The sequence below is a fragment of the Cervus elaphus genome, chromosome 9 (assembly GCF_910594005.1).
Source record: "Cervus elaphus chromosome 9, mCerEla1.1, whole genome shotgun sequence".
NCBI lineage: Eukaryota > Metazoa > Chordata > Mammalia > Artiodactyla > Cervidae > Cervus > Cervus elaphus.
The window spans coordinates 70,176,537-70,248,625 of record NC_057823.1 but is presented as its reverse complement, the minus strand read 5'-3'; the positions used below and the strand labels follow the sequence as shown (position 1 = coordinate 70,248,625).

At 36.0% G+C, this 72,089-nt stretch overlaps 1 protein-coding gene across 2 annotated transcripts; it reads left to right on the top strand.

The window, feature by feature from the left end:
* Positions 1-13,229: 13,229 nt before the first annotated feature.
* Positions 13,230-71,386, top strand: CLINT1 (clathrin interactor 1). Of its 2 annotated transcripts, none has more exons than XM_043913418.1 (12): positions 13,230-13,472; positions 43,357-43,461; positions 44,005-44,101; positions 45,555-45,663; positions 46,607-46,771; positions 49,735-49,912; positions 53,412-53,658; positions 55,824-55,893; positions 63,301-63,375; positions 66,725-67,017; positions 68,491-68,695; positions 69,663-71,386. In XM_043913418.1, exons 1-12 carry the CDS (start codon positions 13,432-13,434, stop codon positions 70,007-70,009), a joined length of 1,932 nt encoding a protein of 643 aa, XP_043769353.1. In that variant the 5' UTR covers positions 13,230-13,431; the 3' UTR covers positions 70,010-71,386. The 2 variants fall into 2 exon arrangements, with proteins under 2 accessions (XP_043769353.1, XP_043769354.1); XM_043913419.1 differs by having other exon boundaries at positions 13,237-13,472; positions 68,545-68,695.
* The last annotated feature ends 703 nt before the right edge of the window (positions 71,387-72,089 follow it).

The window sequence follows — 72,089 nt, the reverse complement described above, 5'->3', positions numbered from 1 at the left end:
CTGATTATCCACCAATAAGAAAATGGTTCAATAAATTATGGGTCATTCACATTAAGTGTGATTCACAAGGAATCATGCTTGTATTAAAAAGAATGAGCTAGATCTGTATTTGTTGAACTGGAGGGATATTTATAATATGCTATTAAGCAGATATTTTAAAAAGCAAGCATCATGTATAGCATGATCTTAAAGCAAAACTTACATATATGTACATAAATTTGTTTATATGAACATGGAGACAGTATAGAAAAATACCTATCATGCTTTAACAAGATTACCTTAGTGGGTGAAAGCAAATGGAAAAGGATTAAATTTCCTTTACGTATTTTTTGATTGTTTCACTTGTTGAGTATATGTCACTTTCATTTTTAATTCTCCTGTCCCCACCCTTCTTTTCACCTTAGGCAACCAGACCTAATTTATTTCACTTTAATTTAGATTAACTTACACTGTTCTAGAATTTTACATAAATGGGTTCATACATTTTTGTGTCTGGCTTCTTTTGTTCACTGCTGTGTCTATGAGATTCATCTAGATTGTTATATATATTTGTAGTTCATTTCTTTTTGTTGCTAAGTTGTATTCCATTCAAATGGTATGTTACAATTTGTCCATATCCTGCTAATGGACATTTGGGTTGTTTCTAGATTTTGACTATTGTGAATAAACCTGCTGTGAACATTCTTGCACAATAATTTTTTTATTGAAGTATAGTTGATTTACAATGTTATATTACTATCTGCTATACAGAGAAGTGATTCAGTTATACGTATACATACATCCTTTTTTATATTCTTTTCTATTATGGTTTCTCAAAGGATATTGAATATAGTTCTCTGCTGCACAAGAATTTTGACATAGATTTCCATTTCTCTTGGATATATACTTAGTATTTGAATTACTGACTCAAATGATAGATATATAAGGATGCAAGAACATATTTTACTATTGAAAATTAAAAAAACAATAAAAACATTTCCAATGAAAACTTTGAAGAAAGAAAATGAATCTGTACTTCAAAAAGATAATAATCATTGCTATCTTTTTGTCTACTCCCTCCCCTCCCAATAGGTGTTTGCATCCATCTGTCAGTTCTTAGGCTTCCCAGGCCAGACCAGTGACCCACTACTTTTCAGGATGAATAATCAAAGATGAGGAAATTCTATTGCTATACTTGCCCAACAGGAACTTGATTTAGATAACACCCACGAGAAGCCTTCAGATTCAAATGATAATTTAAGAGAACTGCTAACACACAGGAAAAGCAGCTTCCATAATCGGAAACTTCTTGCAAATCAAACAAAACAAAACTCATAACACTCCTTTTCTATAATAACAAGGTGCCACCAGAATAGATACTTAGCATGAAAAAGAAGAACCGAGTCAAACCAATACATCAAGAAAAAGAGTAGCAGAAGTAACCCTACAGCAAGGGAGAGTTTATAAACAAACTGTGAACTAAACCTTGGTAACTTTCCAAACTTAAACTGAAAGTCCAGAATGCTACAAAAATCCAGTCAATAACAATGAAGACCTATTCTAGGAAGGATTGGCTAGAATAAACACTTTTTTTAAAGTGTTAATAAAAGGGCACTGCTACACCATCAATGACAGATTTTAGGGGTACCTGCTAAACCCATGGCCCACCATCACCCTTTGTCTTAGAAGTGGCCTCAAGTTTTAACCCATAGGAGGGTCAGAGTATCAGTATTTCCTCCAGAATATGGCTGTTTGGACTAGAGATGGGTCTCTTACAGTTCAAGTTTGGATTCTAAGTGTCATGGTAACCCAATGAAGTAGTTACTACAATGCAAGTAGTAACATGGTTTGATATAAGAATTGAAAAGATCTTGGAGGAATAAATTAGGAGGCATTTGCAATAGTTCAGGTGAGAGGTAATTAAGGTCAGTGGTGGCAGTGCAGAGAAGCCCTAGGGAACCCTTCAACATCTACAAGCCAGGGAGAGGAACAGAGGATTCCTGAAGTAGCCGATGTGTAGGCCTAAAAGACTAAGGGGTCATGAGAGCTAAGAGAGAAGGAGCTTTTGAGAAGGAAGAAGTGATCCACTGTGACTTGGGAAGCAACAACAAGGAGCCTGTTTGAGAAGAAGACAACCTTTAAAGAGAGCAGAGAAACGGGGCTGTAGCAGGAAGAAGACACAGTGACAAGGAAGTGACTACAGCATGTTTGTACTTTCTTCTGCACCGCAGATAGAAATCTAAAAGGCCATGTTCTTAACTTGACATATGAGAATGCAGGTGAGGAACTCCACAGAGGTCAGGAAGGCACAGAGCAAAGCAGAGAAATCCATGGAAAATGAGTTGAGCCAGAAAATCACCAACACAGCCTTGCTCACCTCCTCAGCTCATCTCTGATCACTCTTCCTGTCCCCGCTCCCACCACTGGGCCTTCTTTCACATCCAGAAACAAGCCAAGCTGCATGCTGCCTTGGGCCTGGGCACGGGCTGTTCTTTCTCTCTGGAGTACTCTTCCCCTCTCCACCTCATTAACTCAAAATTGTATTTTCACCTTCACTTTAAATGTCTCATTCCCAGAGAGGTCTTTCCTGGCCCTTTTCTCTATCCCACTTGAAGGAAACACCACCATTACTTTCTCTCATAGCACCTTGGTTTTTTTTTTTTTTTTCTTTTCTTTTTAAAAAATATTTATTTATTTAATTTATTTATTTGACTACACCAGGTCTTAGTTGTAGAACAGGGGATCTTTTAGCTGTGACCACCCTGTTCTTTTCTCCTACAGCATTCTTTATCACATACAATGACAGATTTATCAAGGAATGATTTCTTTAACAGCCATCTACTCCCTCAGACTAAATTTCATGAGAACAGGAATTTGTGTCTGTTTTCACAGTACACTTCTTGGCAATGGGATAAATGCCCAAATATCAATGTATATTTATTTTAAGACTTAATGAACTTGTTCTAGTACCCTCTCCACATCACCCATGATCTCTGGAAACTAACAGTGTAGCAATGATGTGAAGTGAAGCTGCTCAGTCGTGTCCGACTCTTTGCGACCCCATGGACTAATGTAGCCCACCAGGCTCCTCCGTCCATGGGATTCTCCAGGCAAGAATACTGGAGTGGGTTGCCATTTTCTTCTCCAGGGGATCTTCCCGCCCCAGGGATCAAACCCACCCAAGGTCTCCCACACTGCAGGCAGACACTTTAACCTCTGAGCCACCAGGGACAGATCTTATTTAATCTGTTACATGTCAATCAGTATGCTAGGAATTTAATGTATACCATCTCATTCACCCAGGTAAATAGCAGGGAGGGAACACAGCTCCACCCATCAACAGAAAATTGGATTAAAGATTTACTGAGCATGACCCCACCCATCAGAACAAGACCCAGTTTCCCCCTCAGTCAGTCTCTCCCATCAGGAAGCTTCCATAAGTCTCTTATCCTTCTCCATCAGAGGGCAGACAGACTCAAAGCCACAATCACAGAAAACTAACCAATCTGATCATATGGACCAGAGCCTTGTCTAACTGAGTGAAACTATGAGCCATGTAGGGCCACCCAAGACGGACAAGTCATGGTGGAGAGTTCTGACAAAATGTGGTCCACTGGAGAAGGGAATGGCAAACCACTTCAGTATTCTTTTCTTGAGAACTCTATGAACAATATGAAAAGGCAAAAAGATAAGACACTGAAAGATGAAATCTCCAGGTTGGTAGGTGCCCAATATGTTACTGGAGATCAGTGGAGAAATAACTCCAGAAAGAATGAAGAGATGGGCCACAGAAAAAACAACACCCAGTTGTGGAGGTGACTGGTGATAGAAGCAAAGTCTGATGCTGCAAAGAGCAATATTGCATAGGAACCTGGAATGTTAGGTCCACATACCAAAGCAAATTGGAAGTGGTCAAACAGAAGATGGCAAGACTGAACATTGACATTTTAGGAATCAGCTAACTAAAATGAACTGGAATGGGTGAATTTAACTCAGATGACCATTATATCTACTACTGTGGGCAAGAATCCCTTAGAAGAAATGGAATAGCCATCATAGTCAACAAAAGAGTCCGAAATGCAGTACTTGAATGCAATCTCAAAAACGACAGAATGATCTGCTTTATTGACCATGCCAAAGCCCTTGACTGTGTGGATCACAACAAACTGTGGAAAATTCTTAAAGAGATGGTAATACCAGACCACCTGACCTGCCTCTTGAGAAATCTGTATGCATGTCAGGAAGCAACAGTTAGAACTGGACATGGAACAACAGACTGGTTCCACGTCAAGGCTGTATATTGTCACCCTGCTTATTAAACTTATATGCAGAGTACATCATGCAAAATGCTGGACTGGATGAAGCACAAGCTGGAATCAAGATTGCTGGGAGAAATATCAATAACCTCAGATATGCAGATGACACCACCCTGATGGCAGAAAGTGAAGAAGAACTAAAGAGCCTCTTGATCAAAGTGAGAGAGAGAGAGGAGTGCAAAAGTTGGCTTAAAGCTCAACATTCAAAAAACTAAGATCATGGCATCTGGTCCCATCACTTCATGGCAAATAGATGGGGAAACAGTGGAAACAATGACAGACTTTATTTTTGGGGGGCTCCAAAATCACTGTAGATGGTAACTACAGCCATAAAATTAAAAGACGCTTATTCCTTGAAAGAAAAGTTATAACCAACCTAGACAGCACATTAAAAAGCAGGTTCATTACTTTGCAAACAAAGGTCCGTCTAGTCAAGGCTATGGTTTTCCCAGTAGTCATGTATGGATGTGAGAGTTAGACTATAAAGAAAGCTGAGCATGGAAGAATTGATGCTTTTGAACTGTGGTGTTGGAGAAGACTCTTGAGAGTCCCTTGGACTGCAAGGAGATCCAACCAGTCCATCCTAAAGGAAATCAGTCTTGAATGTTCATTGGAGAGACTGATGCTGAAACTGAAACTCCAATACTTTGGCCATCTGATGCAAAGAACTGACTCATTTGAAAAGACCCTGATGCTGGGAAAGACTGAAGGCGGGAGGAGAAGGGGATGACAGGATGAGATGGTTGGATGGCATCACCGACTCAATGGACATGAGTTTGAGCAAGCTCCAGGAGCTGGTGTTGGACAGGGAGGCCTGGCATGCTGCAGTCCATGGGGTTGCAAAGAGTCGGACACGACTGAGTGACTGAGCTGAACAGAACTGATCTCATTCACCGCCTACAACAACCCTGTGAGTCAGGGACTCTTTTCAGCCCTGTTTTTCAACAAGGGCACCAGGAATTTAGTCAACATCACACAACTTTACGGTGTAAACCAAATTCTACCAATACCTTAGACAGTGCCCTGCCCTTCCTCCCTGCCCCTCCCTCATTATACTGCCTTATAAATACCTTTCAGTGCTTTTGCTTATTTGCTTATGAGTCTTTCTTCCATATTAGACTATAATCCCCTTGGATAACAACATGTTTTAGTTATCTGTTTAACCCCACTGCACATGATGCCCAATAAACACCAAATGTCAACTCTTTCCTACCAGAAAGGAATGACTTGTGCTGACTCACCTCTTGCCCTACTCCCAGCCTTTAGCCACATTCATTCTGTTTATTAAAGAGCAGCAGTTTGTCAGTTGGACTCTTGGTGTCCACTCCAGTGAGCTCTTCCTAGAGCATGATTCTTTTGCTGAACTGATAAGAATTCAAGGACCAGCAACGTCTCCTGTGAAGTCTGGACATCTGGGGGCTTTCCCAGGACATTTGACTTTATCCAGAAAGACTCTGCCTCAGAAAGCAGCCAGCCCATCCTTTCTGATATCCACACCAGTCACTCCTGAATCTGACTTGACAGCCAGATAAGTTCCCACAATCATAAGCTACATAGTTGCTTCATTGATGGCACCTTGGCTTCCTGTGAATAGAGTTTTCAGAGATCCAGCCACTAGAAACAGTGCACCTACTCTGGCCTCACCTGTGGTCAGGGGACAGAAGGAGCGAGAGCACCCCAGAAGACAGGAAAATGATTCCAAGAGCATCTCTGCCTCCATCTCGCTACTGCCAGAACCTGCACACTCTTGCAGAAGGACTTGGAATGTGTTAGCCCTTTAGAGCACCTACCAGGGTCTCTGAATAGATCCACCTGAGCCCTGCTGACAGCCCTGAAAGGAAATCAGAACAGAGAGTTGGCGAGGGCATGCCCTGCTACCAGCTTACCTGCTGCATGACGCTGTGGCTCCACTTGACTCCTTCCTTCTTCACTGACTCCTTTTCTTTTCAGTTATCCTCCATGGCATTCTTTCCTCTTTTGCTCTCCACAACCCAACTTTTCGGTAATGTAGACCAAATTTTTTAAAAAAATCAGAACTAGAAAGTACCTGTAAAAAAAAAAAAAAATAGAAAGTACCTGTGTCATCTAACCCAAGACATCCCAAGTCCTGGCAAGATCACTTACGAAGTTTTTTAATTGCAGATTCATGCCTGGAAAATCCCATGGACAGAGGAACCTGGTGGGCTACAGTCCAGGTGGGTCGCAAAGAATTGGACACCACTGAGCAACTGAGCATGCATGCATTGATGCAGACCCTACCTTAGACTTACAGTAGTTAACAACTATTGCTTTTGTCTATGTAAACAACCATGGCTTTCTTCAGTTTCTTCAGAGAGCTTTTCGGTTCTCACTCTACACAGTTCTCCTAGGGCTAGCGCTCGCACAATGCATGGCAGCAAGATAGGTACGTGATCCAAATTGGGCCAGTCATCCCCTGTGCTATTAGACTCAGTGGATGAAAGACTAAAGTGTTTCTTTCCCATTGGTTGCCTAACCCAAAAAAATGGAACCTATTCTCCACAAGCTAATACCCTATTTCCTGCCAACTAGAAGAAACTTAACTGCAATAAAGGGACATGAAAATCAGAGAGTTCTGACCGTATTTGCTAAGATCCTGCAAATTCTATCTCTGAACTCCTCTGTCTCCTGGGTCAATAAATTCTCTTACTCTGCTTAAGCTGGTTTTGAGAGTTTCTGTCATTTGTGATCAAAATTATAGGGAATACACCCACTGAATCAGGAACTCAAAAGTTAGGAAAGAGAACCTGAAATTTGAAAGCTATGCAGGGATTCTGATGTTTAGTTAGGCACAGGATACTCTGATAGACCAACCCCTCATTATAAGGAAAAAGTTGAGGTCCACATAAGTAAAAAAAGTGAAAGTGTTAATCGTTTGGTCCTATCTGACTCTTTGCGACCCCATGGACTGTAGCCCGCCAGGCTCCTCGGTCCATGGAATTCTCCAGGCAAGAATACTGGAATGGGTTGCCATTCCCTTCTCCAGGGGATCTTCACAACCCAGGGATCAAACCTGGGTCTTCTGCATTGAAAGCAGATTCTTTACCATCTGAGCCACCAGGGAAGCCAGAGATCCACATAACAGACTGATAATAATGACAAGGTAGAATTTAGTGAGGACTCACTGCATGCAGGACACAATGTGAAATGAGTTATATGTATTACCTCATTCAATCCTCTGCATATCACTTTGAATTTACTATGTTGACCAAATCTATTTGCTTGTTTAATATGTCTATTTTATCTCTGACTATATGCCCACCACCTCACCACCTAGCACAGTGTGTAGAACACAGTAGGAGCTTACTAAATACTTGTAATATTGAATAAATTTTGCAGATTAATATAATTACTAGCAGCAGTAATAGTATTAATAGCAGCAGTGTGCTGTGATAGGTCACTTCAGTTGTGTCCAACTCTTTGCAACCCTATGGACCATAGCCCACCAGGCTCCTCTGTCCATGGGATTCTCCAGGCAATACTGGAGTGGGGTGCCATGCCCTTCTCCAGTGGTCTCCCTGACCCAGAGATTGAACCCGGGTCTCACATCTCCTGCATTGGCAGGCAGGTTTTTTACCACAAGCAATACCTGGGAAGCCCAAGTAGCAGGAGGATCACTAACATTTACTGATTGTTTATTTTGTGTCAGATTTTATTCTAAGTTATTTTTCAACATTAGCTTATTTAATTGTTTGAGAAAGCTTTTAAGATGAGTTTCTGTTATTCCCCATTACGATAAGAAAACTAAGTCACAGAAAAGAAAAGAAAACACTTAAGTCATGTCCGACTCTTGCAACCCAGTGGACTGTAGCCTGCCAGGCTCCTCTGTTCATGGGATTTTCCAGGCAAGAATACTGGAGTGGGTTGCCATTTCCTTCTCCAGGGGATCTTCCTAACCCAGGAACTGAACCCAGGTCTCCAGCATTGTAGGCAGATTCTTTACCGACTGAGCTATGTGAGACATCAAATAATTTCAAGGTCATATATTTACAGCTGCTGCTGCTAAGTCGCTTCAGTCGTGTCTGACTCTGTGCGACCCCATAGACGGCAGTCCACCAGGCTCCTCCGTCCCTGGGATTCTCCAAGCAAGAACACTGGAGTGGGTTGCCATTTCCTTCTCCTAGTTACAGCTAGTAAGTAGCAAAACTAAGATTCAAACCCAGGCAATCTGGCTCCAGAGATCTAATTCACAACCTCTATGCTTTATGAGTTTACTTAACTTAACCAGAATGACAAAGCTACTGAATAGCAGATATAGAATTTGGACCTAGGTTTATTTGGGTACAGAACCTGCACTCTTGAACCACTACTTTTTACTTTCTTTCTGTGGTTAACTGACTGACAGTTCACGGTACTACATATAAATGGGGCCCTGGGGTTGTATAAAACATAATCTGCTCTTGTGGCAACCCTCATATTAATATCAGAAACCAAGTATCTTGACTTCTAGAGAAGAGCAGTTATGTGTGATCAAAAACAAGTCACTGGGTCAAATACTGAAACCAAGGTATAACTCTTTGCCTCTTGTTTTAGTTTGGATACTGCAAGAAGCAGAAGGCAACCTGGAATTAGAAGTGTAGATTAGAGATTTATTAAAGGATAAATGGAAGAAGGAACAAGAGTACATGGGAAGAGTCTCAGGCTACAAGAAGTTCTGGCAAGGGAGAAAGGAGAAGGAAGAAAGATTGGGCTAGAAGATAATCTGTCCAGTTACAGCAAAACTGAGGAAATCTGGGCCAGGTGGGGAGGGGAGGGTGGGGGAGCCTAAGGCAACTGTTGGCCAAGCAGAGGAGTCTTGCATTGGCTGGCTCCAGAACACCTTGCTCAGTCGTTGCCTGGGAGTAGCCCATTGACAGCACAGTCTTGGCATAAATGCTGTGCGTCATTCCCAAGAAGCAGAAGTGGCTGCTGGAGCTCTTGGCCATCCACATTCCCCTCAACGGGTTCTCTTGAAGAAAGATCTGGGAGGTGCCTTCCCATGGCTGCCACAACCCTGTACTAGGAATTAAATTCCTCTGAAGGACACGCCAAGGAGCCAGCCATTGGAGATAAGCATACCTACAGTTGCTCCTCACACAGAAGTAACACTGCTGAGTACATTTGCTTTCAAACCTTGTGCTGGTTTGGCCTCACTAAAAGCCCATTTAATAAAAAATATGTTTTCCTGAAGAGGGGTAGGTGGGACATTTTCTTGTTTATTTTTCTACTGTGGACACATTTAAATTGCCACAACGATGTTACTATGGAAACTGCTCTCAAACTTGCAAGATAAAGGGTAAAAATGGAACACTTTGTTAAAATGCAAATGACTAGTCTTTGGAGACCAGACCACTTTTTAACAAACTCTCCTTGTCTGGTTCTTCTATTAAAGGCTCTTTTGAATCTATGGTAGACAGGCAGGTTTTCTGGTGTTACATTCTAGATGGCACTGGTCAACTGTGAACAGACCACAGGTGACAACATTGGAATAAGTCTAGACACTTTCAAACTTGTTATCAGAGCAGGCAAAGCAGGTAACATTATTGTACTCACTGGGTAACTCTGGTGAAGCTGATCATGAATTACTATGAATGTGTAAACAGGCCTAGGGCGGGGAAGGCGGTTATTTTCATGCCAGGCTCTTTCTGCTGGTGTACCCTGGACCTGCTTGTTTGAAAGTTAACTTGCTGAGCTCTTATTTATGGAAAGCAGTTTCTCTTTCTTATCTTCCCTGGCCACATTCCACTCTTCGAATCTTGAGCTGGACAGTCCATTCAACATGAAACACAAAATTCTCATTTGAAAGCCCTATTTCTCTGCCTGTCTCTTTACCTGCGCCTCCCCACCCACCTCTTCAACTCACTTTACTTCTGCCTGCCTGAGCACTCCTGTCTTGACAAAGCTCTCAGACAGTTTTTACCTGATTTCTGCTTTTTATACTTTTCTGCCTGGCAATTCTTTCAACTTGTCTTGGTGAAATCCTGAAGTCTTACTGAAAGCCCTTCTAGAGCTCACTCAGTCAGTTCAGTCGCTCAGTCCTGTCCGACTCTTTGCGACCCCATGGACTGTAGCACACCAGGCTTCCCTGTCCATCACCAACTCCCAGAGCTTGCTCAAACTCATGTCCATCAACTCGGTGATGTCATCCAACCATCTCACCCTCTGTCTTCCCCTTCTCCTCCCACTTTCAATCTTTCCCAGCATCAGGGTCTTTTCAAATGAGTCAGTTCTTTGCATCAGGTGGCCAAAGTGTTGGAGTTTGAGCTTCAACATCAGTCCTTCCAGTGAATATTCAAGACTGATTTCCTTTAGGATGGACTGGTTGGATCTCCTTGCAGTCCAAGGGACTCTTCAAGAGTCTTCTCCAGCACCACAGTTCAAAAGCATCAATTTTTCGGTGCTCAGCTTTCTTTCTAGTCCAACTCTCACATCCATACATGACTACTGGAAAAACCGTAGCTTTGACTAGACGAACCTTTTTTGGCAAAGTAATGTTTCTGCTTTTTAATATACTGTCTAGGTTGGTCATAACTTTCCTTCCAAGAAGTAAGTGTCTTTTAATTTCATGGCTGCAATCACCATCTGCAGTGATTTTGGAGCTCAGAAAAATACAGTCAGCCACTGTTTCCACATTTTCCCCATCTATTTGCCATGAAGTGATGGGACTGGATACCATGATGTTAGTTTTCTGAATGTTGGCCATGATCTTAGTGTTCCAAATGTTGAGTTCTTAGCCAACTTTTTCACTCTCCTCTTTCACTTTCATCAAAAGGGCTCTTTAATTCTTCACTTTCTGCCATAAAGGTGGTATCATCTGCATATCTGAGGTTATTGATATTTCTCCCGGCAATCTTGATTCTAGCTTGTGCTTCATCCAGCCCAGCATTTCGCATGATATATCCTGCATATAAGTTAAATAAGTAGGGTGGCAATATACAGTCTTGACATACTCCTTTCCTGATTTGGAACCAGTCTGTTGTTTCATGTCCAGCTCTAACTGTTGCTTTTGAACCTGCATACAGATTTCTCAGGAAATCTTCCAGAGCTCCTTCCAGTTATTTAGTGGATGCAGTATGAGGAACTGATTTGACCTGAAGAACTAAGGAGTCAGGTGCTCTAGATTCTTGATTTGGGATCATTTTTATCTAGCTTCATGACTAGCATCAATCAATTTCACATCTCCTTTGTGAATCAATTTCTTGCAGATTAAAATATATATATATATATTTTGCCATTTCCTTGTTATCATTCAAGTTTCAGCTTAAATAAAATGTCCTCAGGGGACTTCCCATGCATCCACTGCAGGGGGGTGGGTTCAATCCCAGGTGGGGGAACTAAGATCCTACCTCCTCCCTAAAAAAAAAGTCCTCAAAGAGGCCCTAAATATTCCCTAATACTATTTTCCTCTAACATCATTCTCTATAACATCATCTTCTGTTTTCTTCAAGCACTTTCCATCAGCAATTATCTTAAACGTTCCCTTGATTACTATGTTTTCCTCCAAAGACCTTTAAGATCCAAGAGAGCTGAGGCCTTGCCTGTCTTCTTCCCAGCTGTGTTCCCCACTCCTTCAGTTCAGTTCAGTTCAGTCACTCAGTCGTGTCCAACTCTTTGCGATCCCATGGACTGTAGCCCACCAGGCCTCCCTGTCCATCACCAACTCATCGCATTTACTCGAACTCATGTCCATTGAGTTGGTGATACCATCCAACCATCTCATCCTCTGTCGTCCCCTTCTCCTTTTCCCCACTCCTGGCACGTAGAAAATGTTCAATAAAAATTTGTAGAATGTAAAGAACTGTAAAATTTAAGCAGTTTGACTAAATGAACTTTAAGAGTGTTTGTGGCTCTAACATGAACATTGTCAAAAAATGAGTAAGTGAAAAATAAAGTGACAATAATCATTGCAATAAAACAATGAATGCAGTGTAGGTGTATATCTACACTTTGGGAACATACACCTGTCAGGTTCTTGGGCCTGTCGTAATGTTGTAGTGTTGTTTTTCTACAATTTCCCATGGAATGTAAACTGAGGTTCTGAACTTTACAGTAAGTATCTAACAAGGATATCAAGTATCTGTCTAAATACAAGAGCACTGTGTGGTAGGATTAGAATGGAATAGGTTTTAAGATACAACCTTTTCAATTTACAAGGATGGAAACTAGAGCCCAGGGAAGGAAGTATATTTAGGCATTTGGAACCAAATACAGAATTACTTCTGTCAATAAGGAGTACATATGCCAATTATACTTCTTACAGTCATCATGTGCATGCTGTCACTTCAGTCGTTTCCGACTCTGAGATCCTACGGACTGCAGCCTGCCAGGGTCCTCTGTCCACTGTTGTTGTTGTTCTTGCTCACCCACTCAGTCGTGTCCGACTCTTTGCGACCTCATCGACTGCAGCTCACCACGCTTCCCTGTCCTTCACCATCTCCTGGAGCTTGCGCAAACTCATGTCTATCGAGTTGGTAACGCCACCCAACCGTCTCATCCTCTGTCGTCCCCTTCTCCTCCCGTCTTCAATCTTTCCCAGCATCAGGGTCTTTTCTAATGAGTCAGTTCTTCGCATCAGGTAGCCAAAGTATTGGAGTTTCAGTTTCAGCATCAGTCCTTCCAATGAACATTCAGGACTAATCTCTTTTAGGATGGACTGGTTGGATCTCCTTGCAGTCCAAGGGACTCTCAAGGGTCTTCTCCAACACCACAGTTCAAAAGGATCATTCTTCGTCTCTCGACTTTCTTTATGGCCCAACTTTCACATTCATAATGACTACTGCGTAGCGGTGCGGAGAATCCGGGGAGCTCTTTTACCGAAGAGTCCTAACTTTACCTTTCCTCTGAAACTTTCAGCCTAATTTGGCGCACAGAGAACTACAAGTCCCAGCGTGCCCCGCGCGCAGCGGGCGGAAAGTCAGGCACTTCCGCTCCACGCAGCGCTTCTGCCCCCGCGTCTCGACGTGTCACTGGCGGCGCCGCGGCTGTGGCAAGAGAAGGAGCTGACTGGGGGAGTTTGAGGCGGCGGGTGGCGGCGGCGGCGGCGGCAGCGACCCCGGCCTGGATCTGCCCCGGCGCGGAAGTGTTCCGGAGTCCGTGGGGTACAGGAGAGGGAGGTAGAAGCCCGGCCCGCTCGGGCAAGATGTTGAACATGTGGAAGGTGCGGGAGCTGGTGGACAAAGCGTGAGTATCGGGGGGCAGTTGTGGCCGAGGCCCACGCGGGGGAGGGGCGGGGGGAAAGGGGAGCCGGTTCTGCGCTCCGGGCCGTCCGCGTCACGCCCCCCAGATGGGCCGGCCCTATCATGGCGGCGGGCGACTCTCTTCTCGGCCCGGGGCCGCGTCCCGATCCGCCAATCGAAGGGACCTTTTCTCTGTGGAAACATCTTGGTCTCCTTATCTCCTATCCAGGCCTTCCTCACCCTCCAGCTTCCCCACCCCTCTAGGCGCGGACACTTTGATCAGGGGCGGGGGCAGGGTTGTCTCGAGCTGGGTCACTGCCCTGGCCGGAGAACTGTCTTGGCCCCTGGTTTTTGGTCTGCTTCCTGGGCAGCAGTGAAAGCTCGAGGGTGGGGGAACTTACTTCAGTGGCTCCCGGTGCTCCTCAGCGTGTGTTGTAGAGACCTTAGGCCTGATTGGGATGTGTCCTTTACCTTGCTGAGCTTCTTTTAATTACTAATGAGCCTAAGGTATTGCAGTGGGTGGTAGGTGTAACAAGTGGCCATTGTGGTCAGACTGAAGTTACTCAGACTCTCTCCTTTGGTTTTCTAACACTAGTGAGAGTAGATCACCATGTAACTTACTGTGATTCCTTTCCTCTGTTTCCGTTTTCACTACATTTCATTTTTGGAGGGCCATTTTTTCCATTTGGTTTAATTAACTAATGAATGAATTAACAAGAAATGTCTCCTAAAGAAGGAAACAACCTAGGTTTATATCCTGTTGATCTACTTGTAAGTACACTGACAGGTAAAATGAGTAATGCATAGCTGATATTCTTTAAGTGATCACTTTAGTATCTTACTACCCTAGGGAAACCTTAACACTTACATTGAGTGTATCATATAGATTATAACAGTGATTAAGTAAGGACTTCTAGGACAGCAGGAAGTAAAGTTTAAGAATTTAACTAGTCCCCTTCTTTTCGGGTTTTAGTGAGGATGTAATAAGTGTAATGGCAGAAACAGTTCATTTGTGCCACTCATCCAACCTAAAATCAGGAAGTGAGGATGGCAAATTCTTGGCTTTCTTGACTCCTCAAAAAATAACTTATTGTAAACTGCTATGTATAAAATAAATTAGATCCAAGCATATAATGTACAGCATAGGAAATACAGCTACCATTTTATAATAACTTTAAACAGTATACTCTGTTAAATTATCGAATTACTGTTTGTACACCTGAAACTAATATTATAAATCAATTATACTTCAATAAGAAAAAATTCAGTGGCTTGGATAATGCCTCAGATAGAGTTTGACTGTATTTTCAAGTTTTCTGTGCTACCGAGAATGCAGTAGAGTGCCTAAGGGGCACAGATTTCTGAACCTGCAGAGCTGGATTCAAGCTCTATAACCTTGGCAAATTACTTAACCTTGAAGTGTCCCAGTTTTCTCAGGTGAAATATGAAAATAGTGATGGATATTTACCTTAGAATGTTGTGAGAATTAAGGGCGAAGGACTTAAATAGCATATAAAGGCCATAATGCAGTAAGTTTAGATCAGTATGCTTTTGATAATTATAGCACATGTTCTGCAGAGTAGTATTAAAATTCATTAAGAGAAAAGCTCCATGTTTGAAAAGTGATTTGGTGGTCTTGCTTTGTCAACCATTTATTTGACCATTAAGTCCTCAGTCCTTTATTTTGGTTTTGTTTTGCTATTTATATATCCTTTGCTTTCCAAAGGTAAAAATAAAGTCATGTTTTTGTTTTTTTAATCCAAGTTTATTAGTTGTTCTTTAATATATGGTGTAAAGGATACCAGCTTAAACTGTCTCTGAAGATCCAAAAATCTCTACAAAACTATTTCTTAACCAGAGGTCGGTGGAAGAAAAATCACTAATAAAGCACCTTCTTATCTTAGGGGACTAAATTTGTGGTACTCAAAAGTTTGAAGACAGGGTGCACTTTTTCAGGAGACAAGTCAATATTCTTGTTCTTTTCATGTTGTTTTTCTCACCTTTGTTACTAAGTTTCAAGTATCTCAGATTAAATTTGTCATATACATAGCTATCAAGTCAATCTAATAGAAGAACTGCTGTTGAAAAATAACTTCAGTCTTCCTTTTTACCACCGAAATAAGAATGGAAACCTGGGGATTTCCCTGGTGGTCCAGTGACAAAAGACTTGGGGCTTCAGTACAGGGGGCCCAGCCGGGTTCCATCCCTGGTCAGAGAACTAGATCCCACATGCAGCGACTAAGACTACCTGCAGCCAAATAAATAAGTATCTTAAAAAATTTTAAAAAGAATGGAAACTTAAACCAAGTTACTCAAGAACATGTAAGAATGTTGCCACCAAGGACTTTTTTTTAAAACTTTCAGTGGGGTCTGACACATATTAGGATTAGAACATGAGGTTATTTTACTGATGAGTACTTAATTTTCATCTTTCACTGACAGAAAAGAAATAGTTCTTCCACCCCAAATACAAACATTTTACAAAACCAGTACCTGTGGCACTATACCCATTTAGACTGTTCATCTTAAATTGCCATAATGGAAGTGAAACAGATCCGTAGAATAGCTATTCAGATTATCAAGGGGATAAGGTGATGAGGAAACTTGCAAAAGAGGAAACAATAAAGTGATAAAGGACTGCTCTGAGAGCTGTGTTGAATAGAAATGAGGCTTTATATGATATAGCACTGGCTAGAGGTTTGGGGAGACCTGGGTTCACATTCTGATACTGCATTTTAAATTAGCCATATGTATAATTTGAGGCAGAATAATATGACTCTCCAGAGCTTGGATTCCTTATCTTTAAAATGATGGGATTGTACTAGAATGACTTTCCAGCCTTGTTGGCATTTTGGAGATATAAATTTCTGTCGGGGGAAAAAATGGAATAAGTATTTCATAACAGCAGATAAATTTTAGAAAGTCATTATCCACCAGAGACAGTTGCAGCTGAAAAGACAATTTTTTTATGTGACAATAAATGTTATATTTAATTGCTTTATGCAGTAAATAAGTGCAATCCATGACTGGAAAATTAGGACTTTTATTTAGTATATATCCCTACCCAATGAAGTTTACTTCAGAAGGAAAAATGTGCTCTTGTGTCCTCTGAAGCACTGTTAGATCCAGTATGATGGCAGTTCTTAAGTGTGATGATATATTTTATGACTTTTGAGATTTTGAAAACTTTCATGGAGGGTTAGGGAGATACTTTCCACAAGTTTTGAACCTGCTCGTGGTATTAAATGCCTCTGTTTTGCAGGACATTGTGGAACTGAGGAAAGGCAGATAAAACCAAAAGCTCACCAGAGCTTGGAGTGCCAGTTTCCTCCCACATGTACTCAAGTTGCAGTAAAGGGAGCTGTGGCAGGAAAGGATAAGTGGCACCACTCCCACCAACTGGGACTAGCTTGACCATTGTCATCCTTTGACCTGCCTCCCTTCATGTGATGCTGAAATAAAATTGAGCACTTTTATATTTTGTTATCCCATTTTTGGTATAAACTGAAAGTTGCTGCAGTTCTGTTGTCTTCTTCAAATTTTGGAAATGCAGTGAAGGTAACCTGGTAGTGGTGAATCAAACCACTTATTACTACTTACTGTTCAAGGCCAGCTAATCCTTCTCTTTCATGCAAGGAATAATATTAATGGTAAATCTATTTCATCAGTGGCCCTTATTCTTTTTAAGATAGTGATTCAAACAGCACTATCAGTTACTATAGATTGTCCATTTTAAGTTATTCTCTTAAGCATAGCTTGCATTTTTTTCCCTTTAAGATGATTTTTGTTGGTGTATTTGCATGTTTTTAATTTCTAAATGTTTGCATAACATAATAGAATTGTGCAAATTTCTAGTCTAGCTGACCCCAGAAGGAGAACCCTTCACTTTTAATAGAAAATATTTCATTCAGTTATTTCACCAGATAATACATTTATTATTTATTGGAATAGTACTGTATTTTCTGGACTTGAAAAATACAATACCTGTCTTAAAAAAAATTTGCCACTACAGATATGCTACAACTTGAACTTATCATTGGTTTTCCCTTTCAGTCCTCAGATGTGTTCCCCCTAATTTCCCTGTCTTACCAGTAAATCTCTGTTCAGTTTGCTTCTTAGAACTTGAAAATAAAAGTGATTTTCAGCTTTCTAGCCTCACCATATCAAATTTTCTTTAAACCAGTTGTTATTGCTGAAACAGTAAATTCATTATCCTTTCTTCCTCTCTTCTAGTAACTGGACACAAGTAAATACTAAGAATTTAATTCCAAAGAAAGATGAGTTTTCTCTTTTGTGAGCGTTATCTTAGGAGTGATTTTTCTGTACTTTAGTCTAGTTAGTACTATTGCCAAGGTGGTTTTTAAAAGCTCTTAGATGCCTCTTATATTTTCCTGTGCCCTAGTGTTTTTAAGTAGTTTTTCATCTGTTTACTGATACATCCACTAAAAGTATTTGGCTTTTTTAAGTACCTCTAACTAATACTCCTAGGTTTTACAGTATGGCTCCATAGTTGACCCTTTTTCTGTGCTCTTGTGTTATTTTCTTCTTATTTCCAATGTTTATTTAATATTTCCTTTAAGAAAAAAAAGAAGAGTATAGACAGCTTATGTAACTTTTTTTAATCTTGAAGAAATTTTATGTTTCATATTTAGATCTAATTGGAATTTAATTTGGGGCCTTTATTTTGGAAAATTTCAAATAGATCCAAAAATGGAGGTAGTGAATCCCTGCTTACACAGACCTAGCTTCAAAGTTTGGCTAGTCTTGGTTTACCTGTGTTTCTGCCTACAGTCCCCACTCCATATTATTTTGAAGCAAATTCAAGACAATGTATCATTTCATTTGTATCAATCTCCAAAAGGTAAAGAGTCATCTTTTTTTTAATTATAATCATAATATCATTATCATACCTTTTAAAAAAGATGATTCTTTATATCGAATGTTCAGTCATCATTCCTTTCTCATTTACCTCATGATTCCTCTTTGATGTTTCTCTGAGTTGGTGGGTGTATCTTTTGATTCTGTTTTTGTGTAGGTTCAATCCCGGTCTTCTTTTTCCACTCTTATTGTTTATTTGTTGAAGAAATTAAGTTTTTTGTATTTTCTTCAGTTTGGATTTTGTTAATTGGTTCCCATAGGGTTGTTTGTTTCTCTAACGTCTATATGTCCTGCAATTTGGTAATTGTATCTACTCACTTGATAAATTCAAATTCCAATTTTGGGGACAACAGGACTACTTCATGGAGTCAAAGTACATTTGTAGTACTTTTAATGAGTCTTATGTATAAAGATTAGTTCTTTTTAGTCTTAGCTGACATTACCTAACATTCTGGGACGTATACTTAACTATTTTTTTTTTTTAAGGTGTCACTTCTTATGACCTTTCATTGTTAAGTCTAATTATGTATGCTAGTCCCTGTATATATTTTTATATTACTTTGCTAGCTGTATGCACTGTCTTATATTTAGGCACTTCCATCTGGTGTTGAGTGAATCTGGGAAGAAGTTTGTGGTTCAGAGATCAGAACTGGATTGAAATCCGAGGTCCATCACTAAGAAATAGTGATCCTGGGGATTAGGACAATATCTCCAAACTTTCCCATCTATAAAATAGGATGGTATTTTGTTTTACTGAGTTCTAGTGAGGATTAAATTTATGTGAAACACTTAGCATAGTGCTTGACATAAACTCTTGAAATGCTACTGTTATTGTGCAAAGCACAAAATAATTTAGAACAATTTATAATGTAGAAAAAAATCAAAAGAATATAGTGTTTGAAGGAATAAAGAAAATGTCAAACTAAATTATTTACGAGTGTGTAAGAACTGTGTCTTAATCTATAAATCATTATTTTCAATGTGTATTCACCTAAATAGACACATTAAACAACCCATAGAACTCATAAAAATATCTGTTATGTGTGCCTTGTGTTGTGTTTAGCAAATCACAAATGCCTTTAATATCGTAAAGCATATTACAGAAACTCTTTTGAAAGACACGTTGAGGAATAAAGTCTTTGGAAAGACATATTGCAATTTCCATCTGCTAATTTTTTTTCAGCTTGTTTTGTATTTCTCAAGGTTTTAAAGATGCTGCTAATATAAAATATTTCTTCTAAAATACATAAAGATTTATGAAGGCAAATTGAAGTGGACAATCTATCCTTAAAGAAACTGAACAGAATCAAGAAAAGTAACTCTAAAATGTGATACCCAATTCATAATCTCTGATAGTAGATGAGCAGTATATACAAGAAAGGGGGCTTTCCAGGTGGCTCAGTGGATAAGGAACCTGCCTGCCAATGCAGGAGATGGAGAAGGCATGGGATCAGTCCCTGGGTCAGGAAGATCCCCTGGAGAAGGAAATGGTAACACACTCCAGTATTCTTTCCTGGGAAATCCCATGGACAGAGGAGCCTGTGGGCTGCAGCACCCATGGGGTTGTGAAGAGTCAGACACAACTGAGTGAACACACATTTACAAGGAAAGCACGTTGCAGTGTGCTTTCCAGTTTTTCGACACACTGTCCCAAGTTGGTAAGAAATCATTTTGTCTTACCAGAGTCCATTAGCCAGAAAATTAAATATAAGTAGAGTAACATAATGCATTCTCACATTGGAACCAGTTGATAGCTCCTCATGGCTGTGGATAGATCTAGCTAATGAATTATTAAATATGAATAATTTTGTTAATGTGCAACAATAGCCAGGTGTGTTTTGTACTTAAGTCCAGTTAGCCCTGTTTTGGAGTGTTTTGACATAGGAATTTTGCTTAGTTTATAAATTCTCAGGAGAGTAAGTTTCGATCCCTGGGTTGGGAAGATCCCCTGGAGAAGGAAATGGCAACCCACTCCAGTATTCTTTGCCTGGAAAATTCCATGGACAGAGGAGCCTGGCTGGCTGTAGTCCATGGAGTCTCAAAGAGTTAAATACAACTGATCACACGTGCACACACCTGGAGAGTAAGTTATACATAATTCTAATTATGAATAATTTTTTATAGTGAAAGTCACTCAGTCGTGTCCAACTCTTTGCGACCCCATGGACTATAGAGTCCATGAAATTCTCCAAGCCAGAATACTGGAGTGGGTAGCCTTTCTCTTCTCCAGAGGATCTTCCCAACCCAGGGAGCGAACTTAGGTCTCCTGCATTGCAGGCAGATTCTTTACCAGCTGAGCCACAAGGGAAGCCCAACTTTTTATAACTTCCACACAAACTCATCAGGTAAAATTTTTCAGTCAAAAAAAAAAAAAAATTCGCATCTAAATACCGGCGACCCACCCCACCCTGGCCCTGCTTTTGTTTTTCTCTTTGGCTGTACCCATTGTGGCTTGTGGGATCTTAGTTTTCCCACCAGGCATTGAATCAGACCCTCTCAGTGAAAGTGTGGAGTGCTAACCACTAGCCCACCAGGGAATTCCCTTAGATAGCCTTTATTTTTGTAATAGAAAGAAGATACACATTGAAAATTCAATTTGTTTTTCTTGCTATTTGTTTTCATGCAATATTAACTAATCATTAAAGAACATTCATCACTTGTAACTTTTAAAAGTGACTTAAGGTTGTATGATTAAAACTTTTTATTAACAGTTAAACCATAATGGTATGATATGTTTGGTTTATAGTTATAAGTTTGGTACTGAATGGGTTTCTGAAGTGTGGCTCATTTCTTACGAAGCCAAATAAAAATTTTAATCCTGTAATCTGCACACAGCAACAAGGGTGATTCTTTAAAACTGTTTAAGTCACAGTAGTTCATAACTCTCCAGCCACTTTCTATTTTGCTGTTTACCAGCCTCTCCGTGGTCTAGCTCTGCTGCTCTCTCTGACCTCATCTACCACCACTCTTCCTCACTCACTGTTCTGTGTCAGTATGATAAAATGCCTGCATTCACACAAGCTGCTCTGCTATTATTTCAGCACAAGCCACTTCTGCTACTTTTATTTACATCTGTCCATCTGCTGCCTCTGGGATGTAACCCTCTTGAGGGCAAGTCCAGATACTTCTAATAAATCATTATTGAGTATTTGCCATGTGCCAGTAACAGTAGTGACAGCATTATTAATATTAATTTGTGGTTGAGAAAATTGGCCACAGAGAAGTCCAGAAACTTGCCTGAAATCACACATCTAGAAAATAGAATCTAGATTTAAATCTAGTGTCTGCTTTTAGAACATATATTTCACAGCTTTTGCTGACTTGTACAAGACATTACTGTAATAAAGGTGAATTACTGGTGAATGCCTTAAACCAGTTAAAAATTACTTGGAAGAAGTTTATAAGCTTCTGAATCAAATTCAATAAGCATTTATTCTTTTTTTCCCTATATATACTGATCATAAAAGAAAATTTTTCTAGCCTCTGAATATTGTCTGTGAGTAGGATGCCCTTCAATGATTGAGAAGCAAACAGTTGTTTTTGTCAGTGGAAAAGGAAATCTTAGCTATTTTAATGAGCTTACTTATTGTAATTAATCCTAAGAAAAAGTTCATGACAGTCACAAGCTGTATCATAGGTTCAAAATTACCCTGTAATCAGCTTCCACAGGTTTAATAAATTTCCCTCCGTTCTTTGATCTTTATGTCAGTTAGCTGTGCCTGTAGTACTGTGTTGTATTAATCCCTGATTTATGTCCAAAGTTTCCCAACTTTTCTTACACTCAGCTTAAATTGGGTAGTTTGAAAATAATTTTCCTTAGTTCAGTATGTGCCTATCCAAGGAGGATGGCCTAGGTTGTAAATATCTAAATGGTATACAATAACTGAAAATACATGACTGATAGTCTTACTAATCTTATAGGGATCCTTCGGTGAGTGCTTATTAAATACCTCCCATGAGCGCTGTACAGCACTGTAAGCTGAGTGACAGACCTTACGGTTCAGTGCGGCTTGTGGTTCTGTTACGTGGATGCACATGGCAAGCACATGAAAAATACAGAATAGTATAAGATGGTATGATAGCCAAATTTGTGGTATAGGTATAAATACTATAGCAATTCAGGGAATGGAAAGAACAATTAAGACTGAGCAAAAGTTTAATGAAATAGATAAATCCTGATATTTCAAAAATGTGTATCTGCTGAAAGGACGATAAGGCCAAATAAGGTATTAAACATAGAATGAAACATCTGAAACACGGGTCAAATGATGTGGTTGCTAATGAGAACCTACTGCTGAGCGGTTCCAGGCAGGGGATGACATCAGTGACACTGTCTCAGGAGCTGTTCTGTTTCAAAAGGAAGTTCCCCTTCTACCCCAGATAGTCCAGATTAAATAAAGTCCAGGTGTTTGATGGTCTGTGTTTGTTTGAGAGTTTGAGGGGAAATAAATTATATAGGTTTCAAAATTTTAATAGTAAGGTTCTGGGAACAATTTTTTTAATGTCAGAAAAGTTGAGTCTGGTTTCTGGGATTTGAAAGTCATTTGAGTAAATCTAAGTTTAACCGATCTTAGGTAAATCTAAATTTAATCATGGATGAAGGTGGGAGAAAATATTGCTGACTTAATTTAAAAATTTTAAATAACACTTAAAATTTAAAAACATCAAGTATTAGAGTTCACTTACAGGTAGTTCTATAAACTCAAACTATCACCACTGAGGTACAGGATTTCTCATTCTATTCATAGGATTTCTTATATTCTTTCAGTTAGTGTTTGATATTAGGCAGTACATCTGAACCTAATCACAGAAGTGGAAATACCTATAAGTGATGTGGTCAAATTGTACAATGTCAAGCATTTGTGTCTACAAAGGTGTAGTTTTCACATATTGTCCCAGTGTAGGATGTTTCATCATTTTCTCCTCTTAGAAGGGCTTTATGCTTTTCTTTACGCTTAACTAATTTTGGTGCTTTCTTTTACATTATTTTCTTGAAGGAGTCTCATAATACAGTTAATAATTGTTGTTTAGTCACTAAGTTGTGTCTGACTCTTTTGCGACCCCATGGACTGTATGTAACCCACCAGGCTGCATGGGATTTCCCAGGCAAGAATACTGGAGTAGGTTGCCATTTTCTTCTCCAGGGGATCTTCCCAACGGGGGACTGAACCTGTATCCTCTGCACTGGCAGGTGGATTCTTTACCACTGAATCATGAGGGAAGCCCAATACTGTTAATAAAATTATCTTAACTAGGATATTTTAAATAGGTTGCCACATAAATATTTTAAAAGATAATTTGCTATGAGTATGCCCAAGCTGAGCTAACTTCTTTGAGTTTCAATTTTGTTTTTAAATGAGGAGTGGAAGGAGTAATTTGAGGGAAGACATAAGTCAAGAGACTGTGCATTTCTGTATAGAATGGGGATAAGATCTACTACCTTCTGGGACTGTTAGAATTAAATGAGATAATATATTATAAAAAGGTTTACCATTGTGTTATCAATAAATTCTGGTTCTTTGGCCTTGTTTAGTCATGCTGCTGCTGCTGCTAAGTTGCTTCAGTTGTGTCCGACTCTGTGCGACCCCATAGACGGCAGCCCACCAGGCTCCCCCGTCCCTGGGATTCTCCAGGCAAGAACACTGGAGTGGGTTGCCATTTCCTTCTCCAAAATTAAAAGATATAGGTGAACAAAAACTCACACCTTAGATTAGTTCCAAAGAGTAGGAATTTAAAAGTTGGCAAAACTTTTTAATAAACTTTAAACCCCTTTAACAAAATTTTTACTATTAAATTTTAGTAGCTACTATTTTATTGTACCTGTAAAAACTGGAATCGGGATGTATAATGCTAATAATTCTTACGCTGTATCCATTTTTTAATACCCTGGGATATTTGATTTGCGTCTGAAACCAGTTTAACATGCACATCTCTTGATAAAGATAGACATCACACTGTCCTTTCTTTTTTGAGAAGAAACAGATTTACTAAATAACCTATTTAAGTGACCTTAAGCAGCTGTGAGCAATAGGAAAGATAGTTTCACAAGTAAACTTGTACACAAAACAAACAAAAAACCAAGTAAACTTGTACACAAAACAATGCAAGTCTGAAGCTGCTTTAAGTACAGTGTAGGACTGTTTCTGGTTTTTGAATAGGAATAATATTCCTGTACTTAAAAAAATAGGGACCTCAGGAGCATATGCTTTCAAATTTATTAGAAATGGCATTTGAGAAACTTGTGCTTGCATTGATAATGTGTGTCATAACATATATAGTTGAGTTTGTAATGACTGGTATTTCCAGAACAATTTTCAAATAAATGTTTTATGCTGAATATTTCACTAAAAGTTATTCTGGCAAGTGGGAATCTGTGCTCTAGTTATTCAGAGTCATAAATAGAATATTACTGTTGTATCTACATGTAACATTTTACTAGCTTTTATTAACTTTTGTCATTAAAAATAATAATAGATTACTATTTTTCATGAACACTTTGTAACTAGAATAATCCTATAGAGTCATTGAGGCTGTGATTGGCCTATTAGTTGCTTGAAATGTTTAACCTTTAGGATTTTTTTTTTTTTTAGGATTTTTTACTAATATGAATAATGAATAAGATTGCTTGACATGCTAACATGGTTGAGGCAAGGGGTGTGATGGTTGATGTACCAAAAGAATAAGATTTGCATACATTATATTACTAATTGTTCCTTTTTACTGTAACTTAATTATGAAATAAAATGACGTTAATTATAAAAAAATCAGGTGAGCCTAAATTGCATGTTTTAACTGTAAACTTCCATTACATTAAAATTGATGCATTCTGTATCTAAAAGCATAATATACAATGTTCACTCTATTAAAACTCTTTAATGCTTTAATGGAGGAATGATTATATTTGTCATGCTCTTTAATTTTTCTGAGCACTTTCTTACATTCCGGCACAAGCTGTTTCAAGCTTATCCTGTCTTTTCACTACTTGAGCCCTGGAGTTGGCGATTTCTGCAAGGATCCCTGGTTTTGGTTGTTTTAGCAGTGGGACACATTTTTAAAAGAAATGTATGGTGGACTAGAGAGATTTTTCTGTCACAGTTAAGATGTTGCTAGAATTTCCTATGTGTAGGAACACCTACAGTAAAAGAGTTGGCACATGGGATAAAGACCTCTTTGGAAGTGCGGCGGTGGTATTTTTCTTTTGAATAATTAAGGTTTTACATTTCTGTTTCATATTTTTAAACCTTAAGATCATTAAGATTTATGAAGGGTGCTACATTGCCATTCTCTTACCAACAATGTAATTTGCTTTCTGTAAATCACTTAAGTATGAAAAGACAAATAGCAAAGCATTTTCTGTACAAGTATGTATATATTAGATAATGTCATTATGTCAATAAAATGCCCTCTAGAATGTACTTTTCCTAATGGTATTTCATGTTACAACCTGTAATTCACATACTAAATTCCTGTTTGGCTTTTGAATTGTTTATACTAGCAACTGATTACTGAGTAATTTAAGTCTCACTTAATTATGGCAGTACTATTCTAATTAGAGTGCTGAATGTTGGCACTTTATTTAGCAAGCAAATATAAAATACTTGTTTGTGACATTTGTGGAAATAAGTATTGAAGACTAATTTTCTGTAGATAATCTTAGGATATCTATCTTAAGTGTAAACTTAATTCCTACTTTACCCCCAAACCAAATAGATAACTCATTTGGAATATGAAATCCTTCTGACCTAACTTGGAAAGAACTGGTCATATGTCGAGAATCTCATTTTCTGAACAATTAAAAAATTAACTTTGTATGTATAAATGTAAAAAGCAGCAAGATTACATAATAAATAATTAAAACAAATACAAGTAATATGAACATTAAGAGTTAAAAGAACTTGAGAAATTTGCTGGAGATCTAGCCCTGGTGTTGAAATTTAACATAGGTAATCTCTCTTTGGCTATGTTGAGACATATAAGGAATAAGCTGAAAACAATAACTATATAATTAACATTCTTTTTAGACTGATAAGTTTTTTGTTTTTTTTTTTTGGCTGAAGATCCATCACTTTACTTTCAGAAAGAGATGGCCAGAGGGGACAAGGGGGCAGAGATACAGAGGCATTCTGGCAACACAGGAGAAACAATCCTAGAATGATAACACTTTTCGGATATGAGTTTGTTAGAATAAATGGTGATAATCTTTTAATGAATGTGTTATATATCCTTAATACTTAGATAATCTCTTAATAAAGAAAACTCACATTATAGGTCTGCTTCTCATGTCGATTACCCATATGACAAGGAGAATGAAGTACACTAAAGGTTGCAGGGAAGCCACAGGATAACCTGGCTTATTCACTTACAAGGGCTTCCCAGGTGGCGCTAGTGGTGAAGAACCCGCCTGCCAGCAGGAGACTTAAGAGAGATGCAGGTTCAATCCTTAAGTAGGGAAGATCCTTGGAGTAGGGCATGGCAACCCACTGCAGTATTCTTGCCTGGAGAATCCCATGGACAGAGGAGCCTGGTGGGCTACAGTCAGTAGGGTTGCACAGAGTCAGACACAACTGAAGCGACTTAGCATGTGTGCATGCATGCATTCACTTAGAATGACTGTTCCCTGATCATTTGGAACTCTTTCAGATACTTAAAGTACTGTTGTAAGCAAGTTTTGGTGGGGAGAGATAACTAAAAAGAAAAAGTAAGCAAAATAATTACATTTTTCGAGTGTTATGAAGAAAAGGGACTGAAGTAGAGAATGGTGAATGGGGCTGTTTCATTTAGGGTGGTGATAGTAGGCCTTTTTGGAGAAGGACATGGCAACCCACTCCAGTATTCTTGCCTAGAGAATCCTGTGGACAGAGGAGCCTGGTGGGCTGCTGTCCATAGGGTCACATAGAGTCGGACACAACTGAAGTGACTTAGCATGCATGCATGCGTTGGAGAAGGAAATGGCAACCCACTCCAGTATTCTTGCCTGGAGAATCCCAGGGACGGAGGAGCCTGGTGGGCTGCTCTCTATGGGGTCACACAGAGTCGGACACGACTGAAGTGACTTAGCATGCATGCATGCGTTGGAGAAGGAAATGGCAACCCACTCCAGTGTTCTTGCCTGGAGAATCCCAGGGACGGAGGAACCTGGTGGGCTGCCGTCTATGGGGTCACACAGAGTCGGACACGACTGAAGTGACTTAGCAGCAGCAGCAGCAGCAGGCCTTTTTGAGGATATGGTGTCTGTAAAGAGTTTAGAGCACACAAAGTAAAGGAAGAATGTTTTATTCTTGGAGTGTTTTACTCATGGAGTGAGCAAATAAGGAAGGAGCTGGTGAGAATATTCGAGAACAGTATGGCAGGAGCATGTAGAAGAAGAGCGGTAGGCTCAGGGATTTGTAGGTCATTGCGTGGAGTTTGGATGTAAGTATATTAAGCAGTGGAATTTTGATAAGCAAAGGAGTGAAGTAATCCCATCTATGTACCTTACTCTTGGTGCTGAGTTGAATAATGGATTGGAGGTTGAGGTAGGGACATTGAGTAGAAATGGCTTAAATCATGGTTTAAATCAAGCACTGGTTTAAATCATGATTATAGCATAACAGTTATGGAATAGAATGTAAAGTGGGCAATATAATGTGTGTGTTTGCCTCTTATTTGTGTTACTTTGGAAGGAGTACATGAGAATTACTGTTACACTGTCTTGGCTTTGCTTTGTTCTTCTGTGGTACTAGATGGTGCAAAGTGAGAGCCTGGTCCAATATGTAGGAGTTTCAGTTAACAAGATGCCATGCAAAGGGAGGCTTGTATATTAGAATTCCAGCATCTGGAAAAGTGAAATCCATGATGCTTTCAAATTCATAGTTGATACTGAGCATGAGTAAGAGATTTAACAAAAAATTTTTAACCTTAAATTTCATGTTTAGCTTTTCATATATTTATATGGGACACAGAACTCTTAGGCCAAGGTATCTTACCTTTTAAAGTCTTTGCTGGGGGTCAGTAAGCTAATTTTAGGGCTTATAATAAATTAACAAACCTTTCTGACTGTGACTCCAAAAAGCCTGGGATTGAAACACCTGTGACAGCTCTTTAAAAAGAAATTTTGTGAGGGTGTTACTTCTCATGTCATTCTGTTTGTGTATATGTTGGTCAGTGGGTGTTTATTTTAGTCCTCTCTATTCATATCTTAATCTCAACATCCTTATCTTCCATCCCCCCTCTCTGTTACTCTCTGTTACCAAGAGATCATAGATTTCATTTATGTATTCACTGGTCAGTTATTAAGTATCCCATTTTATGTGAGGCATCCATTGTTAGGTACTGAGAGGGAAACAAAAATGCATAATATATAGTACAGTCAGTACTGATTAATTGAAGTAGTTATGTTTTTAAAAGTTACTGCAAACACTGAATCTTTGTTCTTAGAGGAAATACAGGATTAGGTTCCTGTGGGCCTCTGATAACAACATTTTCATCAACCAGTTAGTAGTAACCATGTTTTATGTGTATTTCTGTTTAAAGATGCCTTCTTTATTACATATACTGTTGATTCATTAACATTGAACCCAGGGCCAACTACATTACATGTCTTATATGAAGATGTTTTTTCTATAAGGCACATCATAACCTCTTGGAAACACTAGACAGCACTTCAGCACTCAGCTTGGGGGCCATGTTAAACAACAAAATCAAGAGAAATCATGAAGATGTGAAAAAATACGGCACTGAGTAAACCAGAGAAAGGACATTTGTTTACAGTATGAGAACTAAAACAAGAGCTTCACCTTTTTGACCTCATCTGGGACTGTAAGATAACTCAAGAGTTTTGCTGCACACTGTTCACAAATGACCACGAAAGTGCTATGAATATTGATTTTGGTGTTGAAAATATATTTTGGTGAGGAAATAAACAGAGTCCTCAAATAGTCAACTCTGCTTGCTTTTTAAACATATTAAGGAAGTTAAACTCAGTTATAGCTGTTGTACAAGGCAGAATATAATTCATAAGAGTTTGTTTATTTATGTAATGTTTATTTCTTCATAGGAAAGGAAAATTATGGGTTGGAAAAAGTCAGGAAGACTTCATTTCTGCATCTTTGTTTAAAACTAGGGTTGATTTTAACTGAAAGAAGAGGTGGGGATTCCAGGAGTGAACAGTTAGTCAGGTAAGAAAGTAAAGTGAAGTGTTAGTTGCTTAGTCCTGTCTGACTCTTTGCAACCCCATGGACTGTAGCCCACAGGCTCCTCTTGTCCTTGGAATTATCTAGGCAAGAATACTGGAGTGAGTTACCATTCCCTTCTCCAGGGATTCTGCCTGACCCAGGGATTGAACCTGTGTCTCCTGCATTGCAAGTGGCTTCTTTACCACTAAGCCACCAGGGAAGCATGCTTAAATTTCAACTAGTAATACAATATGATTATCTCATAAAGTAAATGAAACAGAAGTAGTGGGAGAAAAGGCTGGAGAGATTGGTTGAGGACTACTACCAAAAGTCAATTAGGACGTTTTTAGTCAGAGGAAAGGAAATATTTAAGAATTATAATCTCAGTTACTCAATAAATATTTACTAAACATCTGCTGTCACTAAACCTGTTCCAGGTACTGAGGTTCTTAAGTGAGAAAGACAAATTTGTGTCCTCTGGATGTTTTCAGTCTAGAAGGTGAGAAAAGCAAGGAAACAAACATGCCCATTATATAGTGCCCTAGTTTTTGTTTTAGTTCAAGGTAATAGAAAGCACATACTGTTCTTTGCTATGTAGAGTATATAGGCAGTTCCCCAGAGTTGAAAGAAGATTTATTGGAAGAAGTAATATTTAAGCTAAAATGTGATAAGGTGGGAATTAGGTGGGGGGGATGGGATGGATAGGCAGAGGATTTAAAAAGCGAAAGAAAGTATGTGCAAAGACCTGGAGAGAATGGCAATGGTGGGACTGAAAAAATAAGTTGGTATCTCATATGAAGGATTGTGGACTTCATCTTGAAGGTAATAAGGAAATCTTTGCTGGATTTAAAACGGGAGGTCAAATAGATATGATTTGTATTTCACCAGGAGTTCACTTTGGCTCTAGCCTGTTGGGAGATAGATGGGAAGCAGACTAGTTACATGGTTGTTGGCAATAATCCCTGTGATAAATGATGGTCACCCTGGGCTAAGGTAGTGGAGGTGCATGTGGGAGAAGTAGATGGGCATATTTGAGAGATACTTAGAAAATGGAGTTGAAAAGGTCTGGGGATGGATCGGATGCTGGCTTGAAGAGGGGAGAGAAGTAGTCCATAGTGATGTTCAAACTGTAATCTTGGATGGTACGGTTCACTGTACAGGAGGAGGAAGATGTTCCAGGGGAAGATGGATTTAATGAGTTTGTGGTAAGCTAACATGACCAACACTAAATACTAGGAAGATGAATCTGTTTTGCTTTGGAGGATGAATGAAAGGATAATACACCTGAATTGGAGAGATTGTTAAATGCTTTTGTAGGAGTCTAGGCTGGAGGTGAGTACCTATATTTTTAATGCAGAATGAACAGGTTTTGGAAATTAATAGGAAGTAGGCACTGTGGGAAGAGACTCCCAAAGATAACTCCAAACATCCCAACAACTGCACCCAGCCTGCCCAGCTTTTATCATGTGCCCTGAGATCATGTATCAGGGTGAAAAATGGTGAAGCTGCCTCCGTGTTGCTACCTCTTAAAATACATAGAGACATTTTCTTGTTAAAAAGCAGCTCTTATTTGTAAGAGTAGTTATTTTTTCCACTTTTGGGACTGTTGGGGTGTCTCATATGGGTATTGATCCTTGTGAAAAATGTTAAGTCTGCATGAGGGAGCCTAGAAAAGCAGCTACTAGTGTGAGAGTAAGGCCTGTGGGGAGAGGTCATCCATCTCTTTTCCTGAGCTCTTTGCTGTGTTTCTTTTTGTTTAGCTCTGCATTATAAAATATCATAAAATAAGTAAAATATGCAGGAAATAAAGATATTTAACTAATAAAAATATTTAAATAAGATATTTAACATGGTTATTAAATGAAGATTAAGAAATTAAAAATTAAAGCTAAAATAAAGTGAAAACTTTGGAGAGGTTGGAGTAAAGTTTTAAACATTTTAAAAACCCAATGCAGAAAGGGTTCAAAAAGAATAAAACAGATGAGACTTAAAATAATATTGAGGGAATTCCCTGGTGATCTAGTGGTTAGCACTTGGTGTTTTCACTGCTGGGGCCATGGTTTGATCCCTGGTCAGAGAACTAAGATCCCTCAAGCTGCATGATGTGGCCATATTGAAAAAAGAAAAAGAAAACTAACATTAACAATAAAGATCAATCAAGGTTTTGTTTTTTTTTTTTTAAGTATGATAAAACTAGGTAAGAAGTAAAGCAAGGTAAAAGGCTGAAAGCCAACCAACAGTTTAAAAACATAAAAGATTAAAGGAAAAGCTATTCATTAAGTTAGAAATGAGAAATAATAAAAAGTAAAAACAATGGTAAGATAAAAGGTATCAGCTGACAATATTTTTAGAAGTTTTGGGGAAAAGGGCCATTTAAAAAAAATACATTGAAATGGGTTTCTTGGGACACTTACGAAATGCTCCAGGGAAAAGGTATGTTGTCCCCAAAGTTTTAGAAATATTTAATATAGTCTCCTCTTGGAGACTCATTATGCACATGAGAATAGTAAAGTCTCCAAGAAGTGCTGCAGTAATAAAGTTGCCTTTGTTTTATGTAACATTTCCTAAACCTCACCATGGAACACATTTCTCACATAACACCTATTAATGTCTCCCAGAGTATTTTTCGCAAAACACTAGAGTACTGTTTCAGAAGAAAATAAAAACGGAAAATCTTAACAGTTACAGAGATATGTGTTAAAGGGGAAAAAAAAAAGTCAGCTAGAAATAGAAAATGGTTTTGGGTTGGGCTTTGCATTCATTGCTTGAGAACAGGCCCCTTTCAAGGCAGCAGTATCCTTCAGGAGCCAAGGGGCCAAGAGTAACTTGATACTTCTATCTACTATCCATAGCTGTCTTTTCAGAAAGCTTTTATCTGTGCACACTGGGCGTTGATACAGCACACAGGCTGCTGAGCCAGAGGAGTGGAAGCCGATCCTGGGCCGAATTAAATCAGCCCAGCCTGCGGGCACTTCCCTAGCAAGTGTAAAGAAGTTGTATGTACAAGCACTATTTTTCTTCCCCCCAAAATTAGTTGTTTTTCATTGTATAAATGAAATTTTAAATGTGTGCCTACACCCCAACACTTTTTATGGGCTTTTTTACTTTAGGCTTTGTCCACATGCACACGTATTTTTATATAGTTGGTAGTAGTTAGTGTTCATACAATTTTGTATTGTGAGAGCTTCTTTCTTAAGGCCATGAAGGGAAGAATTTCCTAGTGGTGGCTCCCTCTGCCTGTTCTGTTGCTATGTTGTTCCAAGCACACTGCTGCAACATGTTAGGAGCGGCTTCTTATTCTGCTTTCCTGAACCACACACAATAAAAGTCTTCCATTTTGCCACCCTCCTCAAATCTTATTGCTGCCAGAGTGCCTCTCTGGAAATAATAATTTGTAGCATCATGGGACTAGCCTATGTTGGGAAAGCTTTTCTCTAATCCTATCATCTGCTGTCTAGTTCGTGTTAGCAGCACTTGTGCTAGAGAGAAGGGCTTCCATGTAAGACCTGTGAATATCCAGACACTTTCTAGGATAATAATTTGTGCTGTTACACAGGAAACCGAATGGAGAAACTGGTTGTAGTGGCTTTTCTAACGTCCTTTGTTGAGGTAGACACTTCATGGAATCAATTACATGGACTGTGTTTTTGGCATTTTGAAAGCTTAAGATTCTACGACTCTACGACTTCCAGTATCTAAATTGTGGATATAAACTTCATGCTAAGAAAGTTTCTTTTTATAATAACCTAAACATGTTGTTTTTCATATAATTTGCTTTTGGGATGTCTGACTCTAGTAGCTGATACAGATGAGTGAGTTTAGTAAATCCCAGAAAATGTTAAAGACATTATCAGCTGATATCATATTACCACTACAGGAGAAATTGCTGCTTAATGTAAAATAAAACCCTAGCACATGGTTGGTGGTACTGAGATTAAAGAGAGTGAACTTCAAAATACAAACTCTATTTGTAAAATGGCTTGTATTGATACTTGTCCTGTCCCTTAGAGAAACTCATTTCCAGATCTTTGGCCACTTTTAAATAATAGTCATCCTGCCTTGAAGTGCAGTTATGTCTTTGAACTCTTCATTTCAACATGCATACTGTGGGTCAGATAGGCTGCCAGTTACCTTGACTGTAAAGTTCCACAACAATGAATAGCATAGGTAAGTAATAAGTATTAATGCAGTATATTCTAAGGGGCCATATAAAGAGTATCTTCAAACTAAAAATGATAAATACTGGCAGAAAAATAACCATGTGTGCTAAATGCCTTACATGTCATTCAATTTAATCTCAGTAATACATAGGAACTACCTTTCAGGTTAGGTAGCTGAGACATATAAGTGGTTGATTTGTCCAGGGATCAGAGATAAGATATGGGCCCAATTCATTTCTAATAAATTATTGGTCAATTACTATACATATTTTCTACAAAATAGCCATAAAAGATGAAGCAGATTGTGAAAATTAGTGTTTGTACAATGTTTTCCTCTAGTGTGGCCTTGTGTTTTGGACCAGTTCCTAGAGTCAGAGTCAAAGCCCAAGCCCGTTTTAATGTCTGAATATGGGCTGCCATCAAATGGATTATTTAATTTGGTATTGCTAACCTCTGAAGTTGTACGGGAAGGGAAATAGTTTTATAGTTTCTTCCTCCTACAGGTCATAATTTAGTTGTGGACATCAGGATGTTTTTCTTGACTTATCTGATCCATATAGTTTTCGTTTGCACATCTGTTACATACATTACCAAACTACTTCCTTGAAAAGTTGCCAGTTTATCACACTAGTAGTGATGAAGAGGTGGTACATTTTGGAAAAAAGAATTAAATGACAGACTCTCAAGGGGCAGAAATCCAACTACCATCCCAATTCCCAATTTAAGGTGTTTTTTTTTTTGGATCAATTCCTATATTTTTTTGACGCATTGAAATAAAATTATATGTGGTTTCTAATGTGTTTCCCAAAAGACTTTATGTTGGACTATAAATATTTAATGATCTTTCGTATAAAATGAGGTATTTTAGTTACTGCTTCTGTTAAGTTTTTATCTTTCCAGTGATCAATTTATTTATACATTCTAGTCTGGTACAAAGTTTGCTATTTGAAACTAAATTTGGAATGTTGGCTTCTTTAATGACTTTGCCCTTTCCTGACCTTGAATTCTGCATAAACCATAGAATAATGATTTTTCTGTGTTTTTCTTTTGTGGGGGGAGGAAATTAGTAAGATTTATTATTTCTACTAGTACATGTTAGGACCACTTTACACTTAAATGATGAAAAAATCAGAAATCTCAGAAATATTAGATGTGGGTCTGGTTCGTTTTGGCTTATGCAAACTGATAATCAATACTGGAAATTTTCATGGAATGTTCAGTAAATTTACCAAAGCAAGGAACCAAGTTATTTTTTTAACACACATTGTGAAATTGTGTGGCTTTGGAGTGCTGGTTTTGAGCCTGTAATCTTTAGATAAAGATATCATTTGGAATACTGAAAATCTGTAATGGGTGTTTTTAGAGATTAAAAGAGAAAGTACGTTATAAATTGGTTAGTATCAGTTACTGATAAAAGTTCTTAGATTAATTTTTTTTGCATTACATTTCCTACTGTTGTGACCGTTCTTTCTAAAGTACAGTAGAGTCTTGATAGATTTTTCTGTTCAGAGTTTTGAGTTTTTAAACTCTTCTTAAAGAGGATTTGTTAACAGGAAATAATGTTTAATTTTGTTACGATCCAAATCTGACTTGCATGTGTGGAAACTAGTCACTTAGCTAAGTCAGTCACTGGTATTCATCTTGCAGCGTAGATTTGTTGTGTTCCAACTCTCGGGCTGTGGTAACACCTTAGCTTTTTTGTGAAAAACGACTCACAGAAAGCTTGTGTTTAGTACTGGTATTGAATGTGGCAGAGCCTTATAAAGTTCACAGACAGGAAATAGAAGTTTTATACATATTAAAGAGGAATGCATTGGGTTTGGTGGCACCTTGGATTGATGACACAATCAAATCTATATGGAATCAGTAGAAATTTATGGAACATGTTCTGCCATGCAAAAGTTGCTTACCTAAAAAATATAATTTGGTTAATTTAAATATTGGTTATCTTGTATTGAGGAAGTATAATATACAGAGAATGCTTTAATTCTTGATTGAATTTGGGAGATTGTCAAGAGTCTGCATTTTTATACACAAAGGTCTTCAGTTTATCTTTCAACAGTGTTAGGGGTTTATTCCTATAGCTTCTTCTACCTTCAAAGTAATGCTTCGTTTGTTTTCTGTTCATTCTACTCCCCGCCCTCCTCCCCACCCCCGCGCCACCACTGCAATGAAAAATACTTCTATAGAAAATATTTGTAGAATTTATCCTTCCACTTTATCTGTACATAGTACAAATGCAGTATAAAATTTTGAGTTAAGATTACAAGAATATTGAGCTGTATCTATTAGTGTTCAGTAATAGGAAAACACCACAGGTGATCAAAATTCTGTAGTTCAGTTTTCCAACCCCATAATAGTACTGGTCTGAACTGTTATTGAAATTGAAGGCCAGCATCACTCAGAATGCATCAAAGAATTTGGTAGTAGGGTTGATGTAATAATAGCTTTTGATTAAAAAGTATATAGTCCTTAATTTTCTTAAAACTTAAAACAATTAGAATTTTTAAAAGTATATCAGGGGTACTTTTCTATTAAAACTCAGTATTCAAAAAACGAAGATAATGGCATCTGGCCCCATCACTTCATGGCAATTAGATGGGGAAACGATGGAAACTTATTTTCTCGGGCTCCAAAATCACTGCAGATGGTGACTGCAGCCATGAAATTAAAAGATGCTTGCTCCTTGGAAAAACAACTATGACAAACCTTGACAGCATTTTAAAAAGCCAGAGATACTACTTTGCCAACAAAGGTCCGTCTAGTCAAAGCTATGGTTTTTCTAGTAGTCATGTATGGATGTGAGAGTTGGGCCATAAAGAAGGCTGAGTACCAAAGAATTGATGCTTTTGAACTGTGGTGTTGAAAAGACTCTTGAGAGTCCCTTGGACTGCAAGGAGATCAAACCAGTAAGTCCTACAGGAAATCAATCCTGAATGTTCATTGGAGGAACTGATGTTGAAGCTGAAACTCCAATACTTTGGCCACCTGATGCGAAGAACTGACTCATTGGAAAAGACCGCGATGCCGAGAAAGATTGAAGGTGGGAGGAGAAGGAGAAGACAGAGGATGAGATGGTTGGATGGCATCACTGACTCGATGGACATGAGTTTGAGCAAGCTCTGGGAGATAGTGAAGGACAAGGAAGCCTGGCATGCTGCAGTCCATGGGCTCACAACATGACTGAGCGGCTGAACAACAATTTTTCTATCACCTAGTAATATGTGGAGAGAAAATAATTAATATGGTGTTTCTGAACATTAATACAATTTCTGTGGTTTTAATGTCGTGTAAGCAGGCTGCTTGAGTTTTGGGCTTAGTTTTTCTGCCTGTGCCATATTTTTAAAATGTATTCAGTATCTGGCTATTATATGATCTTCATAACTTGATCTTTAAGTATCCAGAATTATTTTTAAAGTTAGAAGCTTTAAAAATGATTATGGGACTCCCTTCCTCCCTCAATAAAACCTGGTAAATTGCTATTTAATATTTATTTGGTTTTAATGTTTCTTGAATGAGAGAGCCAAAGAATGAGATACAATATTTCAGTGCCTCTTATTCTTGTTGATTACTTTTAAAACTAGCAGGTTAAATATTTTAGCATTTTAACATTCTTCTCTTGAAAAGTGAAAAGGAAAACAGAAGGTACATAATCAGCACAGTCCTCTGTATAAATAAGTGGTCATAAATAATATGCCCATGAGCATACTGTCAGTACATACTTACTTATAAGTGGAAGTGGATTGATATAAGGTAATTTTTTTTAAAGTAGCTTGGTTATTCTTTTCTGAAATCTTGTTACTGCGGAAGCCTGGTTAAAAGAGCCTCAGATTTTAGATGTCTTCAATCTCAGTTATTTCCTATTTAAACTGATGTTTTCTTTACATTGCTTTTAAGAATATGTATGTTTAAGAGAGGAGTACATTGGTTTCCTCCTTTTCAACTGGTTAGTTTGTATTTAATTTTAGTAAAACCAAAGGAAATGTAATTTCCATGACCAAGAATATATTTTTTAAAATATTAATTCAGCATTTAGTTCTTTTTGTAGCATAACTTGTGACGTCATCATACATATAAACTATATTAACTAGTAGACGTTTAGCTTAGGTGATATTATTAATTCTCTGATTCTACAGCATTATGGCATAATAGAAAATGGGCTACATTTAATTAGAATTCGAAACCCTAACAGTTTGGACATCTATTGCTATTTACTAGTCATTTCATCCTGAGTGTAAGTTTATTTAAACTTCTCTACTAAGGAGATGCTATTAAATATTTTTTGTTTCCTCCTCTCTCAAATTTTTAAATTATTTTTTGATAGAGGGACTTTTGCTAGTAATGGCAGCGCTGAAGAGAAAGTGGCAAGCATTGGGTTTGTTATTTTGTTTCTTCTGTAGTTTTCAATAGTTAATTTACTAGTTTTCTTATGCTATGGAGGGAGAACTGTAGTTTTTTTCTTTGTTTTAGCATTGTAGCTATTTTATAATTAAGATGTTATGTAATCAAACATGATAACATTGGCTTTAGCAGCATTAATTCCTGTACTGAACCATTACTTGCTTTAGGACATTATCCATGCTTTGTGTTTCATTTTCAGATTCAGAAAGGGCTTTCTTTTTTTTTTTTTTTTTAATGGGTAGCAAATACACAGCCAAGCAGATGACCCAATTTTCCCACCTCCCCTCCCCATTTCTATACATTAAGATTTTTTGATAAAAATGAAAGTTATGTATTTGTTGAATTTAGGAGTACTAGACTTCTTGGTTATTGACCATAAATTTGATACCATTTGAGACCATAAATTTGATGTTACTCTAGTAACATCTAACTTGGTTTTAAAATATGAGTATTGAACCTATAATTGTTCAGCTTGCAAATAAGGGTAATGTAAGTGAAGACCATCATCCATCCCCTGATGAAAAATAATGTCACATGGTCCATTATCTAGCTTTCAGAGCAAGTATTCTTAAAATTATTTCCCTGCTATTTTGGTTAGAAACATTTTTAAAAAGGAACAGATTTTCCTGGCTTAAGTAACTTTGTTACCTGAGACAACTGTCTTTTTTCAGTGTGTATTTTATAAGGGTATGTTATTGTTTTTAATAAGTTTTTAAAAGATTAATATTTTAGAGGGAGCATGATAATTTTACCTATATCATAAAAGTATATTCTGAAATCTGTGGCATTAAGATTGAGAAGTCACTTTTAAATATAGATTTTAATGTCTAGAATCATTCTTCCCTAATACAGTGTTTTTTTAAGCAAGTTAATTTCAATATTAGGTACCTGAGTTGATCCCTGTGGTTTTACCCAGGTAGCATTTGGTATACATATTTTAGTATTTATACACACATATGTGTAGTTACTAGCTTACTGCAATTATTAGCCTGATAATAATAAGACATTCAGTTGAGTTCAGTTCAGTTCAGTCGCTCAGTCGGACATTGGAAGTATAAATAATACTCATTTGATCTACCATGATGCTTATTTGCCTATTAATAGTTAAAATGTTACTAATGATGATATAGTACTCATTTGTATTCTTAATGGCGTTTTAATACTTTCCCCTTTCTTACAATATAATATTCATGGGGGAAATTTTGGAAAATACAGGAAAAAGAAAACAGTTTGAAGGAAAAAAAACCATTATTTAAAACCATTACTTTGAATGCTGTGTTTGTCTCTTGTCTCTTGCCTCTGTTTTCTGACTCTCTTGTGTCTGTAAGTGTGGATGTTCGTATGAAAAAACACAAATTGAAAACCGTCTAATGGGAAGTACTGCTAAATATTTTCTCCTGAACTCAGAATGAATAGTCTTTATGATAACTTTGAAACAAAAAGAAACTATTAAAAATACGGACCCATTTGATTTCATTTTTTTTAAAACACAAAATTAACAAGCAGGCTAGGAAAAAGACTTTTTTATGAAATCGGTTTCAATTTTCATTATCCTTTGTTAGCAGTTAGGACTGGATTATACCTAAACTTTACCTTTTCTCTTGGTTTGTAGTTTTGTTTTAGCAAAGAATATTCTTGAATTTTTGGCAGGAAAAAAATAGCATAAGACCAAGTTTTTTCTTGTTATTTTACTGATTATTCTTTAAGGATATTAGAAAAATCATTGACCATCTATAGGTCAAAACTCCATTTTAGCTTTTACTTTCAACCAATTTTGCCTCTAAAACCTGGACCAAAACTATTACCAAGTAAAATAACGTGGTATTTTATCAGTAGTGACCAGTGAAATAAGCAGAAAATGGGGAATAAAGAGGAGGGCCAAAATGAACACTAATTATTTACAAATTGAATAATCAGACCTTAATTGAATATTGACTGTGTTCATGTAGTCATAGAAGTGTATGTAGAGGACTTGAGGGTGCAACTTTTAGTAGTTGGCATTGAAAATCCAGTGATTGAGTGTAGTGCTGGGTTGTTCAGAGTTAAGTACTCCACTTGGGGACTGGTAATCAGTCTTGTATCATCTATTGCTGGGATGTTATAAGGAGCAAATGTGAAAGTGTGTAAGTGGTTTGATTGCAGTTGTGGGTTTTATCCTTACAAAAAGCAGTTGTTCTGTATTGCTTTAAGGTAAAAATCTTCAGCACATGAGCAGCAGCTTATGTTCTTCACTCTGGTCATTCCCTGGTAATTTCCTATAATTTTGTTTGCAGAGCGGATCCTCAACCTTTGTCTGAATTTTCTGTGTTTTAAAAAACCGATGAGAGATCCCCCTCTAGTGTCTGAATTATCCATTCTTAAAACATTTGTGTCAGTCATAAGAAGTTTTAGGAATTAAGCTAGCTGTGTTTTCCTTTCACATCTGGACATGATTTTTTTTTTTTTTTAACTTTTCATTTATGGGAGAAAGCGGGGAGTTATTCTCCTTTCTTAAAAAGGTCACTAGAATTATGGGCAGGGTGTGGATTGGGGGCAATAGAAAACATGGGACGGGAAGGATCAAAATGCTATTTTTACTTTTTTAGAAATAATTATTTTTAAATATCCTGGAATAAGGTCAAACTATACAGTGTTGTTTTGTTTTAGTTTACCTTTGTTCCTGAATTAAGTGCAGCTTTAAAATACTTCATTTTGGAATTCCTGATGCTATTAGATCTCATCCTGAGTGGTTTCAGTTTCTGGAAAGCAATGGTTTTCATTGGAAAATAGTTTCAAAACAGAGCCTGATAACTTTTCATGGAGTTTTCTAACTTTGTTACCTTTTGTTACTCTTGTTGCCATATTTTTCCATATTGTTGCCATTTTATATTGTGAGTGTGTTCTAATGGCAAGTTGTCCTTTTACATAGTTCCCATTGTTTTTCCAACCAAGGAAATAGGAGATTCTTAAGCTATTGGCTCTCTGCCACCTCTTCCTCTTAAACACACAGCGCTCAAACACACAGGCCTTCAGTTAAGGATCTTGTGAAGGGTTAGGGAAACAGGACCTTTCTCATTTGACCCATGGGCTTTTGTAACTTGAACAAGGAAAGTAGTGTTCTGAAAGCTGCAGCATTTATGAAGGCTCTTGTAAAAATATTTCATGTACATGGACTAGAGATTAACTCTTTTCATCTCGTTCTTCAACAAATTAAACAGTGCAAACAATTTCAAGTGCTTTCTTGGTCATGAAATGCTTGAATGAATTATAATCCTAATTGCTGTTGTTCGTTCCCACACTGCATTTTGACACTATTAACTGCCTAACCCATGCATTCTTCAACCAGTAAGATAAACAAAGCATTTTGAAATCTATTATTTTGTGTCAGCTTAAATTGCAGATATGCCATTGGCTGCCGTGATTTTATTTTGGTTCCACTGTTAGCAAAAATTAGGAAAAAAGTTATCTCTTTATATTTATACATAAAATGGCCAACAGAATGATTACTGGGTTTTTATAAAAATCGATTCATTAATAGTCTTAAACTTTAAAGAGGCAATAGAGACCATGGATTTATTTTAGTGCTAGGGAAATAATTTGTATTTATGTTATCAAACCAGTGTAGCTTTCTCTAAGATTTGAAAGAAAGTACTAAAATTTCACTTTTCTACCTTAATAGAACTGAATTCTGAATGTAAACCTAGAAGCCAGATTAGTTCTGATTTGGCAAGTCATTTATGCATAATAGTTCCTTTAAGATTCAAACTGTTTATTAATGAAGTATTTGTAATAAATTTGAAGTTTACATGCGAGAGATTTGAGTGCCAGATATTAACAAACCTCCCTTTCTTAAAACATAGAACTTGTTTGATAACTGAAAAACCATATAACAAAAGTGGGGTAGATATAACTAATGTCATCGTCACATCATGTTTAGTTGTTCAGTCGTGTCTGACTCTTTGTGACCCCGTGGACTGTAGCCCACCAGGCCCCTCTGTCATGGGAATCGTTTCTCCAAGGCAGGAATACTGGAGTGGGTAGCCATTCCCTTCTCCAGGGAATCTTCCCAACCCAGGGACCGAACTAGCGTCTCCTGCATCACAGGCAGCTTCTTTACCATCTGAGCCACCAGGGAAGCCCGTAACAGTTAGCAAATTCTCACTTTTTGACTATTGCTAAAACTCAATTTTAAGTGGATGATTTGAATTACCAAATTCACAGGCATCTCTTAAAACAATTTTTTTCTGTAATAATTGGAGCTCTCTGTGTCAAATGAGCACTACTACAGTATGTCACATTCTCAAAGTATTTATTCCTCAGAATGTCTTTGAATTCTTAAATCCATATAAGCATGAGAAATTCTTTTTTAACCCAGATGTTTTGCCTGGTTCATATCTTAATTGTAAGGTGCTTTTTTCAATATTAGTTCTTTCTTATAAAAATATTACTTAATATTTTAAAATTCCAATAGGGGATATTTGCTAGACACTGTACCGTGGTATACCATTTGATATGTTACTCTTTGAGGTAGTAAATAGTATTCCTCCTTATTCCCATCTTTACGTTTAAGGAAACAATAATAGAAGTAAAACAATTTTGCTAAAGATCACAAAGTAATTATAGTCAGATCTCTCTGACTCCTAGAACATGTTTTGGACCACTGATGAAGTCTTAAGTGAAAGTTAAATACATTGTCATACAATCTTCTGATGGAATATTATGCAGCCATTAAAAGTAAGGGTTACAGTGACATAGTATAGTGACATAGAAAATGTATGTGGTACAGTAAATGAAAAAAGGCAAGGATTACAGTTAAAATTCATAGTGATTCTAGACATCTTTAGTGTTATGTTTGATTTTTTATTGTGTTTTAATTTAAATACAGTATAAATAACATTCAGCTTCTATATAATTTTGCTCAGTAACTTAAAGAATTTCTATAAACAGGGAACCTAAGACTGAATGTAAACCAGGTCTGGTCAGCAAACTGACAAGTTAGTTTTATAATAGACTTTAGCATGTTCAATTTCCTTTTTAATTTGACCTAAAGCCATTTTCTACTGGACTTATGCCAGCTCTAATGTAATCTCTCATTTATATTCTTGAAGGCTAATGGAATAGTAAAATCTTCCTAAAGATGACTTAAATGTGTTATATAGTGTCCTAAGGGTAGCTTGTGCACAAAAGATGTTTTCTTTCCCACCCTGTAGAGGTATCTCATTAGGACATCCAGTAGTGTCATTATTAAGTTTTCATGTGTTTCTCAGTTTTGATGCTAATCTTTGTGCGTATGTGCGTGCGTTTTTTTTGTCTTCAGCACCAATGTGGTTATGAATTATTCAGAGATCGAGTCTAAGGTTCGAGAAGCAACAAATGACGATCCTTGGGGACCTTCTGGGCAACTCATGGGAGAGATTGCCAAGTAAGTGATAATTTGACTCAGCAGTGCAGAAAGAATGCAACTATCTTTACCCAGAAATGTGAAATTTGCTTTCAGTTTTAAACTGTTCAACTGCCAGATATAATAAACTTTGCATATAAATCATTCAGGTATCACTGCAGAAAATTTTATATGAGGATCCATTCCTCCTAAATATTAGCTCAATAAACTAAAACAAAATTTTTCCTTTTCAATGAAGTTTAGAGACTTTCTGTAGCTTAAGTATGTAAAATTTTGACAAATGCATATAAAATGACTTAAAACTAGGAAAATTTTTTCCTGATAAACATCTGGCTGACTATGCCACTGAATGAAGGGCTTATGAAATATGATATTAATTAGTGGCATTTAACATGCTATATACTATATAAAATAGACATTTTTAAGGTACCATATCTAAATTTTTTTGAATTAACCTTATTTTTTGAAGCTCTTTAGGAAAATACAGTAACTTAGAACAAGCCTGCCATCTACTGTCAAAATCAACATACTACAAACTCTTGAGGAAAACTATTCTTTTTTCAGGGCTACCTTTATGTATGAACAATTTCCAGAACTTATGAACATGCTTTGGTCACGAATGTTAAAAGACAACAAAAAAAATTGGAGAAGAGTTTATAAGGTATGGGTATTAGTCTGTATTTATTACTTGACATGTAAAACACATGAAATTTTAAAGTGTACATACATAAGTGATTATGATGGACATTGAATCCTAGAATAGAATATTCTGAAACAGATAAAAAATTGATTTGGTATTTGAGTTGTGTTTTTTAGTCACCATAAACAGCTGTTCATATATTTGTGCATATCGAAAGTAATGAATCTATTGTAGTATCTATGTTTAGTGTTTGAGCATTTAAGATAAAAAAACCACCCTCTAATATCATTTGTCATCTCTACATAAAAATTTTCCAGTAATGTTACGTATTGTGCACCAGAAATGTGTTATTTTTAAATATAATAAATTCTAAATCTTTAAAATTCTAACATTTTAAGACTTGCAGATATGTACTCTTCTGTTAGATTCCTTTCATTTAATTCTGATCTCATCATATAGTGTAGAATTCTAAACAAGATAGTAATCGGTTCTTCCACCTCCACTATATTTTCTTGCTGCTTGGAAAGTTTTTTATGCTTTCCAAAATATCATTATAATATTCATATATGAAACTTTAAAAGCAACACTTCTGGCTTTCAGCGTTAAAAATTAGTGGCTTTATTTAGTTCCATATTTTTGATGTTGTTTGTTTCTGAAAACATTAACTGTCATTTCTTTAGCTTGTACAGTAGTAGTGATGAAATAGTTTAAATTCCTATAAATAAATTTTTTATAATTAGAGGGTTTTGTTTTAATAATTCTAGAGTAAACTACTTATTTAGAGAATAAATTCCTGGTCAGATAAGGGGTTTTTGTCCCTCAATTCTCCAGCCTAACTAGATTTTTGTAGGTCTAATCATCTTTATGTGAGGTTTGTTCCAAAGTTCAGAATTCATAATTCAGTGATTTTTAGTGCATTCACAAAGTTGTGCATTGTTACTACTGTCTAAATCAGAACATTTTTCATCACCTCAAAAAGAAGTTCTTAATGTTTTTTTCTCAGATTTGTTGGCAGCAAGTTTTTTAAACAAAAGTCACATCACAAACCTCCCAAGTTAAATTTTATCTGGAAAAGTGCTGTGAGATCATATAATTACCAAATAATTATTTTCTTAAAACTAATGTTTCTAACAGTAAAACTGAATCAGCTTTCTGAAAGCTTAGTGTTCATTTATATCATACATTCAGATATTTCCTAACATCTGATTTTTTAAATCTTTTGACACATGTATCCAGTGGACAGTTTATAATTATTTATTAATGCTTGGTGTAAGAGGAACTCTGAATTGAAAATATGAGGTTTTAAATGTACTTAAAGACTAATGTATGGTAAAGAATGCCCTCTCCCCCTCCGCCACACACACACACACACACAGATTATTTATTTGCTGTTAGTATTTTTTTTTTAAGCTATTTACCAGAGCTCTACCAGAATTTATTTCGTTAAATCATTTGGTGCTTTGTATTTTTACAGTCATTGCTGCTCCTAGCTTACCTCATAAGGAATGGATCAGAGCGTGTTGTTACAAGTGCCAGAGAACACATTTATGATTTGCGATCCCTGGAAAATTACCACTTTGTAGGTGAGCAATAGAAAAACCTTATAAGCAAATTAAAACAGTAGTTGGAGTTGTCAGTCACCTGAACCAGCTTAGAAGCTTCTCTGCTCTAATTAGAATGTGACTGTTGCTGGTTGTGTGACGAGTGCAGAATCCAAGACGTGGGGCCCTAGAGTATTAATTAGTGAAGACAAGAACTTGCAGAAAAGACTGGCTAATAACAACAGAACCAACACAACATGAGTGTTCGGGTTTATATTAAAATATGCACTGGAGACTGGTCCCCTGTGGTGTCCATAAAGGAATAGCTTTAATCATATGGGAAGAAAAGGTTAGAGCTCCAAAACACACACATCTGTTTGAAGCTGGGGTTTTTTCCCTCCACCAAATAATATTTACTGTGCAAAGGCAGCAGGGCCAGAGTGTGTTCTGAATGTGAAAGAGGACACAGAATGAACCACATTTCATTTTGTAGTGTACCCCAGTTGAAAGCATTTTAAAATTTCAGTTTTTCAGCTATACTAAATCCTGGTAATTAGTGTTTCCAAACTTGTATTGGGGAGAGGAAGGCATTTAGGTGCTTTTCAGTCATTAAAATGTAGATTTTGTTTTGTTAAAATACTATAGAAAGAGAAAATAACATTTTTGGATATTAGTCCATTTTTGCATGGTTATTGTTAGTAATCCTTTTTAATGGATCTTTAATTGATTTTGCATAGCACCATTATCTGTGGTCCTTTTTAGTTCATTTCTGCAACCTCTTATAAGCCAGAATTGCATCTCAAGACTTAGGATTTGATGAGGAAATGACAAAATTCAGTAACACAGTTTGCTTCTTTTTATTAATTTAAAAATATTGAAGGTGGTTGTTATGTTGAAATTTTCATGTCTTTGTGTGTGTGTTAAAAAGTTTAATACATATTAACTGAATTCTTAAGGTTTTGTTTCTCCCTTACCATCCTCACAGATGAGCATGGCAAGGATCAAGGTATAAATATTCGCCAGAAAGTGAAAGAATTGGTTGAATTTGCCCAGGATGATGACAGGCTCCGTGAAGAGCGAAAGAAAGCCAAGAAGAACAAAGACAAATATGTTGGGGTTTCCTCAGACAGTGTTGGAGGATTCAGATACAGTGAGTATCAAAGACAGATTAGCACCTGAACATCAGTTTAGCTTCTTGGGTATATTTTAAGAATCACAGAAGACAAAAATGCTATTTTGAATATATGTGATACTAAGACATATGTAATATTCATTTTGTTTCCTTTGGATCCTGTGAATCTATTTTTTTACTTTTGTGGTTCAAGAATATTATTTTAATCATTAAGCATTATTGAATGACCAAACTTTGAGTTGACATACAAAGAATAAAATAGATATATGTCCTTTCCTCTTGGAGTTCACATTCTAAGAAGAAATGGATTCCGCTAACTTAACCATTTAGAGCATTAAAAAGAAGTTTGATCAGGAGATTCATTCTGCTAATTTGAAACCAGTTTAGTTATATTTTTGGTTAAAAATAGAGCTGCAAGTTAGTCCATCCTTAATTCCCTTCCTTAATTAAGCACTGTGTTAATTTGATGTAGAAAAAGGTAACAATACTATCAATTTTTCATCTAGGCCTGTCACATATATGTTCTTAATGTATTTAAGGACAGCTGGAACATTCATCTCTCATGTTTATTTTTAACGTATAATATAGTTTTCCTAAAATAGGTCACTAGGTAGGTGCTTGAAACAGATACAGAAAGTAAGAACTTTGTTTCACAGTATGTTCTTTGGACTCCTTCTGTCTCCTGAGTGCTGACAGTCCCTTGCCATTTTGTGTAAGGGACTGGCCAGTGCTTTGTATCCTTAGCAGCTGCATATTGGAACTGTTTAACCACCCACAACCGTAGCTGTTTTTTATATTTGAATTTCACTGAGATCTCGTGATTCTTCATTGTAAACATGTAAAAATCTTCTATTTCTTACTTTGTGAGTATCTACAAAATATCTTCACTCTTTTGCTCCTCTGCTTTTCTTGCCATTAAAGAAAAAGAACTGCACTTAATAGGCTAATGTTTCTAATGGCAGAAAAATTCATTTTATGTCTGATATCACATACAAGTCAGTTCTTGAATTGGCAAAAATGTTTCTCTTAAATAAATCACATAAATATGTTTTGGAGTTCTTGTTTAGGGAAGTAAGAAGTCTTTTAATTTTTCACCCACATATTCAATAGATACTCTAGATTTTTCAGGGTGGCTTTAGCAGATCAATGTGGTTTTTAGCCAAAATAGCTATTTGCCACTCGTTTCCTCATTCTACTTGCTAGTAGTCCTTTTTTAAATCAGCGCAATATATAACTAGATGCATTTAGACAATTGAAAAAGTTTTAGACTTCAGAGTGAACTAATTACAGCATTTGCATGAGAGATAGAATTCAGTGTCCTGTGTATCTGCATAGCTTCTTCTATAAGTTGTTTTTAATGCTATATGTATTATTCAGAGACTTAAGTAGTCAACTTTAACTATTTTACATGGTTTTCATTTTGACATTAGAAAATGTCTTGCCAATGTGCAGTCTCTTTGACACTTTCTTAGTATGATGCTCACCATGCTAATCAGTTTAGTTTTCATGTGCTTTTTTCATTTTTCCCTATAAACTTGTTTTTTTCAATGCCTGGTTCATTACATTGTTACTGAAGTGTACCATATACATTGTTGGAAAGCTCTTTGCTTTTATAATACCATCCTGACTTAAATTTTGTTTAGAAAACATTTTGTCATGTTCTCTTTAAGTTGGTGATCACTTTCAGATTTAGTAGACATATTTTTAAATCCTCAAACTCTTACAGAAAATTTTGCTCTGTAGTTTTACTTAGTAATTCAACAAAATGGTTTTGTTCAGTCTCCAGTGGGCATGTATGCCATTCAAACTTGTTAACCAACTTTTAAAATAAAAGGTCAATTATCCACTTTTGGATTATTTTGCTGTTTCTCATTGGTCTTTCCTTTTTCCCTGCACCCTACCTTAGTTTTCAATCTTTTCTTCTTTTTAACCTCACGTGATTTCTCCAACATTTTACTCTTGGCTCTTAAGTTTGGACGTGGAAATGGAAAAGGTTCCAGTTAGTGCCTACAATTCCTATCTCTCCTCTAGGCCGTCAAGGACAAGGACTAAAACAGATTTGGGGGCTTTTTTCTGCTGCCAATGATCTACTGACTCAATTCACAAATTCACACAGAGGCTCCCTAGGTTTTGCCAGTCCCAGCATATGTTTGGACTTGGTGTTTGAATAGATCATCACTGTTGTGAACCGCTTGAGCATATTTCATCATTCTAGTCTGTATAGTTTTTGGTAGTTAGGATATTCTTTTCTTTTTAAAATAATTGAAAGGTGCTTTCCCAGGCAATGAAATACATTTATTTTTCTAGTTTGATAGTGAAGAATGACAGTTATGAGTCTTTATATTGAGATATGTAGCATTCAAAATAGTGTTTCCTATAGTTTGTGTCTTTTAAGAGATTGTTGCTGTCCAGATACTTTTCTAATAATTGAAAAACCATTAAGAGATGAGAATGAAATATAATGCAATAAGTGACCTCTGTAAAAATAAAAAGATTTCAAGACTTCCCAGGCAGTCCAGTGGTTAAGACTCTGCCCTTCCATTGCAGGAGTGTAGGTTCCATCCCTGGTCAGGGAACTAAGATCCCACATGCCTCATGGCCAAACAAACAGAAAACCCCACAAAACCACATAAAAACAAAAAGATTTCCATTTCTCTTTTGCTTATACAGCCTATGTTGGTTTTTGTGTTTTCTTCTACTCCTTTCAGCAGCCCTTAAGAACTTCCGGATATGCTGTGCTTTGCATTAAGGTTGTGTAAGTTTTCATAAACAAAAGCTTTTGAATCTGCATTCCTGCCACTTAATGACTGGCACTACATGCTGTGCCTTGCTGTAATTGTGTTGATTCAGCACTGTGGGAGCTTTCTGTTTTCCTTTGAAAACTTATTTTATTATGAAGAAAAGCTTCAGAAATAAGGACTATAGACCCCTTTTGAATTTAATGTCCTTAGAATCACTTCTCTTTTTAATGCTTTATATAGGTGAAAGATACGATCCTGAGCCCAAATCAAAATGGGATGAGGAGTGGGATAAAAACAAGAGTGCTTTTCCATTCAGTGATAAATTAGGTGAACTGAGTGATAAAATTGGAAGCACAATTGATGACACCATCAGCAAGTTCCGGAGGAAAGATAGAGAAGACTCTCCAGAAAGATGCAGGTATTAACACTTTGTCTCCTGGGTCTCTCAGAAAGGGTACTAAATTTATGCAGTTGGGTCTTGGGTTTTTTTGTTTGAGTATTGACATTATCTGAAATTCAGCTTTTGTTGTTTGTTTATTTAATGGATTTTATTTTTTAGAGCACTTTTAGTTTCATAGAAAAATTGTGCCTAAAGTACAGGGAGCTGCCACATAACCCCACCTCTCTGAGTACAAGCGCGTGCACGCGCACACACACACACACACACACACACTTTCTCCTGTTACTAACATCTTGCATTCATGTGTACATTTATTAACAATTGATAACCAGTATTGTTAACTGAACTCTTCAGTTTGCATTAGGGTTCACTGTGTTGTACAGTTGACAAATGCATAGTATCCACCATTACAGAACCACGTAGAGTAGTTCACTCCCCTAAAAGTGCCTGTGTGAAAATATGGAATAGTTTGTGAACTGTTGTCCTTGCACAGGGACACACGAGTCTAGTTCCCCAACCAAGGATTGAACCCAGGCCATGGCAGTGAAAGTGCCGAGTCCTAACCACTGGATGACCAGGCAGTTCCCAGGGCATGCAGATTTTCTCTGTTCCAGTTTCCGTATATGCTGATTTATGCATATATTGTGTGTGTGTGTGTGTGTGTGTACACACACACATACATATAGACACAGTGTAGCTGTTTATAAGATGCTAGATCAGACATTGTTTGCACTTAGTATTGGCACATTTTCCTTGTCTATGTCCATTTATTTCTAAATTTGATCACATTTCCTATATGTTTTTATTCAGGCTATTTAATTGGATTTTTTTTTTTCCAGTAAGAACTTTGATGGTTTATTTTGTACTTAAGCATCTGATGATCCAGGGACCTAAGGTATTGCTGAGGGATAATGAAGTTTAGTATATTAGGTTTAAAACAGAAGTCAAGGGATTTGAAATTTAATTCTTTCTGTGACATTTCATTTAGATTCTGTGTCACTGTATACCAGAAAAAAAAAATCCAGGTTGATTTTTGAGCTAAAATATCTTCACGTATCACCTGTATTTTTATAGATTTTATTTTCTGATGGGGTATTTCTATTTAGTTTTACATAAAATAGTACTTGGAACTTTTTAGCATTCACTTTTTGTTCTTACCTATCAGTATAGCTATTAATTAGTCTTTCTGCCAGTTAAGAGGGTAATATATATAGCTTTTAATTTGCAAAGCAAGTTTTATAAGATCTTTGTCATTTGTGTCTCACCATATTGCTAGTAGGTAGTCTAGAGCAAGGATTTTACCCTTATTTTTGGAAGTAAAACCTGAGGCCCAGTCATCTGTGTGGAACTTGCCTATAGTTACACAGAGATGCAACCACAACTTCAAGTGAGTTCGTTTAACTTAAGTACCATCTCTTTTTCTCTTATTAAAAAAACTCTGACAGTTCAGATTAGGGGTCATTAAAAAGAAATAAAAATACAATTTTGAAACTATTAAGGTTCATCTATGGAATTCCTGTCTATTTATGGAATATGATCTTTGAAGAACCAGAATTTATTTTTAATAGTTTGAATATATTTTACAACCAGATTTCTAACTCTTTTATATTGAAAGTATATGCATATAGTAATAATAAATAATTGAACTTTGGAAAATGATGCCTACTTCAAATACTCTGTGGTATTTTTCCCTCATTAGTGTTCTTGTGGCCTTAGCATTTACATTTTTGGTTTGATTTAGAAAACACAATGGCCATATACTCTCTTGCTATATCTTAAAGAAGTATGACAATCAGGTAGGTAGGCTAGTTAGAGATCTGACTATGTACATTCTCGTTCTATTACTTTCTCTTTGCCCTCCACACTCAGTGTTTCTTTGTTTTGCTTTGTCTTCGTATTCTTTCTTTTTCTTTCTGTTTCTCCCTTGATTTTTTTTTTTTTTTTACATTTGCCTCTAAGACAGGATCTATTAGAGTTCCTAAATCTTTTATATAGAGTATTCATGTTTAAAAGAGTGAAAATTCAGTGTGTGTTGTTTGTTTTAGTAACTAAAGAGCACACTAGGGACTTTATATCTTGGAGTATTTGTGAGAGAAGAATGGATTTTTAGACAAAGTTGCATGGGACCTCTTTGGCATGTTATTAGAATTTCAGACTTTTCGTTCGTCATTAGATGTAGAAATTCTTGAACACTGATCATATATGAAACTTCCATTTCATTGTGTGCTAGTCAGGTTTCTGTTCTCACCTTGTAAAGAAGTTACCTTGTACTTGAATCAAATTGAACATGAGAAAGGTAAGAAATTTCAGTTTTAGATACAGGACTGATGATGGGAATCTTTAGGTCATTTGTTGCTGAGAAGTTAGTGACAAGGGCTTTTGAATACTTAATCAGAACTAGTAGATTCCTTAAAATGCTTGTAGATAAAAATACATTTAACCCCTTTACTCAGTGTGAGAAGTCATTCTTCTTGATTCTTGATTTATACAGGCTCCAAATTGATTTATATTTAAGTAGAAATTGCTTTAGTCTTAGTTAATTCGCATCAGTAATAATACTTATATGAGGATTTTAAGTATTTTATTTCAGAATATTTATAATTTAAACCACCTACTCTAAAATTAAGAAATAAAGGTAATGGAACATATTTCAGGTAATTTCTCTCTGTCTTACTTGCACCAGGAAAAAAACCCTCAATATGTCATTACTGAAGAATACATTATTGCTGACGTTTTTAATTCATGGCATATGAAATATGCAGTTTTTTACTCATTCTGTATTTTTATTTTTTTACTTTCACACTGTTAAGGAAAAGAATTTTTTTTTTTTTTATGTTCTGGAAAAAAAATTATTTCAAAACATTTAAAATATATTTAAATTTTCTGTAGAACAGTTTTCATAGTTTTGTAAAAGTTTGATCTCCTGATTCTATAAAATAGAGCACAGTTTTTGTAAAGTGCATTATCTCCTTTTTCTGCATTTACAGATGAGAGTTTAATCATTTGAATTCAGATAGGATGATATTTAGAAGATATCCATTGAAATTATAGTATTTTATTATATATTTGCTTAGTATATGGGAGTCACTGACAGAATTATCTTATATAAATAACACAAAATCCATTTCAGTTGTTTGGGCTCCCAAGGTCTCATTAGTTGATTCTGATATGATAATAATTCTGCTATTTTATTTTTTAATTAAACTTTAAATCTATAATAAATAATCACCTGAATTATTTCAGGCTTTTTTTATTTGTACACATTTATGTAAATGCTTTTTGGTAGCAGTGATTTAGTCTTACCTGGGGAATTTGATGGGTTCCTACTTCCCCTCCGCAGTGCACACATATGATATTCAGATAGCTTAGATAACATTGTCTTACTCACTGTCAAATAAGTCAAAGTACAAAATTTTGGAGTGACTGCATTTGAAATTCTTTAACTCAAATCACTGAAGGCTCCATTTTAAAATAATCCCTTGTCTTATTATTTTCCTTCATTTTTAATATCTTTTAGTGACAGTGATGAGGAAAAGAAAGCAAGAAGAGGCAGATCTCCCAAAGGTGAATTCAAAGATGAAGAGGAGACTGTGACGACAAAGCATATCCATATCACACAGGCCACCGAGACCACCACCACAAGACACAAGCGCACAGCAAACCCTTCCAAGACCATTGATCTCGGCGCAGCAGCACATTACACGGGGGACAAAGCAAGTCCAGATCAGAATGCTTCAGCTCACACACCTCAGTCTTCACTTAAGGTGGGAACGGCACGAGTTTACACATTATACACAATTTTATTCTTAAAAAAGAACTTTTAGATTTATTGCATTAGTAGTCTCAGGCATTTCTAGGTAATCTTATTAATTATAGATCATCTGGCATATATTATTCAGTCAAAAATAATAAGAAATCTCTTTGGAGGAAGAAACCTGTCCAGTTGCTAAATGATTATCTATGCACTTTCTGTGAAAAATAGTAATGACACTCTTGGTTCATTTGGGAAAAGTTGTGAATCAGAATGTAGTGCCTTTATTTCCTGCTAGACACTACCACTGATACCAACTGCCAGATTCATTAAGGAAAACATGGTAGTGTTTGGAAGTTGTAAGAAATGACAGTGTGTATATATGGCAAGTTGATATATAGGGGAAATGCCCTTGTTTAATACAGGGATGGTGCCTGTGATGGGAGGTTGGTTTGCTCTGTGGTCGGTATTGATCAGTAGCAGCATTACTTCATGTACTGTCAGCACTTTTTTTTTCCACCAAAGAAATGAAATCCACTTGCCAGATACCTGACTGCAAGCTAGACTTTTGGGCAGAAATCTGCCAAAGAGGGAGGTTTACCCCGAAAAGCTAAATAGTAGTTTTGTTACTGTACCCCTACTAGTGTTCTTCCAGTTTGTATCTTCTCATCAAATGTAGCCTACAGAAAATATTTTGCTAATGTATTCTGTGAATTGCAGGTGGCTCTAAAAATAAAGCTAGTCCTACTTAGTGGCAAGAACTGTGTCAACTTTTCCCAAATATTTTCTGGTGTTTCCCTCATATTGTCCTTTTTATAGATTTGATGAAAACCTCAAAATTTAAAATTATAACTAAACTTTAGTTGCAGTTAAAAGGGGGAAATGGCACTGTTATTTCTTTGTGGTCTTAGCTTTCCCCTGCTATGAATACAGTTAGTTTACTGATGACTCTCTAAGATTTGGTAGTCATAATTAAAACCCAAATACATGATGGTTGTCACATGGAGAATTCATTTAAGGTTGCATGTATGTATATATATATTTTTTTTTCTGCATGTATATTTTTTTTAAACAATAAACTGAAACTTTTTTCATCTTAAAGGATTTTAAATATCAATTTGTTGTACAGCCTGAGTGTATGTCACACCAAAAATATTTTATATTTGTAGTATAAGCTTTTTGACTTTCTTTTACTGCCGAACAGATATCTTGAACTCTGAAGTTCTTTGAAAAGTTACTCAACCACTTCAGTATCTTTCAATCTCAAGACCTTTTTGAACCACAGTATACAGTGTTTTAATCTTCAAACCTCAAATTAACATGCCTACTTAATTTACAGCGTGTCCCTGTTGCCAGCACTTTTGTTGTAATTTAGTGTGTTTGTATTGAACATATTGGACCTGTTATTCGAGTGTTTAGGACTATGGAGAAGAGAGAAATTACATTACAACTCTAGGCCCACAGTTTCATTTGGAAACTAAATATAAAACATATGTCAAGCTATATCAAACCAATATAGAATTATACTGACAAACATGATATACAGACAGTGTTGCTAAACTTCACAGAATCTTAAAATTTTAGAGTTGGAGAGGATCTTGGCCTCCAATCCAGTAGATCTCAGACGTTCTTACACATTGAAATTACCAAGGGAGCTTTGTAAGACATTACAGACCAGGATCCCACCCTGGGCAATTATGATTCAGCATATTGTGATGAACTGGGCATATGTATGTATATGTATATGTGTGTGTGTGTGTGTGTGTGTATATATATATAAAATATATGTGTGTGTGTATGTGTGTATGCTTCTCAAATGATTCTGCGTTAATATTTGCGTGGGATCTGGAAGGTATGTTTTTTCGTAGTGAAATACAGTAAGAAAAGATTTGAGAAAGTAACCCAGGAGTAGTGGACATGCCAAACTCATCTGATTTCCAAAAAGAAAGGAGTTAGGGGAAAGAGGAGTGTGGATAAGTTAGGAATAGAATTACTTAAAAATATCTCTTTAAAGGGATTCAAGTTCACTTTTCTTTTTTCAGTAAAGGAAATCTACCTTTATTCAGATAATTATAGGTTTTTGTGTCTAAGTTGAGAATTAGAGATGAGTAGAGCAGATTTTTTTTTAAATAGTAGAAATTTGTTTCCTAAGCTTATTAGTTCTGTATGTGTTTCCAGACTTCAGTGCCTAGCAGCAAGTCATCTGGTGACCTTGTCGATCTGTTTGATGGCACCAGCCAAGCAACAGGTAAGCTTTGACATCGGCTTTTTATTGGTTTCAGAGTAAATTTTTTTTAATGGTAAATAAGAGATGGAATGAAAATTTTTTTTTAATTATTTATTTTTTCAGTGGGTTTTGTCATATGTTGACATGAATCAGCAATAGATTTACACGTATTCCCCATCCCGATCCCCCCTCCCACCTCCCTCTCCACCCGATTCCTCTGGGTCTTCCCAGTGCACCAGGCTCGAGCACTTGTCTCATGCATCCCACCTGGGCTGGTGACCTGTTTCACCATAGATAATATACATGCTGTTCTTTCGCAACATCCCACCCTCACGTTCTCCCACAGAGTTCAAAAGTCTGTTCTGTACTTCTGTGTCTCTTTTTCTGTTTTGCATATAGGGTTGTCGTTACCATCTTTCTAAATTCCATATATATGTGTTAGTATGCTGTAATGTTCTTTATCTTTCTGGCTTACTTCACTCTGTATAATGGGCTCCAGTTTCATCCATCTCATTAGAACTGGTTCAAATGAATTCTTTTTAATGGCTGAGTAATATTCCATGGTGTATATGTACCACAGCTTCCTTATCCATTCATCTGCTGATAGGCATCTAGGTTGCTTCCATGTCCTGGCTATTATAAACAGTGCTGCGATGAACATTGGGGTGCACGTGTCTCTTTCAGATCTGGTTTCCTCAGTGTGTATGCCCAGGAGTGGTATTGCTGGGTCATATGGCAGTTCTATTTCCAGTTTTTTAAGAAATCTCCACACTGTTCTCCATAGCGGCTGTACTAGTTTGCATTCCCACCAACAGTGTAAGAGGGTTCCCTTTTCTGCACAGCCTCTCCAGCATTTATTGCTTGTAGACTTTTGGATAGCAGCCATCCTGACTGGCGTGTAATGGTACCTCATTGTGGTTTTGATTTGCATTTCTCTGATAATGAGTAATGTTGAGCATCTTTTCATGTGTTTGTTAGCCATCTGTATGTCTTCTTTGGAGAAATGTCTGTTTAGTTCTTTGGCCCATTTTTTGATTGGGGGAGTGAAAATTTTTAAAAAATTTTTCTTACAGTAGATTTACTTTTAAAGTGAAATTAATGAGCCTTAAGCATTTTTTAGGAGGAAATATTTAATTGCCTAAAATAAGGAAAATGAGTACTTAAGTATTTGATAATTCAGTAATCTCTCAATTTCCTTAGAACTGAGTATTTGGGGTCCCTTTGCTTTCTCTATAAGTGAAATATACTGCTCTTCTCATTTCACTGTCTTTTCATATTCTGAAATTAACCATGCCTAGAGTTCATTTACACTTTTTGTTCATTTATTCAGTAAACATTTATTGAACCAGACACTGGCCTGGGTGCTTGAACATTGATATAATGCTTAGTAAAGAGTCGCAAATAGTTACAGATATACAGAGGAAAGGCGCATTCTGTGAAAGTGTGTAAAACTACCTTACATATTTTAAGAGGGCTATATATCAAAAGAATAATAGTCCATTCATCATGATTTTCTCACAGAGAAGTTCAATGATTTCTTCAATTTAATTTCTAATGTGTGGTAGTTTTTTCTTTTTTTTTTTACTTATCCCCTATAAGTTGTTTTCAAGAAAATTGGTATTTTAGAGTTGCATTTGAGGATTGTGGAGTCATAATAAACTACTATAAGTCAAAGTAGCTTAATAAATAAAACTTTGTTTAAAGTTCATTTCACATTAAAATATAACTGGCAAGATAGGCATAGAAATAATGTCAAAGTAAATCTGTTGTTTCTAGTGTGTAATGATTTTTCGAAACTTATTTTAAAATTTACATTAAGAGTTTAAGTGGACATTTATGATGAAAATTATTTCTCACTGATAGTTTACTACATGTGATTATTTTAATAATTTATAGTGGGATTATTTTCTCCCACTCCTTACCCACTACCATAAAATTAATTCTTAGATTGGGTGTTAACTTACTAGGGTGTCTGGTTCAAACCAATTTCTGAGATTCTTCAATTCCCAGTCTCTTTTTCTATAACTATAACTGTTCCTAAAATTATTCTTTAAACTCTTGAACTGTCATGCCCAAAGTTACAAACAACCACATTAGTTGTTTAACAATTTATGCACTGTCTTTTTGTATGCTGAAGATTTTAACTGTAGTATTAACTGGTAGTTAGCATGTAATCATATAATAGAGACTTAGTGTCACAGAATATCAACTATTTTGGACTTCCTGGTATGAAATATTTAAGAGCCCCTTTGATGCATCTGTGGAAAGTTTCAATGGAGCAATCAGAGAAGAATTAACTAGGAAGGTCAGATGAGTGAATCTAACTTTTCCTTGGTGTTATCAGGATTGCTTTGAACAGAGAGAATTACTAAATACCAACATGCTTCCTTTGCTTGGCAAGAAACCTTTGAGTAGTTTTTCTTTTCCAGTGCTAACAGTAGATTGACTAATTAAATAGAAGTAGCAGTTAATATTAATACAGTAATTGAGACAAAGTTTGAATGAAATCCGAAATATTTCTTGTCTTAAATTTTTATTTTAATATTTTCTAAAAACCATCTGATAGTGGGTTGACAACCTAATTATTTTTTACAGTTCTCTCCTATTTGAAACTGTTTAACCAGTTTGTGCAGAACCCCCTCCATTCAGTAAAATGAATTTCATTACCATGAAATTCTATTTAAATATTTTTAGTAGTAAAACATTTTAAATTGAATTCAGCAGTGGAAAAAAAATCGTATTTTAAATCTATAACACCTATATGTGAGAAAGTCTTAAAGAATCTACTATACTAGCATTGCTGTTTGGTATGCCATTTGGGTGTCATTTACCAGATGTGCCTATGTTTATAATGGTGCCATCATGCAAGTAATATGGGCATGAACTGTAAACCTAAGCAGATATGACTTCTGTACCACTCACCAGAAAAATGTCTCCTTGGAGAAAATGGATTTTCTTTTTTTATGTGTGGTTACATCCTTCTTGTTAGCATCTTTAGAAGTATATGTGGTAAAATCATTGTGGAATATCAACCAAGTTTAAAAATACACATATGAAACCCATTTATCAAGATTTATTTGAGACTGTCTTGATAAATATCCCACTCTGGTGATGTTCTTTTAAGGTCTGTACTCAAATGATATTTTGATGACTTTTATGTATAGTATATTTACTGTATTTAGAAAATAAGCCAATTACAAATATAATGCCAAGAATCATTCTGTTTCATTTTTTAGTATATCTTGTCCTAAAAGTTTACATTGTCTCCTTTGTCCCTTTTGTAATTAATGAATTTAGGTCTTGATTAACATACTACTCTCTCTAAGTTATTTCTAGTACAATTAATGACGTTGAAGAGAAAATAGAAAGACTTTACAAAGCTTGCAATATGTTTTGAATTTAAAAAGTATATGAGATTAACATACATCAAATCAAAAATCTTCACTATATATACATTTGAACCTGTTGCCCTGTATCTAGTTAGTTAGTTGAGGATATTTACATGGATATGAACTACCTTGTTATAGCCAAGTTACTGGTTGTTACAAACCAATTTAAATATTAGAATTCTATGGGAGTTGTCTCTAGTTTAAACCAAGTTTACTAAAAATAAAGTGTTTTACCATATTCTGTTTTCACTAATTAAAAGTAATGTATGCTCATTTTAGAAATTTTATGGAAAAAAGTGATTCACTGTAACTGAGATAAAGTTAACTGTTAATAATTGAGGTGAATATTCTTATTTTATATTTTCTATATAATCAAGTCAGTATATTTAAGCATTATCTTTCAAATCTTTTTCAGGCTTCTTAGATAAAGATTTTTATTATTATTACAATTTTTGTAATTTCTTTTTCACTTAAAATCACATGACCATTCCTTAACGATAGTTGATATTTGCAGACCTTTAATTCCTTTATAATCTTAACATTATCTAAATATGCTGTAATTTACTTGACTGGTCAGCATCTTATTTTTTGGACATTAGGTTTTGTTTCCAAACTTTTCTGTGTTATAAGAGTAGTGAAATGATATCTTTGAAAATATTGCATTTTGGTAAGGAGAAAAATAATATTTCATTTTATTTTGCATGTGTTTGATGACTGAATTTGAAACTCTTCATGTTTTATATGCCAGTTGTAACTTGTCTGTTCATTTCCTTTGTCCTTTTTTTTTTTTTTAAATGGGGTTGTTTATCCTTATTTTTTTAAAAAACTTATTTATATTAGTTATCATATATTCATAATTTTTTGCATTTTCATTTTGTATTTATTAAAATTCTTCTTGCAAAATTTTCATAATATAATCTAGATTAAATTCTTTGTTAAAGAAAATGTTCATTTGTAGTTAAAGCACTGTCTAGTTCAGCTATGTTTTTTCTGTTCACAGTATTGCTTTGGAAATACATGTTCCCAGCTGGTGACTGTAAATAACCTCCTTCTGCCCTGAAAAGGCAGATGGAAATGGTTCATTTATAATGACACCTCTCATGTGGGAATCTTGAAGGATAGCTTATTGTGAAATTTAGCAGTCTTCCCCATGCAGCAATTTTTGGTAGATTATTCTTATTTAAATTCCCTTACATGTTATCTAGAAAAATGCTTAAATATAGAAATTTTGTTAAATTTAAGCATTGGTATGCATAACATCACGCATATAGGCATGGATAGTCCCTTCTCGGAGTGAGAAACTTTTCTAAATGAAATAAGAGATTTTTAATTTCTGAGATAGTTTCCAAAGTTGAGGATCACATTATGTAAAACATAAGTAGAAACACAATCTGCAGTATTTCAAAAGATGGAGAAAAGTTAAATCCCTTTCAAGGAAAGGTGGCTTCTATATGTAAAATATTTATATGTGTGTTTCTACTCTTTCCCTTCCAGTGTTCTTAAATTAGTCATATTTGAAATTAAATTCCCTATAGTATGGTTGGAGAAAATAATAATATTTGCTGTAGACACATTATGAACAGAGTATAATTTTAGTTTAGGGGTTAAAAGGTAGAGCAGTAGAATAACTAAAATAGATTCTCACTTGAAATCTTAAATTTAGGATGTGACAAAAATAAAATATGTCACCAGTGTGAAGTTACGATTTCACGTTATTCAGCGCTTTTCTTCACAGCATGAATTTTCTTTGTAGCCTGGACTGGATAAGATTTGAAAATCCCTGACTTATTTGGCATAATAAATTACATATTGATATCTATTCACTGCTTAGATGAAGGAAATGAAAATAATCCCCAGTTTTCCTTCTTTTAATAATCCCTTAATGCTATAATAAAAGATTATCTTTCTGTTACCTAACTGTATGTACTTGGATCATATGTGCTTGTTTATATAGTTTAAAAATATAGCTCACTGATCTTTTGTAACCATCATCTTTTATATATATTATGACATATGTACCTTTAGAGAGAAATCATTGTGATATTTATCTTTGGATAGAGCAAAAGTAGACATGTGCGCTGTAATTGTTGCTCGGAGTAGAGAACCTTGGCCTTCACGGAAGTTAGTTCATGGTGAATGGGTATATATGTGAATATGTGCATCTGTTATGAGGTGAAGAAATGAGGAATTCGTTAGACCTGCTGATAGTTGACTATAGTAAATGTGCACTAAAAAGAAATACCAAGTATACATGTATCAGAAACTGATTTGTTCCTTTTATTACTGCTGGCCATTTATTAAGAAGGGGCGATGGTTCTAGTTTAATTAACCCAGTTGAGTGTAGCAGATGGGGCAGAGTGTCTTGCAGTGATAAGACAATTCAGAAATGGCACCAGATGTTGGAAGCTGTCCCTGGTGGTGTTTGAGTGCAGCCCAGATGTTCCAGTCCCACCTGGCTAGTTTCTAAGCACTGCAGGCTAAGCAGCTGTGATGTAACCTATATAATGTTCACATAACACTAAAAGCACTATAATTGAACTGCTGCTCTAAATTTCTAAGGTTGTGACTCTTTTAAGAGGTGAAATCTTTAAGGACAAACAAAAAACAAGGACAGCTATTTAAGGTTTTAGATCCGTTGACTATTGCTATTTCCTTGGTAACTGAATTGAGAAGTGGAATATAAAATTTAACAATGTTACTGTTCAAATTATAGATAAAAGTAAATATTCTTACTTAGGAAGTGTTTACAAGTGAAAATTTGTATGAGAACGTGATGTTATGCAAGCAGAGATGGACCTGTAGCCTTACGATTTGAATCTCACCTCTTTAGAAACACCAGTCTGGAAGTAGCAAAAAGCTACTGTTTTTTCAAATATTAAAAATGCAAGTATTTGCAAGTAAATAGTAGGAGAAAAAAAGTCCACCTAAATCATTGCATTCATTCTTTTTCCTATAGTTATTAAAACTGACTTCTATGCAGATCAACTTCAAGTTTGGTTTTTTCCTGTTTCTATTTTTTTAAATGTCAAGCTGCAGAAAATGTGTCACATTTTCTTTCTCTTTCTAGTTCTTTTTTTTTTTCTTATTATACACTGTTTGAGAGAGAATTACAAGCATTGTGACATTTTACCCTAAAATATTTGAGTGTATGTCTCCTTACAACAAGGACATTTTCCATCATAATCATAATATAATGATCATATTTCTGGAATTTAACATTAAAACAGTGTAACTGTATAATAGACCATATTCATATTTCCCTGGTATCTCAATTACATCATTTCATGAATTTCCTTTACTTGTCATGTTCCTTTAGGCTTCTTTAATCTGGAGTGGTCCCAGTCATTTTTGTCTTTTATGATGACATGTTCTGAAAAGTCTGGAGAGTTGTTTTGCAGAATGTCCCTCAGTTTGTATTTGTCTGATTTATTCCTCATGATTGGATTCTGGTTAAATATTTTGGGAAAGACTTTCTACATTGGTGATGATCTCTTTTTTTAGTCCCTTACATTAGAAGGCCTATGAGTACTATTTTCTCCAATTATTAGTGACATTAAGTTTGAGCACCTGACATTGTTTAAGATGGTATCCATCTAATTTCTGGATTGTAAAAATAGCTTCATCCCTTTTTATTTATAAATAATCTGTAGGGTGATGATTTGAGAATATCATCTTATTATCTTATTACCCAGAAACATGTTTCCCAGGTTTTAGCATCCATTGAAGATTCTTATAAAGGGTGTGATTAGCCAGATAAACTGTATGCCTACATTAGGTTTGTGAAGTGTAAGTAAGGGATAACTTTAATAACAGTTGTATCAATCAGTAGATATAGAACTGAGGATGTTAGAGAGTCAGTGATAGCTTAAAGGGAACATGGTGGCATAAAAAGCTAGATCAGCTAACTAGCTTTTATGATAGGTCTTGGGGTCTAATATAGTGAGTAATTTTTGAGTACTGTGCTAAAATAGCTTCCTAATAAAACTGCTATCAATTGTGCTGTGGTCCTAACAATTTTTCCCTCATATTTAATTTCTAGGAGGCTCAGCTGATTTATTTGGAGGATTTGCTGACTTTGGCTCAGCTGCTGCTTCAGGCAACTTCCCTTCCCAAGGTATGATATGATTTGACTGGCCAGAAATCTAGAGGCAGTGAAAAGGTTACCAAAACAGCTCTTCCCCACCCTATTCCCTATCTGCTTCTTTTGGCCATTTTCCTACTTGTAGTATTTGCAATTCCCAATTATCAAAGAATTTATTCACAAAGGTATTGTATTAGGCTAGTAACCTAAATGTGCCCAGTGAATTAATTTCATTGCAAACTACTCAGGTACACCTAAATAAAATTCTCCTCACTCATAAGTGACTCTTCTTTAGTTTTCTTTGGATGGAGGAAGTGGGTGGGGGTAGGTGGGCAGGAGTGTGAATAAATATAAATTTCATCTTAGCAAAAGAAAATATTAATGATTTTCTTGAATGAATTTCAGGGACATTGGAATTGGGCAGACTATTTTGCCAAAATTCATTTCTTTGAAATTTAGGTATCTTAAAAGAATTTTTATGAAAAATAACTGAACTTCATTTTGACATATCCTTCAATGTGAGGAAAATAAAACTTCCTCATTCCGTGTTAGTTAAATAAGAAAATTTGAAATACCCTAGATTTGCTGTGATCCATTCACAGTATTTGTAAAGATCAAATCATTATGTTGTCTACCTGAAACTAACAGAATGTTACATATCAATTAGACCCTCAATTTTTTTTTTTAATGGCAAAAAAGTGCTAACATCTAAGCAAAATACAGACTTAAACATCGTGGATTGAGTGAAGGGCTTGTATTTTTCCCCTTTTTTATTAATATGTTTTATCTGCCTCTGCCATATACTTTATTATGTGAGCCTCCACCTTTCTAAGATTGGGAATAATGCTTCTTGTCATGGTTCTTTATAATGTCTATAGAAATGTGTAAAATGGAGTCTTAAGTTCTTTATTAAGTGTCTCTTAGGTTGTAAAGTGTTGGTTCTAATGTTTGTTGTTTCTATAAAATCTGGTCAGTCTCAAATTTGAGAGATAAGATAAAAATTTACATATAGAAATCATAAACATGAGGTGAGGCAAGGAGAAAATATTTAACTTAGTCTTATTTTAAGTAGAGTTGTATGTCCCCATTATTAATTGGATTAAAATTTATATTTAGTAACAGCTACTTTAGGTTTGTGAGGATTTAGGAAGAAGGTTGCATAGTTTTTAATGTGAGTTGGGTTATTTGGACAACTTGTATAAATTCCAAGTATTTCCCAGAAATTAGCATTGTGGAGTGATGCAATGCTTCATTTTAAAAGTGTTAACTATGACTTCTAAACGTTAATACCTTACTTTAGGCAAATCAAAGTGGAAAATAAACATTGCCCCAGTTTTACAGGCTGCTTGTGTAATTCTCAAAAGTTTTTATGTATATAAAGTTGCCTACTATGCAAATAATTCAAATATGTTAATGTTGGTAAGTGATGCATCTCTTCATCTGTATGCATGTGATTAATATAACCTGATCACCATTACGCAAGGGGCTGAAACTGTTGCAGCAATGATTAATCATTTCTGAACAATATATGCCTCACTAGAAATCTCTTCCTCTCATGATTAATCATTTCAGATAAAGTTTTCAGAAGGGGCAACACATTTTGCCCCAGTTTCCATCCTTACTCTGTTTTCTAGATCAGGCAGATAGAAAATCAGCATACAGTTTACCTTTATCCAGCAGTTGTCCTTAAATTAATTTAAATTGTTTAATATATAGAACTAATTGTAAAACTCTTAATTCAGTCGTTTTTGTAAAGAAGATCAAAGACATGTTTTAGCAAAACCCTGAGGTAATGAATATTAGCCCAGTTCTTACATTAAATTGTTGGTAGAGCTTGGGGTTTCTAATGAATTATTTTCTCTTTTGAGGATGCTTATAATATAATATGGTAATAGAAGAATATAATTGTAAAAGACTTAATGTTATTGTTCTCTTTTGATATTCAGCATAATGAGATACAGTATTGTAGTGGTTGCTTACCTTTTAGGCTAGACAAAATGTATTTCCAAGTTGTAAGTGAAGATAGAAAGCAAAGAAATGGTGTTAATTAACTTGGAACTGCATACTATTCACTTTCAGATGACAGTTTACATGTAGCTCTTTCTTCACCTTTGCTTTTTTCAACTTCCATTAATTCATATGTATCTATTTGTCCCTTGAAGTAAGGTTTGTTTATTTTGTATAGACTAATTAAAAAAAATTTTTTAAGTATAACTTGACTTTATTGTGTTCTAAATACTTAATATTGTATGCAGAATTTATAGAAACTTGACTTATACTTTCATATGGCATGCCTGAAGGAAAGAGTGACACTTGAGCTCACCTCTGTCTTTTCACAATTAATCCAAAGTAACAATAACAAACCTTAAATGGCGTTTACTATATATTAAGTTATTTAATCTTCTCAACTTAGATTTTTAAAAAAGTAAGGCACAGGGAGCTTGCCTGGCTGTCCAGTGGTTAAGACTCTGTGCTTCCACTGCATGGGGCACAGGTTCAACCCAAAGGTAAGGCACAGAGAAGATTAAGTAGGGCCACATAGCCAGTTAGGGACAGAGTCCATTCTCTTAAATATTTCAATCTATTAATTAATCTATTAATTTTTATATTATTAAATACATTAAATTCTTAAACTTACTATACTTTGAAGCATAGTGATAGTTTTGTTCCTTTTTAAAAAAATATTAGCATGAGTTCCCCTCGTAAGACTTGCCCCACTTTTTAACTTAAATAGATTAAACAGTTCCATTTGAAGTGAGCAGTTTTCTAAGGTTATGATATCATAGCTCCCTGTAGCCTCTGTATTGTAAGTGGAAGTATGGCCAAATGGGTGAGAACTTCTTACAGAAATTTACTAGTCCTACTCTTAATTTTGTTGCGTTTTTGTTTCATTTTTTAATGAATTTGGGGTTTTATTTCCATGAGATGGTATAAATCATAGCTTGTTTTCTCTTTGACCCTTTCTAAATAATGAATGAACCCTCCCAGCAAAAGGTTTAACCAGTTTATTAGAGTTTTGTTCTTGTTTTGAGGGGAGCTCAGGCTAGTTCGTATTAATTTAGGTAGAAACATAGTTGATATGCATGCTTAGGTTGAAGGAAAGTTTTGGTTTCTGTCATTTCTTGGTGTCACCTTAGACCTGCCAATGGCCAGAGATGGATTTTACTTTATATGTGGAAGTTTTTATTTTTTCTTTGCCACCTTGTTAAGTAACACTCATGGAATATTCATGAGAAAAAATAACATCCAGATGGAGATGGTACCTACAGATGCTAATTTGGATGGACACAGATCAGCTCTAATTTGTTTCAGTTGGTAGATTGTTACATTTGTTCTGGGCATTTCAGAAACTTTCTTACCCTTATCATTCTTTCTTTCTCAGTAACAGCAACAAGTGGGAATGGAGACTTCGGTGACTGGAGTGCCTTCAACCAAGCCCCATCAGTCCCTGTTGCTGCCAGTGGCGAGCTCTTCGGCAGTGCCTCACAGCCAGCTGTAGAGCTTGTCAGTAGCTCACAACCAGCTTTAGGCCCACCTCCAGCTGCCTCAAATTCTTCAGACCTGTTTGATCTTATGGGCTCATCGCAGGCAACCATGACATCTTCCCAGAGCATGAATTTCTCCATGATGAGCACCAACACTGTAGGGCTGGGTTTGCCCATGTCAAGATCACAGGTAAGTGACCTGCCTCCCTTGGGAATGGTAATTCATCATTTTTGAAGTGCCGCGACTAATCTAATGGAAGATGAGCATAAAACAGAAAAATAAGTATGGGATACATAGATTACTTTTGTACATTGCATTTACCTTATGCCCTTTCCCCTGGAATAGTCATTTGGTTCTCCAGGGCAAGGCTTTCTCACCCATCTGGCTGTCCATGCAAAGCCAAGTGTGATGCCTTGCACAGAGGAGGCATTTGCTGAAAATTTTATTGAACAAATAATTGGTATTTAATAGTTTAAAAAAGTTTTCAAGAAGAAGGAATAGAGATATATTGCTAATACAGAAGATTATTCTCTAAAATAATGTTCTTCCCTATTCTGGGCCTCCTATACATTATATAATGTTTAAATAGGCCTTCAACTCTCATAAAGAAAAACAACTGAATAGGAACTTTTTAATCCACTTCTAAAAATTAAATCTAAATCACCTAATACTCATTTAGAATTAAAACAAGTGCATATTTGTCTGAGTTGTACCAGGAACTTGCTATTTTTGACTCAGGCTATTCAGAATATTTGCTTATGATGCTAATTATTCACTTGAATGTGTAGATTATCTTCTTCAGGGTGTTAGGATGAAGGAAGAGACGGAAGAAACAGAAAGGTGACTGATCTGTATAATAGATATTAGACCTACTATTAAAAACAAAGGACATAAAAGCCATACCAGTACCATTAAATTGAACTGAACAAGCCCAAGCTAGTTTATAATAAGCGTTTCTTTCGTATGGTCTCATCATAAAGCCAGTCTACTTATTTACAATCTTAATTGCATCTTTGTTGTGATTCTTTGCATTGGTCCGTTTTAAATTATTCCTCCTACTCCTATTTCTTTCCCTTTTTCTGTCCTTGTTGCAGTTATTCTGGTAGTAATTACCAAGTACCTCTGCTGCTTTTTCCTGAATTTCTCCTCCTGAATTGGTCCATATTATAGCAAGTTCCACTAGTGTTCCTCACTTTAGGCAATAGAAATGTACATGGAGCAAGGATATATCAGTTGGGTTTTCTGGAGTATAATTTGCTGTCTTGATGGTTTTGCTTTTTTTTTTTTAGCATAAGAACTTATACCCTGAATTCCATTTTGTAAGAATAAATTTCCACTTGTATATTTCCTTAAAGTTGTACCAACTTGAAGTTAGGAGTTACCTTGAGATGGTGGCTTCTAGACTTAGGGTGATGGGAGGATAATTGTTAATGTAAATATCTTAGTTTTTTCTCCAGATATGATTTGAACTTCAGAGGAATATTATGGGAGGCTAGTGGTACAGGAAGGGTATTGAAGACCTTAATATAGAACATTAAAAGTTTCAGAAGTTTATTACAAGTCTAGTATATATCAGTATTTGGAGTTACTATGATTAAATTGCCATTTGATAATCTTTATAGATAAGACACTTAATTTTTAGAGCATTTTTCTATTTTCCAGCCTTTGCAAAATGTTAGCACAGTGCTGCAGAAGCCTAATCCTCTCTATAATCAGAATACAGATATGGTCCAGAAGTCAGTCAGCAAAACCCTGCCCTCTACTTGGTCTGACCCCAGTGTAAACATCAGCCTGGACAACTTACTGCCTGGTATGCAGCCTTCCAAACCCCAGCAGCCATCACTCAATACCATGATTCAACAACAGAGTAAGTTACTGCAAGACATCCATTTGTTTTTGTACTTGTAATCCTTTGCCCTTATGCCAGGACTACTTCAAAACGTACTGAAGGCAGCCTTGTGTTCACGTTAAGACTTTTTTCACATATGACCTGGTATCTCTCCTGCCACATTAAATTGCTTTGTATTCTGGTCTTAGCATGATAACACTTATTGTATGATGGTGAGTTTTGGGAGCCTGATCCCTGAAATAAAAAATACTGTTTTTAACATAGGCAGATATGTCAAGGAAACAAAACTCATCTGAACTCCATAATCCAGGGATAATCACCATTAATTGATATTTCTTCTCACATACCATCTTTGCTAACTGCATTTTTAATGCTTGAGAGCATTATGTCTATACTTTATTTCTTGGAGTTCTTGGAGTTCACATTCAACATTAAATTGTTGTTTTTTCTATGTTGAATATTCTTAAGAAAGTATGATTTTTGAATCTTTATAGTTATCCATCATATTACTGTGCAGTTCCTCTATTTCCATTGTTTCCAGCTTTCTGCTATAAATAACTCCACGATTTTGTGTAAATCTTTGTACCTGTGATTTTTTTTCCCTTAGTAAGATGTTCTAAAAATAGAGCAAGTCAAAGGATAAAACCTTTTTAAAGGTTTTGATACACAATAGCTCTTGACAACTTGTTAGGTTGGATTCAATAATAGATTTTATAGGAGTGATTTTAAATTGCCTGATGTTTTTCCCCCAGGCCACTCTTACTATTTCTACATCTTAGGGAAACCAGAGCTGACAGCCACTGAATATTTCTCAAGAGTAATCAATACAAGTTAATTGACAATTGACTTCTCTTATAAAATCACTATGAAGTAATTTTATTGGGGCTTACAAGTATTGATGGTCAGGAAGATTGTATTATTTTTCTGCTCTATAAATCTAAGAATTCAGAATGGTAAAGTTCTTTTGTCTGTCTTCTTCTGTTAGATATGCAACAGCCTATGAATATGATGACCCAAAGTTTCGGAGCTGTAAACCTCAGTTCTCCATCGAACATGCTTCCTGTCCGGCCTCAAACTAATCCTTTGATGGGGGGACCCATGCCTATGAGCATGCCCAATGTGATGACTGGCACCATGGGAATGGCCCCTCTTGGAAATAGTCCAATGATGAACCAGAGCATGATGGGCATGAATATGAACATAGGGATGTCAACTACAGGGATGGGCCTGACAGGCACAATGGGAATGGGCATGCCCAACTTAGCCATGACTTCTGGAACTGTGCAACCCAAGCAAGATGCCTTTGCAAATTTCGCCAACTTTAGCAAATAAGAGAATATAAAGGAACAGATTGAGTGAAGGATTTTTAGCGGTGTAGATAGGTGATGTTGGGATGGAAAATGCTAATCAATTCCCCTTTCTTTTATCAGTTAATTAAAATAAACCTACATTAAGAGCCAAAAAGGCTGTTTTATAAAAGTGAAATGTCTAGTATTTTAGATGGCCAGGCAAGGGCACTTCAGATGAGGCAGTCTGAAACATTTTTCCAGTGAGACCACAAATGGGGTAGTGAGATCGTTGAAAGCCTTTATAAATTGAAGAGCCAATTTTAATATCATAATATGTGGGAAGACTAGAATAGGGCTGAATAAATGTGTTTGAATCTCTAATTTTATACTTTTCTTTTCCTGAAGAACTTGATTTTTCTGTCCCTGAATCACCTTGTCACAATTGGGTCTGTTCCTTTTACTACCACTCTTGAGTCCATATATGAAATCATTAAAGTTGGATGATCAGTTTTTTATAAAAATATATATTTTTGTCCAAAAAAGGCATACATATGTGATTATGGCTAAATCAAAGGTAACTGGAATGTATATACTTTTGCTAATGTTCCAACAACACTGCTATTATACTATCCAAATTTTTATTGTAACAAAACCTCTAAACCTCTTTAAGCAATTGGTGACAGATATGGGACTTTTCCCATTTCTTCTGCTATAATTATCCTGTGCAGAACTAGAAAAAATATTTTTTTGGGGACTGCTCTATGGTTTCCTTTAAAAGAAAAAAAACCTCCAGTATTTTTGTTTTTAGCAGTCATTATTTACACTTTGCAGTGATTAACTTGGCAAGACTTCCCTTCCATGGTTATCCCTGTAGCCACCGAGTAATAGTCAGGAACAGTCAAAAGAGAAAAATATTTATTTTTTTTGGTGTCTTTTAAAAAAAAATTGAAAAGGTGAAAATTCATTAAGACCTTAAATATAAATGTAAGAACTCAACAATGTTGGCTTTTAGATTTTATACAGTATTGTTTTGTTTTGGTTTTGAGTGTATATAATATGGCATTAGCAATATGGTTCCAATAGAGGCAAGTTAAATATCTATATTATTAAAGGAGACCTGTAGCAGTCAAAGATTTTATTGATTTAATGCAAATAAAGGAAATTAATTAAAATGTTTTTGTTTTCTTGCTGTAATTCTGCATTAAGCTCACACGAAAATCATGATTCTAGAGTTTGGAATGCAAAATTGTTTCACCCTCAAGCTGGGAATATTTTTTAAAATGAATACTATAATATAGGTATCAAATTATTACCTCCCCACTTTGTGTTGAAATTTTTTAAATTAAATTGATGAAACTTTGTTTCCATTGTATTCATAAAGTTCTGTTATACATAACATTAAAATGTTCATTAAAATCAATGTTGAACTGCTTTTTCTTTCATTATGTTAGACATCTGAGACCGTTTGGGGAAAAAATAATTATAATTTGGGTAAAGTAATTTTTATAAATAATTTAAAATTATTTAATGACTTCTCTATTCCTTCCTATCAGACTCTACTGTTAGGAATTAAAAATGAAGCAGCAAAGATATCCTGACCCGCTCCATTTTTGCTAATGTTCCATCTACAACATTTCTAATTAGGCAGAAATTCATGTACTTCTGCTAAGCAGTAATGAAAAGTGATTCATTTGCTGAATAAGAGATGAGAGAGAGTGTAATTAGCTGACTGTGGTTTTTAATCTTTCAACAATTCAATGTGTTTAAATTAGTTTCAAAGAATAGGAGCTTTCAAGTGCTGTTACTTCAAAGCAATCAAACCGGGCTCTGGGAGCAGCATGGAGAGTATCTTCACTGATATTTGAAATCTGTAATCATGAATTTTTTCTTTAAATTGAGAAGTATAGCATCACCTTCTCAAATATATACGGTCCTTAAAAGAAATAGTTTGTTTCTAAACTTTTGTGTTTTAAAACATTTTTTAATAAAATTGAGATTTATCTCAAGCATTTTCTGTACTATGGCTTCTTCCAGTGTTGTATTTCTGAAGACAGAAGTGAGCCCCTACCTCAGTTATTACTGTGTCTCAACATACAGTTTGCTGTTTTACTAATAGTTTTTGT

Coding starts and splice junctions, on each gene's coding strand:
- CLINT1 (XM_043913418.1), top strand. CDS start 13,432: ATGTTGAACATGTGGAAGGTGCGGGAGCTGGTGGACAAAGC. Junction 53,659..55,823: donor CACCTCAGTCTTCACTTAAG/GTGGGAACGGCA, acceptor ATGTGTTTCCAG/ACTTCAGTGCCTAGCAGCAA. Junction 67,018..68,490: donor TGCCCATGTCAAGATCACAG/GTAAGTGACCTG, acceptor TCTATTTTCCAG/CCTTTGCAAAATGTTAGCAC.